The sequence below is a fragment of the Chiloscyllium plagiosum genome, unplaced genomic scaffold (genome assembly GCF_037043375.1).
Source record: "Chiloscyllium plagiosum isolate Xiang-an unplaced genomic scaffold, Cpla_swu_hap1 HiC_scaffold_35, whole genome shotgun sequence".
Classification (NCBI taxonomy): Eukaryota; Metazoa; Chordata; class Chondrichthyes; order Orectolobiformes; family Hemiscylliidae; genus Chiloscyllium; species Chiloscyllium plagiosum.
This window is the reverse complement of record NW_028270173.1, coordinates 14,239,352-14,311,366: the sequence shown is the minus strand read 5'-3', so window position 1 is coordinate 14,311,366 and position 72,015 is coordinate 14,239,352. Positions and strand designations below refer to the sequence as shown.

Sequence of the window (72,015 nt, the reverse complement as noted above, 5' to 3'; positions counted from 1 at the left end):
ATAGAGTATTCAGCTGGTCCAAGTCCAGTCCCTTTTCCCCTCCTGCCTTCCAATATTGTTTTTACAGTCAAATTTTTATTCAATTTTGTAGTATTGTAAGTGTTTCAGTTTCTTAAAATAAAGCGTAAACGTAAAGCTGCCGCAAAAGGTCAGTGCGATTAATCTCGGTGATGGGAAATTTTATGGATAATGTTTAAAACTGTTCAGTTCTGCTTAAGTCTGGATAATTGAGGAAAGCCAGTGTGAGTTTAGTCAAAGCAAGTCATGTTTAACTGAATTGATTGAGCTTTCAACTGAAGACACAATCGAAATTCAGAGGGAATTTGATCCTGGGCTTGAAAATGTTGTTGAGAACTTGTCACATAAAAGGTTTCGAAGTATAATTGAAGCCCATGAAATGAAATGCCAAGGATAACATGATGATGAATTTGATTGGGTGACAGGGAATGAGGTTTTTTGAGATGAGGTTAGTTTTACAGCAATATTCTGTATTGGTCTGTTCCAGGAACACTGAAACTCAGCAGGTCTGGCAGCATCTGTGCATAGAAAGCAGTTTCTGCATCAATTTGTGTTTTTTTTTTCAGATTTCCAGCATTTGCAATTCTTTGTTTGTTGAACACTAGGTGTGCTACAAACTTCAATTTTCACTGTCAAGGTGAGCTGCAAAAACAGAAATTGCTGGTGAGAATCAGCAATCTGGCAGCGTAAGTGAAGAGAAAGAAGAGACAACATTTTAGGTCCAGTGACACTACTCTAGTTTCTCGAGCATTTTCTTTATTTTTGTAGGAAACCTTGTGATTGGCAGTGAAATGCAGATTCTTCCAGACCATTTGAAAGGATTAATGAGTTCGGTTTCAAGTAGGCTGAGGCATTAGCTTCCCCACTGCCAACCAAGGACTCCATGTTATCTTCTTGCATTCCCTTTTACATTGTCGGGCTATGCCTCTATGGTGAGAAAAGGACTGTGAAGCCTCTCTAACCGATTACATAAATCAACACTTTTCTACACCCTCCCACTGGACTGACACAAACAGGTCTGAACAAGAGTCATACTGAATTTGAAACATTTCTCGCACCTCAGCTGCTGCCAGACCTGCCGGGTTTCTCCAGCATTCTCAGTGTTTGTGTGGAATTCGATGCTGCAGAGGGCTATTGAGGCTGGGTCATTCAGTATGTACAAGGCTCAGCTGGACAGATTTTTAACGAGGAAGGGAATCAAAGGTTAAGGCCGGAGAGTCAATTTGAGAATGATCAGATTAGCTATGATCTTATTAAATGGCAAAGCAGAGGAGAGGTCACATCTGACAAACTTCCTTGAGGTTTTTGTGGAAGTGACAAAGAAGATTGATGAGTGTGATAGAAGTGTGTTTTTCTGACTGGAGATCTGTGACCAGTGGTATTGTGCAGTGATCTGTGCTGAGACACAGTATATTAATAATTTGGAGGAGAATGTAGGTGATCTGAGCTTGTAGTGTGTGACATGATCATAAAAACCTAGACTGACACTCGAGTGCAGTACTGAGGGAGTGCTGCAGTATTAGAACTGCACGCCGAGCAATGACACTTTGATCCAAACCTCATGTAGGGGTGAATATAAATAAGATCCCACGGCCAATATTATCCCTCATACAACATCAGAACAATTAGATGACCTCTTCACATTGCTTTTAATGAGACCCTGCTCTGTACAGACTGGCAGGCGAAAGTGAGGTCTGCAGATGCTGGAGATCAGAGCTGAAAATGTGTTGCTGGAAAAGCGCAGCAAGTCAGGCAGCATCCAGGGAACAGGAACAGGAGAATCGATGTTTTGGGCATTCCTGAAGAAGGGCTTATGCCCGAAACATCAATTCTCCTGTTCCCTGGATGCTGCCTGACCTGCTGCGCTTTTCCAGCAACACATTTTCAGCTCTGTACAGACTGGCAACCTTATGTTCCCTACTATAACATTGAATACAAGTCTGAAATGCTTCATGGACTGTAAGAAGCTTTGAGATGTGATTAAAGGTGCTATACAAATACCAGTCTTTTTATTTGAGACACTCAATAGATTATTCAGGAGCTTGACAGGGTCCATATACCATGTTATCACTTGTGATGGAGACTCGGGGTTATAAATATAAGACAGTCACTAATATATCTAGTTGCCAGCTTCCCCTCTGCTGACCATAAGATTTAGCAGCAGAATGAGGTCATACACCAATCGGGTTTCCTCCACCATTTGATCGTGGCTGATATATTTCTCAGTCCCCCTTCTCCTGCCTTCTCCCTGTAACCCTGGTCCCTTTACTAATCAAGAAGCTGTCCATCTCTGTCTTAAACACACACAATGACTTGGTCTCCACATCATTCTGCAACAATGAGATTGACAGATTAAACACCCTCTGGCTGAAGAAGTTCCTCTTCATCTCAGTGAAACAGTCAAACAAACAGAGATGTTCAGCATAGAAACAGACCCTATGGTCTAACTCGTCCATGCCAAGCAGAGATCCGAAATTAATCCAGTCCCATTTGCCAGCATTTGGTCTGTTACCCTCTCAACCCTTTCTATTCATATTATTATCCAAATGCCTTTTAACTTTGTAACTTTATCAGCTTTCACCACTTCCTCTGGCAGTTGATTACACTTTTATTTTTAAAACATTGCCCTTTAGGTCTCTTTTCTTTTCTTTTTATATAGATATTTTTATTGAAAGAGGTAGATTTCTTTTGTAAAATTACAAAAGTACAACCACAATAAACCAACAAAAACACTTCTCTCTCTCTCTCTCTGACTCTCTCTCTCTCTATATATATATATTTATATATAAATAACAAAAAAAAGAAACAATGCAAACAAAACACAACTATACTCAACTAAAACTGAACAAATCAGAGAATGCAATAAATAAATGAATAAAACTGCTCAGCACAATTAAACATTCGTTCCTGACCTCCAAGAGCATTGAGTATTACACATGAATTTATCTGAAATCCTTCCTTCATGGGCATCAATTTCACTAAATCCGGTCGTCATGGCGGCCCAAAAGCCCGACTTAAGATTGTATAGCCCATCTATACAACATATTCAAGAAGAACGGATACTCAAGAAATACAGTGCGCAGATTCCTCAAGAACAAACCATGACAAGCAGACCAAACACAGCCAGAAACCCTAACCACCTTACCATACATCAAAGAAGCATCACTCCCTCGGTGACAACCGAAAAGATCACTCCCTCCGTGACAATCCTGATCCTCCGCCCTTGAGCCCCGCCCCTTCAATAGCCACCAGGACAGAACCTCACTGGTCCTCACCTACCACCCCACCAACCTCCATATACAGCGTATCATCCGTCGTCATTTCTGCCACCTCCAAACGGACCCCAACACCAGGGATATATTTCCCTCCCCTCCCCTATCAGCGTTCTGAAAAGACCACTCCCTCCGTGACTCCCTCGTCAGGTCTACACCCCCCACAAACCCAACCTCCACTCCCGGCACCTTCCCCTGCAACTGCAAGAAATGCAAAACTTGCGCCCACACCTCCCCCCTTACTTCCCTCCAAGGCCCCAAGGAACGTTTCAGAGAACACCTCTGGGACACCTGGACCAACCAACCCAACCACCCGTGGCTCAACACTTCAACTCCCCCTCCCACTCCACCAAGGACATGCAGGACCTTGGACTCCTCCATCGCCAGACCATAGCAACACGACGGTTGGAGGAAGAGCGCCTCATCTTCCGCCTAGGAACCCTCCAACCACAAGGGATGAACTCATATTTCTCCAGTTTCCTCATTTCCCCTCCCCACACCTTGTCTCGGTCAAATCCCTCGAACTCAGCACTGCCTTCCTAACCTGCAATCTTCTTCCTGACCTCTCCGCCCCCACCCCCACTCCGGCCTATCACCCTCACCTTGACCTCTTTCCACCTATCGCATTTCCAACGCCCCTCCTCCAAGTCCCTCCTCCCTACCTTTTATCTTAGCCTGCTGGACACACTTTCCTCATTCCTGAAGAAGGGCTCATGCCCGAAACGTCGATTCTCCTGCTCCTTGGATGCTACCTGACCTGCTGCGCTTTTTCAGCAACACATTTTCAGCTCAGAAATGACAGGCAGACTACTAAGACCCCTCGGAATCCTAGTAGCACACAAACCCACCAACACTCTCAAACAAAAACTAACAAACTTAAAAGACCCAGTATAACCCATGGACAAAACCAACGTCATCTACAAAATTCCATGCAAGGACTGCCACAAACACTACGTAGGACAAACAGGAAGAAAGTTAGCCACCAGGATACACCAACACCAGCTAGCCACAAAAAGACACGACCCTCTCTCCTCGTAGCCCTACACACGGTTGAAAAAAACCACCATTTTGACTGGGACAACACATCTATCCTGGAACAGACTAAGCAAAGACATGCCAGAGAATTCCTAGAGGCCTGGCACTCCAACCACAACGCCATAAACAAACACATAGATCTAGATGCCATCTATCATCCCCTGAGAAAACGAACAGGAATTGACATCACTACAAACCCCAGAAACCCCATCCAGGAGAAAGATATAAATAGAAAGCAGGAGACAACAGCTTCGCTTCACTTGGCGGTTGCCACTGATGATGTTACCGAGCCAGGTAATGAAACGCCTGGAAATCAAACCTACAGCTCAGCGAAGAAACCTACTTAGGATGGCAGATAAATCTATAACCAGATAATCCAAAAAGGGCCATCATATCTTATACAAATTTTCAGTTTTTCAGTGTACCATATTCGTGAGAAAGTCCAAAGGAACATGTTCTATAATTATTCCGCCCCTACCAACGCCACTCACCTGCATTCTGCTGACACGCCCCCTCACAGATCCCACTGTCACCATCCCTGCCCCCCAGAACCCTGAAGGGAACACCTGCTCATGACTCCACCCCCATTCCCCCCCACCACCATACCCATTCCAGTTACAGGCTCCGCCCCCACTCCCAGCTCCACACCCACACGAGATCCCAGCTCCCAACTCTGCCGAGTTTTCACCATTCCCACTGACCTCCCCTCACTGAAGATGAATGATCAGTCCTCAGCAAAGGACTCACCTTCATCCCCCTCCGCCCACGCACCAATGAATTTAATACACGCCGTGACATCAAACATTTCTTCCGCCGCCTCTGCCTCTGAGCTTACTTTCCCAATCAGGACTCCCGCCCACCTTCCGAGGACCCCTTCACCCACCTCCAACACACTCCATCCACCTGGACACCCCGTGCTGGCCTATTACCTGCCCTCAACCTCTTCATTTCCAACTAGCGCCGGGACATTAACCACCTCAACCTGTCTACCCCCCTCCCCCACTCTAACCGCTCACCCTTACAACGCGCAGCCATCCAATCCCTCTGCACCAATCCCGACGTCACCATCAAGCCAGCAGATAAAGGGGGCACAGTGGTAGTCTGGCGCACTGACCTCTACACCGCTGAAGCCAAAAGCCAACTCAAGGACACCTCTTCCTACCACCCCCTCGACCATGACCCCACCCCCCCATCACCAAACCATCATCTCCCAGATCATACAGAACCTCATCACCTCAGGAGATCTCCCACCCACAGCTTCCAACCTCATAGTCCGGGAACCCGCACTGCCTGGTTCTACCTCCTTCCCCAGATCCACAATCCTGACCACCCTGGCCGACCCATTGTCTCAGCGTGCTCCTGTCCCACTGAACTCATTTCTACCTACCTCGACATTGTCCTATCCCCCCTAATCCAGGAACTCCCCACATACGTTCGAGACACCACCCACACCACACACGCCCTCCACCTCCTCCAAGACTTCCGTTTCCCGGCCCCCAAAGCCTCATCTTCACCATGGATATCCAATTCCTCTACACCTCCATCCGCCATGACAAGGGCCTCCAAACCCTCCGTTTCTTCCTCTCCGACATCCCCAACAGTACCCTTCCACCGACACTCTCATTCGTCTGGCCGGACTGGTCCTCGCCCTTAACAATTTCTCCTTCGAATCCTCCCATTTCCTCCAGACCAAAGGGGTAGCCGTGGGCACTCATATGGGCCCCAGCTATGCCTGTCTCTTTGTTAGCTACGTAGAACAGTCCATCTTCTGTAATTACACTGGCACCACTCCCCACTTTTCCTCCGCTACATTGATGACTGAATTGGCGCCACCTCGTGCTCCCGTGAGGATGTTTAGCAATTCATCAACTTCACCAACACATTCCACCCTGACTTTAAATTTACCTGGACCATCTCTGACACCTCCCTCCCCTTCCTGGACCTCTCCATCTCCATTAATGATGACCGACTTTACACCGACATTTTTTACAAACCCACCAACTCCCACAGCTACCTGGATCACACCTCTTCCCACCCTACCTCCTGCAAAATTGCCATCCTGTATTCCCAATTCCTCCGCCTCTGCCGTATCTGCTCCCAGGAGGACCAGTTCCACCACAGAACACATCAGATGGCCTCCTTCTTTAGAGACCGCAATTTCCCTTCCCACGTGGTTAAAGATGCCCTCCAACGCATCTCGTCCACATCCAGCACCTCCGCCCTCAGACCTCGACCCTCCAACTGTAACAAGGACAGAACGCGCCTGGAGCTCACCTTCCACCCTACCAACCTTCGCATAAACCAAATCATCCGCCGACATTTCCGCCACCTCCAAACGGACCCCACCACGAGGGATACATTTCCCTCCCCACCCCTTTCCACTTTCCGCAAAGACCGTTCCCTCCGTGACTACCTGGTCAGGTTCACGCTCCCCTACAACCACCCTCCCATCCTGGCACCCTTCCCCTGCCACCGCAGGAATTGCAAAACCTGCGCCCACACCTCCTCCCTCACCTCCATCCAAGGCCCTAAAGGAGCCTTCCACATCCATTAAAGTTTTACCTGCACATCCACCAATATCATTTATTGTATCCGTCGCTCCCGAGGAAGAACACCTCATCTTCTGCCTCAGAACACTTCAACCCCAGGACATCAATGTGGACTTCAAAGCTTCCTCATTTCCCCTTCCCCCACCTCATCCTAGTTTCAAACTTCCAGCTTCGCACTGTCCCCTTGACTTGTCCAGACTTGTCCGACCTGCCTAGCTCCTTTTCCACCTGTCCACTCCACCCTCTCCTCCCTGACCTATCACCTTCATCTCCTCCCCCACTCACCTATTGTACTCTATGCTACTCTCTCCCCACCCCCACCCTCCTCCAGCTTATCTCTCCATGCTTCAGGCTCTCTGCCTTTATTCCTGATGAAGGGCTTTTGCCCGAAACGTCGATTTTGCTGCTGCCTGAACTGCTGAGCTCTTCCAGCACCATTGATCCAGAGCCAGAATACTACCACCACTAGGACTCATAACAGCACACAAACCAACAGTCACTCTCAGCCAACAACTCATCAGGACAAAGGACCCGATACCCAGCATGAGGAAAACCAACGTAGTGTACAAAATCCCATGCAAGGACTGCACAAAACACTACATAGGACAAACAGGAAGACAGCTAACGATCCGCATCCATGAACACCAACTAGCCACGAAACGACACGACCAGCTATCTTTAGTAGCCACACACGCAGATGACAAGCAACATGAGTTCGACTGGGACAATACTACTATTATAAGACAAGCCAAACAGAGAACAGCCAGGGCATTCCTAGAGGCATGAAACTCATCCACAGATTCAATCAATAAGCACATCGGCCTGGACCCAATATACCGACCACTGCAGCTGACAGCTGGAACTGACAACCGGAAGCGGCAGAGACAAACCATTATAAATGCCGGAGGAAACATCACAGAAGCGCTTCACAGGAGGCTCCCAAGCACTGAGGATGTCAATTAGACAGGGGACGAAACGTCTGCAACACAAATTCCCAGCTCGGCGAACAGAACCACAACATATGTCAACCTTTGCAAATTATTGCCGTCAGGGCATTAAATATCGCTTATTTGAGGACGATGCAAACTCTGTAGGTTTCACAGTGTCATGCTCACACTGGGCTTTGTGAGAGTATCAGATATCCATGTTCCCAAACTAAACTAGTCCCACTTGCCTGCGTTTGACCCATATCCCTCCAAACTTGTCGTACTCATGAACTCAGCCAAATGCCTTTTAAATGCAGTTACTGAACCTGTATCCACCACTTTCTCTCGCAGTTAACTTCACACATGAACGACTCTGTATAAAAGAAGGTTGCCCCTCATGTCCTTTAAAAATCTTTCTCCTCCCATCTTAAAATACTTTTGATATCCCCACTCCGGGGAAAACAGCTATTCACCTTACCCCTGGACCTCTTGGATGTTATAAATCTCGGTAAGGTCACCCCTCCACCTCCTACATTCCAGTGAAGACAGTCCCAGCTCATTTGAATGACTCAAACCCTCCTTTCCTGGCAACATCCTGGTAAAGCTTTTCCGAACCCTCTCCAATTTCATAATATCCTGCAATGGTCATAGTACTACAGAAGACGCTTTGAACATTGTAGGCAACAACCACTTACGTTTATGTATCACCTTTAACCGACTCAGACCATCCCAGGGCACGGTCCTGTATTATAAAACAAAACCCGGCAGCCAGGCCCTTTTGGAGCTGGAAGGTCATGTGACCAAAAGCTTGGCCAAAGAGGGATGTTTGAAGGGAGAAGGGTGAAAGCGAAGTCGAGGGGAGAGGGGGATGGAGGGCAACCCAGAGATTGAGGCCCAGGCAATCGGAAGCCAGAGCCACCTGTGAGCGACTCAAATTAAGGGTGATCCCAGAGGACAGAGTTTACAGGAATGCAGATATCTCAGAGAGGTTTGCACTGGAGCTGATCTTGTAAATATAGAGCAGAGAGGTCATGGATTTCAAAGTAAGGTGGAGAATATTAAAACCCAGATTCTCCTTCACCAGGAGTCCAGGGAGCTCACTGAGTACGGGGGGTGGGTGTTGGTGCTGTGTGTACAGGACACGGGTGAGTTTGACAGCAGGTTGACAGTGGATGGGATGTGGCAGACCTGTCCGGAATGGGATGGGACTGTCGAGATTGAGGATTTTTTTAAATGAAAGGCATGCTCTGCACTGAGCTGGTTTTGAATCGATGGGCCGAATAGTTCCCTTCTGTGCGATAAATCCATCTCAGACTCAATATTCTAAGAGAAAACTGAACTTGGCGATCACGGAAAACAATGAAAACCCAAGTTCACGATAATTTATTCCCGGAAAGATATCGGTATTTCTGCGATTTCACAGACAGTGGGCAAGTGCAGGAATTCGATGAAAATAAAGCACACAGCCTCCCTCTAAAAGCACAAAACCGTTTCTCACAAACTTTGAACAAAAGCGTTTAATTTTGTTCCTGCTTTCCAGTAAAGGTACAGCCATGCAATTCTCTCAGAGAGTCCTTGGCCATTCGGGCTGTTCACCATCAAAGGCATTGTTGCATTTTTTTGGTTTGAGGAACGGTCACCGGACTCGAAACGTTAAATCTGATCTCTCTCCACAGATGCTGCCAGACCTGCTGAACTTTTCTTGTTTCTGATGTATAGCATCGACAGTTCTTTGGGTATTCTTCTTTTCGTGCTCTTTTCAGTGAACATTTTCTTCCTGCAGTTCTGAGGGGCTGTCAGCAGGTGGCAGCCATGCATCGTGTAACAAAGAGAGTCCGGCATCTCCACCCGTTCCAGCCTCAGTGAATTAGGGAAATGGAGCAGCCAATACACACAAAGTGCGGTCTTGAACAGCACAATCAGGAAATAAAACGGTTAGTCGGTTAATGTCTCTTGGAAGCTTACAGTTGTCTGAAAATAATTTATCTTGTCTTGACCCCGGGAGAACTCCCTGCTCCTCTATTCAGTGGGATCTGAAACCTCTGGTCCATCGATCCTGCACTGACCTTTCTCAGCTCTTGATTTGGAGATGCCTGTGTTGGACTGGGGTGTACAAAGTTAAAAATCACACAACACCAGGTTATGGTCCAACAGGTTTAATTGGAAGCACACTAGCATCTGGTGGTGATGAAGGAGCGACGCTCCGAAAGCTAGTGATTTTTAACTGTCTCAACTCGTTCACTTCCCAGCAATTGATCCATAACTGTGAATGTTATGATGGCTCAAGAGTTCATCCAAGGACTTTTTCAAAGCTCATGAGGTTTCCTGCCTCAACTACCATCCCAAGCAATGCATTCCACTGAGGGAAAAACATTTTCCTGTTATTCATCTTAAAATTAAAGACCTCGGTATCCACCATTCAATTCTCAGATTAATGGGTTCAGATCCTCTCTGCCCAGCCTGTTCATGCCCTTTAAATCGTATACTCCTCAGTTAGGTCCCCTCTCACCTTTGTGTCGCTCTATAGAACACAACCCTCGCCTATCCAGCTTCTCTTCAGAGCTAAACTACTCCGTCCTGTGAATCTGGGCTGCACCTTCTCCAAGACAACAGTAAACTTCACTGTGAGCAACATCGAGAAGATCTGAAGCTGTTTTCTGAAACTAAGAAGAAATTGATCTGACTGATTTGTCGGGATTCCCGGGAGAACAGACAGCACCACTTCCTGTCGATTACTGAGGCTGTTGCAATCTACAAAGTTGAAAACCATACAAAACACCAGGTTCTCGTGCAACACGATTATTTGGAAGCACGAGCTTTCGGAGGGCTGCTCCTTCATCAGGTAGCTGTGGAGCAGGTTCACAAGGCACAAGGTACAAAGAAAAATACGGTGTCATACAACTAAAACAGGTATACAGGTACAGGTATTGAACAAAACGAGATTGCTGGGGAGGTGTTGCTCCTGGATAGAACGAGCTGTAAGCTGCAGGAACCCGGGGACCTTCCTGTCTGTAATGTTGCTCCACAGGCGGGAGGTGGCGCTACATGACGGTGTTGGAGATGAATCAGTCAGTGGGTCTCAGACTGGGCTCAGTTGGTCTTTCCAGGTGGACAGCATGGGCACAACGGACCGAATGGCTTCTTTTGCTGCTGTGAGCCATCGATAATTCAATGATTTTCCTGAATTTGATTTAATCCAGACTGATTTGTACCTCAACATAATTTGGAATACCTGTTCCAATTGTACATTTATCCCAATTATAATCAATAAGGAATGAGAGCGGCAATCTTCTCTCTCTCCTGTCAGGGGCAGCAGAACCTGGAATTCTGTCTATTATCACATTGAGATTCAGACCACAGCACGTGACAAAGAGTGAGGGAGACTTGATTCTGGGAAAATTGGAAGGCTACTAGCCATAGAAAGTGTGAGGTGGGTGATGGGAAAGAGGGGTAGGAGGGGAAAAGCAGGATAGGGTGAGGAGTGGTAGGCAGGGCGTGAGGTGGAGGAGTGGGAGGATTGGTGTGAACATATGGATTTGGAGCTAAGTAGAAGGTAACAGATGGGGAGGAAAAGGATGCCCTATTCTGGCAATAATACTGCTCCCATCCCTAGCTAAGCTGGCAATATTGGCAGCTACCTGACAATGTGAAACATTACACAGTTATGTCCTGTCCATACAAAGCAGAATAAATCCAAACCAGCCAAATACTGCCCCATCCACATACTCATGAACATAAAAAAAGTGATGAACAGTGGTCTCAAGTAGACTCTACTCAGTGACAACCTACTCAGTGACACCTGGTATGGGTTCCACCAGGGCCACTCAGCTCCTGACCTCATTACAGTCATGGTTGAAACATGGAAAATGAAGTGAATTTCAGGGGTGAGGTGACAGTGACTGCCCTTAAAGTCAAGGCTGCATTTGACTGAGGTGGCATGGGGGAGCCCTGGCAAAACTGCAGTCAATGGGAATCAGGAGGATCAACCTCCACCGGTTAGAGTCATACTCAGCACAGATAGAGGCTGGTAGTGGCTGTTGCAGGTAAATCATCTGAGTTCCAGGATGTCAGAGGAAGGAATTTGCAGGGTGGTGTCCTTGGCACAACCATCTTCAGCTGCTTCATCAATGACCTTCCCTTCATCATAAGGTCAGAAGTCGGGATGTTTGCTGATGATTGCACGAAGTTCAGCACCCATTCGCCACTCATCAGGCATGAAGTAGTTCATGCCCTGATGAGGCAACACTTGGGCAATATCAAAGCTTTGGCTGACAAGTGGCAAGTAACACTGATGCCACACAAATAATAAGCAATGATAGAATCTAACCTTTTGATGTTCAATAGCATTACCATGACAGAGTTCCCTGCCATCAACACATTGCAGGTTACCACTGAACAGAAATGAAACGATCCTCACCATATAAATACAATGGATACACGTTCAAGTCAGAGGCAAGGAACCTTGCAGTGAGTAATCTATCTCCTGACTCCACAAAGTCTGTCCACCATTTCAAAAGTACAAGTCAGGAACGTGATGGAATATTCTTCGCGTACCGAGATGGATGAAATTCCAACATGACACAAGAAATGTGACAGCAATCAGGACAAAGCTGCCTGTTCTATTGATACCACATCCAGAAATATTCACTCCCCTTCTCCTCCCACTACAGCAGTAGTGTGTGCTATCTCCAAAATGGACTGCAGATATTCCCCAAGGTTCCTAAGACAACACATCCAGTCCCACAAACAGTACCATCGAGAATGACAAGGGCATCGGATGCATGGAAATACCATCACCTGCAAGTTCCCCTCCAAATCGCTCACTGTTCTGATTTGGAAATATCTCACCGTCCCTTCACTGTCACAAGGACTAAATCCTGGAATATGACACAGTATGACCAGGCAACAAATGCTAGCCTAGCCAGCCATCTCCGTGTCCCACAAATGATTAAAAAATATCATTATATTCAAATATGCTCAAAAATAATGAGTCATCATTTGACATCAAGTACGATAATTTGGAGATTGTTTTCAGTACCTTTGCCATTTTTCACATCAAATATATTCAAAAGTGCAAAAAGAATATTGAATGCACTTGATAACATCAGAATTAAACATTGACAAAGAAAAACGTAAATGTTCAGATGCATCAAATGTGATTAGCAACCTAATGCATTGAAAAGAATGAGAAATTTGATGAAGTAAGTAAAAGCGAAATTTGTCTTTCAGTTAGATCCAAAATCTTCCAAAAAGAAAAGTACATAAAGCACAAAACCCATTAAAAGCAATGATTAGAGTATCACTGAAAACTCATGCTGAAGTGCCAGGACTGTGTGTGCTCACCTCCGCCTCTTGTTACAGGTATTCCCCAAGAATGTACTTGCACGGTGGGTTTGTTTATTTCTGTGCCTCAGTGTTGGTAAATGTAGATGCTTGTCATCAATAATTAGGACAACCTTTAGAGGTAAATGTTTGTCCCATTGGCTGCAACAGCAACTGTGCCCCAACCACATGGCCTGGCCCAGCATTCTGTTGATGAAGTTAAAAATCACACAACACCAGGTGATAGTTCAACAGGTTTATTTGAAAGTACAAGCTTCCAATTAAACCTGTTGGACTATGACCTGGTGTTGTAATTTTTTTTTAAACTTTGTCCACTCCAGTCCAACACCAGCACCTCCACTTCATAGCTTCCATCGATAAGACTGTGTGCACCAGACTCCTCAATATAAGCTGTGGCTTTTCGACATGGCTGAGAGCAGCCAGCTGGTGAAGGAAACACTTACAGCATTTCCACTTTCTCCTGGTAATGGGCCTGATGGTTCAGAAATTCTTTTGAATACATGACAATGAGAGTGATTGGAGGTCTGTGCAGCTGCCAAATTAAAGTAACTCAATGGTCCTGTCACAAGAAAGGCCTGACCAGATCTTTGTCTCTTGGGTGGGCTGCACAGTGGCACAGCGGCACAGCAGTTAGCACTGCTGTCTCACAGCGCCAGAGACCTGGGTTCAATTCCTGCCTCAGGTGACTGACTGTGTGGAGTTTGCACATTTTCCCTGTGTCTGTGTGGGTTTCCTCTGGGTGCTCCGGTTTCCTCCCATAGTCCAAAGATGTGCAGGTCAGGTGAACTGGCCCTGCTAAATTGCCTGTAGTGGAAGGGGTAAATGTATGGCTGGGTGTGCTTTGCTGGGTCAGTGTTGACTTGTTGGGCCAAAGGGTCTGTTTCCACACTGTAAGTAATCTAATCTATGAACCGGACTTACTTATTTCCAAATTTCAATCATGACTCTCCTGTCTTCTGCTATGCTGGTATCCAATGTTCCTTGCTATATATCGGCATTGTCATTGTGCCTGTCCCAGTGACTGTGATTTATTTCGATGTGACTATCCTGATGTAAGGTCCAGGCAGTATGTGAAAGAAACTCCTTGTGTTTTAATAACAGGAATGTTGAAAAGAAAATCAAGTATGACATCATTGTCTTGTGTGTTGGTGGTTTCATAGCATCCGGTCATGACTATTCCGTGAGACCTATGTTTACATCACAGGAAGTGGGGGAGAGGATTCTCCACGTACATGTTCATTTACAGGCCTGCTCTCACTGATATATATTGTGCTAAGGGATAATGACAATGGTGTGCAATAAATGCATCTTCACCAGAGTAATAATCACAGTGGAAAAATTCACAAAAAACTGCCTGACCATCCACTTCACATCCAATAACAAGACGTATAAACAAATCATTGGAAACCCACTGGGATCACCAATATCAGGATTCCTAGCAGAAGCACTAATGCCCTCCCTACCATCCAAGCCAAACTTTTGGACCACCACGTGGATGACACCTTTGTCATCACTAAATGAAACAAATTAGAGGAAACCTATAACACTATTGATAATATACTTAGTGGCATAAAATTCACAAAAGAGGAGGAGAACAATGACAAACTGCCATTCCGAGATGCCACAGTAGAGGGAACAGTCAATGGGGAACTTTAAATCAGCGTCAATAGGAAAACAACACACACAGACCAAATACTTAACTACAGAAGCAATCATCACAATACCCATAAATGAAGCTGCATTATTTCAATGAGCCACTACACACTGCAGCACCGAGGAACTAAGAGCAGAAGAGAAATACATACACAGAGTATTCAAGAAGAACAGGTACTCAATAAACACAGTCTGCCAATTTCTCAGCAACAAATCCAAACAAGCAAACACAGCGTGCCCAGAAACCCAAGCCACTTCGCCTTACATTCAAAGACATCTTTGAAATTACATCCAGACTACTCAGACATCTTGCCATCATGGAAGCCCACAAACCCACCAACACACTGAAACAGAGTCTAATGAATTTAAAAGGCCCTGTACAAACACCAAGCAAAATGAAAGTCATTTACAAAATACCTTGCAAGGACTGTAACAAATATTACACCAGAATAATAGGCAGAAAACTCACCACCAGGATACATGAATATCAACTAACCACCAAAAGACATGACTCACTATTACTCGTATCCTTACATACAGACAAAGAAGGATATCAGTTTGATTGGGATAACACATCCATCCTAGGACAAGCCAAACTGAGACATGCATGAGAATTCCAAGAAGCATGACATTCCAATCAGAACTCCACCAATAAACACATCGATTTGGACCCCACCTACTCTCATCTTCTCAGACAAAGAACCCGAAATGAAAGCAAAACACATAATTAGAAAGTGGACATAGCACCAGCAATTCACCAGAGACCCACTGATGATGTTACCTAGTATGGTGACGAAATAGAGTCATAGAGTCACAGAGATGTACAGCATGGAAACAGAGCCTTCTGTCCAACCCGTTCATGCCGACTAGATATCCCAATCCAATCGAATCCCACCTGTCAGCACCCGGCCCATATCCCTCCAAACCCTTCCTATTTATATACCCATCCAAATGCCTCTTAAATGTTGCAATTGTGCCAGCCTCCACCACATCATCTGGCAGCTCATTCCATACACGTACCACCCTCTGCATGAAAAAGTTGCGCCTTAGGTCTCTTGCATATCTTTCTCCTCTCACCCTCAACCTATGCCCTCTAGGTCTGGACTCCCCTACCCCAGGGAAAAGACTTTGCCTATTTATCCTATCCATGCCCCTCATAATTTTGTAAACATCTAGAAGGTCTCACCTCAGCCTCTGGCACTCCAGGGAAAACAGCCCCAGCCTGTTCAGCCTCTCCCTATAGCTCAAATCCTCCAACCCTGGCAACATCCTTGTAAATCTTTTCTGAACCCTTTCAAGTTTCACAACATCTTTCTGATAGGAAGGAGACCAGAATTGCATACAATATTCTAACAGCGGCCTAACCTGTACAGCCGCAACATGACCTCCCAACTCATGTACTCAATACTCTGACCAATAAAGGAAAGCATACCAAACGCCTTCTTCACTATCCTATCTACCTGTGACTCCACTTTCAAGGAGCTGTGAACCTGCACTCCAAGGTCTCTTTGTTCAGCAACACTCCCTAGGACCTTACCATTAAGTGTATAAGTCCTGCTAAGATTTGCTTTCCAAAATGCAGCTCCTCGCATTTATCTCTATTAAACTCCATTTGCCACTTCTCAGCCCATGGGCCCATCTGGTCCAGATCTTATTGTAATCTGAGGTAACCCTCTTCGCTGTCCACTACACCTCCAACGAGGGCCCAGCACCGATCCTTGGTCACAGGCCTCCAGTCTGAAAAACAACCCTCCACCAAAACCCTCTGTCTTCTCCCTTTGAGCCAGTTCTGTATCCAAATGGCTAGTTCTCCCTGTATTACATGAGATCTAACCTTGATAATCAGTCTCCTGTGGGGAAACTTGTCGAACACCTTACTGAAGTCCATATAAATCACATCTCCTGTTCATCAATCCTCTTTGTTACTTCTTCAATAAACTCAACCAAGATTGTGAGTCACGATTTCCCATGCACAAAGCCACATTGACTATCGTGAATCAGTCCTTGCCTTTCCAAATACATGTACATCCTGTCCCTCAGGATTTCCTCCAACAACTTGCCCACCACTAAGATCAGGCTCACTGGTCTATAGTTCCCTGGCTTGTCCTTACCACCCTTCTTAAACAGTGGCATCACGTTTGCCAACTTGCAGTCTTCCGGCACCTCACCTGTGACTATCGATGATACAAATATCTCAGCAAGAGGCCCAGCAATCACTTCTCTAGCTTCCCACAGAGTTCTCGGGTACACCTGATCAGGTCCTGGGGATTTATCCATCTTTAACCGTTTCAAGACATCCAGTACTTCCTCCTCTGTAATCTAGACATTTTGCAAGATGTCACCATCTATTTCCCTACAGTCTATATCTTCCATATCCTTTTGCACAGTAAATACTGATGCAAAATATTCATTTAGTATCTCCCCCATTTTCTGTGGCTCCACACAAAGGCCGCCTTGCTGATCTTTGAGGGGTCCTATTCTCTCCCTAGTTATCTTTTTGTCCTTAATATATTTGTAAAAGCCCTTTGGATTCTCCTGAATTCTATTTGCCAAAGCCATCTCATGTCCCCGTTTTGCCCTCCTGATTTCCCTCTTAAGTATACTCCTACTTTCTTTATACTCTTCAAAGGATTCACTCAATCTATCCTGTCTATACCTGCCATATGCTTCCTTCTTTTTCTTATCGAAACCCTCAATGAACCTTCCAGGTCAGTGAACAAGTTTAAATCCAGAATCTCAACCTGAGCTACAAATCTTCTCAAAAATCGCTGAAAAGTTCCATGTTTCCTATCTTTGATTGTGTTGGGAATGGCCAGAACTCCAACGTCTGAAATTATGGAGAATCCACTGATTAATGGAAGGCAGCAAGAACAGAATTTCTTCCCTCATTTGCCTTGGTCCAAAAGTTTACTTCTGTGTGAAGGCCCTGGGGACATTTATTCTCCTGTCTTCATGAATTCAGTTCGCTCTGTGGGTCTGAGTGTTTCACTGTTCACCACTTGGGTAAAATGCCAGCCTTGGGTCTCACAGTTCAATATGTCAGGACCATGCTTCTCAAAATGTCAGTTGAACTTTTCTTTCGCCTAACATTGGAACGGACATTGTTGCTGCTTACTGGTTCCTTCTTAGTTTTCTCTATTCTTTCATGGGCTGGACATTATTGACAAAGTCAGCATTTGTTGCCCATCCCTAATTGCCCTTGAACTGAGTGACTTATGGGGCTATTTTAGAGTACAGTTAAAATTCAAACACTTTGCTGTGGTTCTGAGTCACATGTAGGTCAGACTAGGTAAGGGTGACTGTTTACCTTCCCTAATGGAAATAAGTGAGCCAGTTGGGATTTTACACATTTGCTGATATTTCATAGAGACCCCATTACTGAGATTAGCTCTATATTCCACATTTCTGGATTGAACTCACTGGGATAGGGTTTGGACCTGACTCCCCAGTGTATTAGGTAAAAACAATGACTGCAGATGCTGGAAACCAGATTCTGGATCAATGGTGCTGGAAGAGCACAGCAATTCAGGCAGTGTATTAGCCTGGGTCTCTAGAGTATTACACCAGTGATATAACCAGGACACCATCATATCTGTTCATCAAAGCAAAGTAATCCAATTGTTGTGTCACAAGACAAAGAAAAAACAGCCAAAATCTTTTCATTTTCCACTCACATTGTCTGGCTTTGCTCCTACATTGGACAAGCGGACTGTCCTTTACAACTTTTTTTCAAACTTATATGTCTGATTTTGCAGCTTTGCTTTATTCACTGTCTGAGATAGCACATCATTCAGCAGTGGAGAGTGCTTGGAAGGGCCCTCTTTGGTGAACCAGAATTAATTCCTTCCTTGACTCTGAACAAAGTTTTTGAGAATGTCTCTAAGGCCTCTCTGTGGCACAATGGTGGTGTCCCAACCTGTGAGACCAAGGTTCAAGTCCTACCTGCTCCAGAGATGTGTAATAGAGTCAATGAACAGGTTGATCAGAAAATCTTGCTTGGAATGCCTCATGAATAAGTCAGTTTACATGGAATGGGCAGAGTTTCCTTCACTAAAAGACTACTTTCACACCATGTTCATTCGATCTTCATTTCACTTTCTCGATAGCCCAATGTTGAAAACGTCATTGTCTGTGCCATACTGTTAAGTCATGCACTTGAAGCAATGCTAAGTTGGCTCTACTACATTGCAGGAGAAAGTGAGGTCTGCAGATGCTGGAGATCAGAGATGGAAATGTGTTGCTGGAAAAGCGCAGCAGGTCAGGCAGCATCTAGGGAACAGGAGAATCGACGTTTCGGGCATTAGCCCTTCTTCAGGAATTAGCCTTCTTCCTGAAGAAGGGCTAATGCCCGAAACGTCGATTCTCCTGTTCCCTAGATGCTGCCTGACCTGCTGCGCTTTTCCAGCAACACATTTCCATCTCTACTACATTGCAATCCACCAACATACAAGGTAGATTGTGGGAGAAAGATCTGCCACCTTGCCTGCACACAGCATAACCACAAAGAAATACAGAAATCAAGCCCACCAACACACACAGAACACACCCACAATGCCCCAGTCTTGGCCAAACTGGCGAACATAGAAACCAGATATGGCCAAACTACTTGCAAGCCAGAGAATACACTTCCCAAAAAGCCTTCACAGCAAGCTCCCAGCCCGATTAGCACTGCAGTCCCAATTCCCGAAGGGCAGGCTCGTTTCCTATTGAAGCTGATACCGTATAAACAAAGAGACAGACTGAGAGGCCCCCAGAACACTTCGTTCCCAGGAGTAACACCGTGAACAGACCTGAATGGCAGGAGAAGGGACATTTGCACAAATTCACACAGATGGGAAATAATGTCAATGAAGAATCCTCTTAAAGACATTCTCACCTACTCACAGAGATGGCTGGAATCCCCTGTGTCAATTACAAATGAATTGCTGCTGCTGGACGCTTGATAAATTTCCACTCCGTTTCATCTTCTTTCAATTGCTTTACAATTATCACCATTGTACTGTAACCGCTTTACAATTATCACCATTGTGTTGTACCCTGATAAAGCCTGCCTATACTCTCCATTCAGGGAAGACCATTCTGGCCAATAGTGCAGAGAATCAGTTCCGTGCCAGCCTGGTCAACTTCTCTTCTGCGATATGGATTTGCTTAATAAACTGCTTGTCAATTTCACCGCGGTCCTCGTTTATGGTCCCTCATTCGTAGAGTGATAGAGATGTAAATCATGGAAACAGACCCTTCGGTCCAACCCGTCCATCCCGACCAAATATCCTAACTCAATCTAGTCCCACGTGACAGCACCTGGCCCATATCCCTCCAAACCCTTCCTATTCATATACCCATCCAAATGCCTCTTAAATGTTGCAATTGCACCAGCCTCCACCACTTCCTCTGGCAGCTCATTCCATACACGTACCACTTTCTGTTTGAAAAAGTTGCCCCTTTGGTCTCTTTTATATCTTGCCCCTCTCAACCTAAACCTATGCCCTCTAGTTCTGGACTCCCCGACCCCAGGGAAAAAAACTTTGCCTAATTACCCTATCCATGCCCCTCACAATTTTATAAACATCTATAAGTTCACCTATCAGCCTCCAAAGCTCAAATCCTCCAACCCTGGCAACATCTTTGTAAATCTTTTCTTAAATCTTTCAAGTTTCACAACATCTTTCCGATAGGAAGGAGACAAGAATTACATGCAATATTCCAACAGTGGCCTAACCAATGTCCTGTACAGCCACAACATGACCTCTCAACTTCTATACTCAGTACTTTGATCAACAAAGGAAAGCATACCTAATGCCTTCTTCAATATCCTACCTACCTGCGACTCCATGTTCAAGGAGCTATGAACCTGCACTCCAAGGTCTCTTTGTTCAGCAAGCCACCACTCCCCCTCATTGGACTGAATTTCTCCGACATAGATAAAAGCCAATTTCAACAGCCTTGCTTTATCCACACAATGTGCCTCAACTCAATGCAGTATCTATGTGACATGACAGAGGAAAAAATGTATCACTTACTTTTAAAATCTTGCTTCACTTTATCTGGCATGTTGCACTTTCTGCCTGATCAGTTTCTTTGGGTGCAGTAGACAATGCCTCAATGATAGTTAGGTTTATATGGATGCATAACATCCAGCAGAATTTTGATATCTTTGTTTAGCCAGTCCAGGAAGGTGGGGATAATTGATAGAAACAATGAGATTATTAACAATCAGGTGTAACGAATTACATAGTCGATGGTTAGAGAGTCTGTTTAATAACCTATTTATGGGAGACACTGAACAAAGATAAAATCTTCAGAATAATCATTGAGATAAGGAAACATGTCAGACTAGCACACATTGTGAACAAACAAACAAACAAAAGGTTGCCGATGCTGGAAATCTGAATCAAAAGTAGGAATCATTGGAGAAATTCAGCAGGTCTGGCAGCCTCAATGAAGAGAAAGGTGGAAGTGAAGACTGCAGATGCTGGAGATCAGAGTCAAGATTAGAATAGTGTTGGAAAAGCGCAGCAGGTCAGGCAGAATCCTGCACCCTGGAAGTTGCCTGACAAGATGTGCTTTTCCAGCACCACTTTAATCTTGACTGAATAAAGAGAAAGCAGAGTGAACATTCCAGGTTCAGTATACAACTCCAGTTCTGTAAATGGATCACTGGACATGCAACATTGACCCTCCCATCTCGGCACCTTCCCCTGCCACCGCAGGAATTGCAAAACCTGCGCCCACACCTCCTCCCTCACCTCTATCCAAGGCCCTAAAGGAGCCTTCCACATCCATCAAAGTTTTACCTGCACATCCACTAATGTCAGTTATTGTATCCGTTGCTCCCGATGCGGTCTCCTCTATATTGGGGAGACTGGACACCTCCTAGCACAGCGTTTTAGGGAACATCTCCGGGACACCCGCACCAATCAATCCCACCGCCCTATGGCCCAACATTTCAACTCTCCCTTTCATTCTGCCGAGGACATGGAGGCCCTGGGCCACCTTCACCGCTGCTCCCTCACCACCAGACGCCTGGAGGAAGAACGCCTCATCTTCCGCCTTGGAACACTTCAACCCCAGGGCATCAATGTGGACTTCAACAGTTTCCTCATTTCCCCTTCCCCCACCTCACCCCAGTTCCAAACTTCCAGTTCAGCACTGTCCCCATGACTTGTCCGGACTTGTCCTACCTGCCTATCTTCTTTTCCACCTATCCACTCCACCCTGCCCCCGCCCCCGACCTATCACCTTCATCCCCTCCCCCACTCACCTATTGTACTCTTTGCTACTTTCTCCCCATCCCTGCCCTCCTCTGGCTTATCTCTCCACGCTTCAGGCTCTCTGCCTTTATTCCTGATGAAGGGCTTTTGCCCGAAACGTCGATTTTACTGCTCCTCAGATGCTGCCTGAACTGCTGTGCTCTTCCAGCACCACTAATCCAGAATCTAGTTTCCAACATTTGCAGTCATTGTTTTTACCTATGTATTTTTCCTCTACTGAGGCTGCCAGACTTACTGAGTTTCACCAGCAATTTCTGTTTTTTCACACACCTTGTGATTGGCAGTGACATGTTGATTTGATTTGGTTTATTGTAGTCACTCGTACAAAGTACAGCAAAAAGTTTCATTTTGGGAGCAGTACACAGGTAGATGATAGTCAACAAGGACATATAGTTCATTGGGTGTTTGAACAGAGCGAGGGATACAAGGTTACAAGGTTCATAGATTAGATTACTTACAGTGTGGAAACAGACCCCTTGGCCCAACAAGTCAACACTGACCCGCCAAAGCACACCCAGCCAGACATTTACCCCTTCCACTACAGGCAATTTAGCAAGGCCAGTTCACCTGACCTGCACATCTTTGGACTATGTGAGGAAACCGGAGCACCCCAAGGAAATGGATTAAATCAAGTTCAGGAAAATCATTGAATTATTGATGGCTCACAGCAGTAAAAGAAGCCATTTGGTCCGTTGTGCCCATGCTGTCCACCTGGAAAGACCCACTGAGCCCAGTCTGAGAACCACTGACTGATTCATCTCCAACACCGTCATGTACCGCCACTTCCCGCCTGTGGAGCAACATTTCAGGCAGGAAGGTCCCCGGATTCCTGCAGCTTACAGCTCACTCTACCCAGAAGCAACACCGCCACAGAATCTCGATTTGTTCAATACCTGTACCTGTATATCGTTTCAGTTGTATGACACCGTATTTTTCTTTGTACCTTGTGCCTTGTGAACCTGCTCCACAGCTACCTGATGAAGGAGCAGCCCTCCGAAAGCTCGTGCTTCCAAATAAACGTGTTGCACTAGAACCTGGTGTTTTGTATGGTTTTCAACTTTGTAGATTGCAACAGCCTCAGTAATCGACAGGAAGTGGTGCTGTCTGTTCTCCCGGGAATCCCGACAAATCAGTCAGATCAATTTCTTCTTAGTTTCAGAAAACAGCTTCAGATCTTCTCGATGTTGCTCACAGTGAAGTTTACTGTTGTCTTGGAGAAGGTGCAGCCCAGATTCACAGGACGGAGTAGTTTAGCTCTGAAGAGAAGCTGGATAGGCGAGGGTTGTGTTCTATAGAGCGACACAAGTATGAGAGGGGACCTAACTGAGGAGTATACAATTTAAAGGGCATGAACAGGCTGGGCAGAGAGGATCTGAACCCATTAATCTGAGAGTTGAATGGTGGATACCGAGGTCTTTAATTTTAAGATGAATAACAGGAGTTTTTGAAGGGATTGCTGGAAAATGTTTTTCCCTCAGTGGAATGCATTGCTTGGGATGGTAGTTGAGGCAGGAAACCTCATGAGCTTTGAAAAAGTCCTTGGATGAACTCTTGAGCCATCATAACATTCACAGTTTGGATCAATTGCTGGGAAGTGAACGAGTTGAGAAAGGTAAAAATCACACACACAGCTCCTTCATCACCACCAGATGCTAGTGTGCTTCCAATTAAACCTGTTGGACTATAACCTGGTATTGTGTGATTTTTAACTTTGTACACCCCAGTCCAACACAGGCATCTCCAAATCAAGAGCTGAGAAAGGTCAGTGCAGGATCGATAGACCAGAGGTTTCAGATCCCACTGAATAGAGGAGCAGGGAGTTCTCCCGGGGTCAAGACAAGACATTTTCAGACAACTGTAAGCTTCCAAGAGACATTAACCGACCAACCGTTTTATTTCCTGATTGTGCTTTTCAAGACCGTACTTTGTATGTATTGGCTGCTCCATTTCCCTAATTCACTGAGGCTGGAATGGGTGGAGATGCCGGACTCTCTTTGTTACACGATGCATGGCTGCCACCTGCTGACAGCCCCTCAGAACTGCAGGAAGAAAATGTTCACTGAAAAGAGCACGAAAAGAAGAAAACCCAAAGAACTGTCGATGCTGTACATCAAAAACAAGAAAAGCTCAGCAGGTCTGGCAGCAGCTGTGGAGAGAGATCAGATTTAACGTTTCGAGTCCGTTGACCGTTCCTCAAACCAAAAAATGCAACAATGCCTTTGATGGTGAACAGCCCGAATGGCCAAGGACTCTCTAAGAGAATTGCATGGCTGTACCTTTACTGGAAAGCAGGAACAAAATTAAACGCTTTTGTTCAAAGTTTGTGAGAAACGGTTTTGTGCTTTTAGAGGGAGTCTGTGTGCTTTATTTTCATCGAATTCCTGCACTTGCCCACTGTCTGTGAAATCGCAGAAATACCGATATATTTCCGGGAATAGATTATCGTGAACTTGGGTTTTCATTGTTTTCCGTGATCGCCAAGTTCAGTTTTCTCTTAGAATATTGAGTCTGAGATGGATTTATCGCACAGAAGGGAACTATTCGGCCCATCGATTCAAAACCAGCTCAGTGCAGAGTATGCCTTTCATTTAAAAAAATCCTCAATCTCGACAGTCCCATCCCATTCCGGACAGGTCTGCCACATCCCACCCACTGTCAACCTGCTGTCAAACTCACCCGTGTCCTGTACACACAGCACCAACACCCACCCCCCGTACTCAGTGAGCTCCCTGGACTCCTGGTGAAGAGGAATCTGGGTTTTAATATTCTCCACCTTACTTTGAAATCCATGACCTCTCTGCTCTATATTTACAAGATCAGCTCCAGTGCAAACCTCTCTGAGATATCTGCATTCCTGTAAACTCTGTCCTCTGGGATCACCCTTAATTTGAGTCGCTCACAGGTGGCTCTGGCTTCCGATTGCCTGGGCCTCAATCTCTGGGTTGCCCTCCATCCCCCTCTCCCCTCGACTTCGCTTTCACCCTTCTCCCTTCAAACATCCCTCTTTGGCCAAGCTTTTGGTCACATGACCTTCCAGCTCCAAAAGGGCCTGGCTGCCGGGTTTTGTTTTATAATACAGGACCGTGCCCTGGGATGGTCTGAGTCGGTTAAAGGTGATACATAAACGTAAGTGGTTGTTACCTACAATGTTCAAAGCGTCTTCTGTAGTACTATGACCATTGCAGGATATTATGAAATTGGAGAGGGTTCGGAAAAGCTTTACCAGGATGTTGCCAGGAAAGGAGGGTTTGAGTCATTCAAATGAGCTGAGACTTTCTTCACTGGAATGCAGGAGGTGGAGGGGTGACCTTACCGAGGTTTATAAAATCAAGAGGTCCAGGGGTAAGGTGAATAGCTGTTTTCCCCGGAGTGGGGAGATCAAAAGTATTTTAAGATGGGAGGAGAAAGATTTATAAAGGACATGAGGGGCAACCTTCTTTTATACAGAGTCGTTCATGTGTGAAGTTAACTGCGAGAGCAAGTGGTGGATACAGGTTCAGTAACTGCATTTAAAAGGCATTTGGCTGAGTTCATGAGTACGACAAGTTTGGAGGGATATGGGTCAAACGCAGGCAAGTGGGACTAGTTTAGTTTGGGAACATGGATTACAAGGACTAGTTGGACTGAAGAGTCTGTTTCCATACTGTATCACTCTATGACTCTATAATCCGATGTGTATTTGAAATTCTCATAACAACCCAATGTGTATCTGATACTCTCACATAGCCCAGTGTGAGCATGACACTGTAAAACCTACAGAGTTTGCATCGTCCTCACATAAGCGACATTTAATGCCCTGACGGCTATAATCTGTAAAGGTTGACATATATTGTGGTTCTGTTCGCCGAGCTGGGAATTTGTGTTGCAGACGTTTCGTCCCCTGTCTCGGTGACAGCCTCAGTGTTTGGGAGCCTCCTGTGAAGCGCTTCTGTGATGTTTCCTCCGGCATTTATAGTGGTCTGTCCCTGCTGCTTCCGGTTGTCAGTTCCAGCTGTCAGCTGCAGTGGCCGGTATATTGGGTCCAGGTCGATGTGTTTGTTGATGGAGTTTGTGGATGAGTGCCATGCCTCTAAGAATTCCCTGGCTGTTCTCTGTTTGGCTTGTCCTATAATAGTAGTGTTGTCCCAGTCGAACTCATGTTGCTTGTCATCTGCGTGTCTGGCTACTAAGGATAGTTGGTTGTGTCGTTTCGTGGCTCGTTGGTGTTAATGGATGCGGATCGTTAGCTGTCTTCCTGTTTGTCCTATGTAGTGTTTTGTGCAGTCCTTGCATGGGATTTTGTACACTATGTTGGTTTTGTTCATGCTGGGTATCGAGTCCTTCGTCCTGATGAAGGGCTTTTGCCCAAAACGTCGATTTTGCCTGTCCTCAGATTTTGCCTGTCCTCGGATTTTGCCTGTCCTCGGATGCTGCCTGAACTGCTGTGCTCTTCCAGCACCACTGATCCAGAATCTGGTTTCCAGCATCTGCAGTCATTGTTTTTACCCTGGTGAGTTGTTGTGTGAGAGTGACTGTTGGTTTGTGTGCTGTTATGAGTCCTAGTGGTGGTAGTAGCCTGGCTGTCAGTTCAGAAATGTTCTTGATGTATCCTGCTCCTCGGATCCTGTCTGACCCGCTCTGCTTTTCCAGCACCACACTCTCGACTCTGATCTCCAGCATCCGCAGCCTTCACTTTCTCCTCCCTGATACAGTGGGTGTGTGACAGTCGCTGCCAACGTAACCGGGGACTGGTGTTAAGTTTCAGTTTCTATTGTCACTCCTCAACCTTCCTTCCAAAATGCATCCATTTCCATCCCCCTGCTCATTCCCATCTCTCCTGTCTCCGCTCATTTCACCACATCTTCCCGTGGGTCTGTTACTGTCAGGCTCACTGTTTCTGTGTGGAGTTAGTTCAGGAGGAAGTTTGTGGAAAGCGAATGACACGCTCTTTACTGAAAAGCAGTTCAGTGAAATTGCTGACGAGGATTTATTTCCTGGTTAATACAGAGGCTGTCAGCGAGGACAGTGAGCACTGAAATCAATTCTTAAATATTCCAGCAAAGTCAAATTCATTACATCGACTGTTCAATAATTACAGACCGAGTGATAATCATCTCAGTCGCTGATAGCGCCCTGCCTGTCAGAAAGTTTAAAGGCACTTACATAGTGTGGAGAGCAATGACAGATGTTAATCACTCTGGTAAAGCTCTGATAATAATTTTGCTGATAAATCCTGTTCTGAAAGGACTAAGGGGGACCAAGGCCTCGTATTAAATACTCGGCTGTTGCCGGCTGTTAATGCCTTTTCACATGTTGTTTTCTGTGGGTTCCTCTGAGTAAGTGACTGAAGTACCCAGCACTGTGTTTATTAACAGTGAAGGGGTCTGGATAAACACATGAAGGGAGCACGGATCTCAGGATGTGAACTCGAGTTTGTCTCGGCGGTCGGACACCTGAGCAGGATTTTGATCAGTGTGTTCGTGGGAGGGTACACAGACATTGGAGAGCATGTGTGAACAGGCAACTAACCGGCTCAGTGGATCCCAGAGGAGTGACAGCAGAAAATGCAAGTCTCTTCTGGATAGTGGACATGATTTGGAGATGCCGGTGTTGGACTGGGTTGTACAGAGTTAAAAATCACACTACATCAGGTTATAGTCCAACAGGTTTAATTGGAAGCTTCCAATTATGTATAGTGGAGGCCACGTTGTGTCCTGACAATATATGAATGGTGGCAAATGGAATTTAGTCCCTGTAATTATGAAGTGATACATTGTGGGACAACCAACAAGGCCAGTGATTACATGGTGAACGGTAGGACCCAGTAGGTCCAGAGGATCAGAGGGATTTTGATGTACATCTCCATAGCTCATTGAAGGCAGCAGGGCAGATAGGTGATGGTATATGAGATACTTGTTTCTATTACTCTGGGCCCTGAATACAAGAACAAAGAGGTCTGGATTTGTCTGTATTGCATGCAAAATAATACTGTTCACTGTATGTAGGTACATGTAACAATAATTAATCAATTCAATATTATAATTTGATTATCTACAGTGTGAAAACAGGCCCTTTGGCCCAAAAAGCTCACACCGACCCATTCCCTTTTTCACCTTACACGACAGGCAATTTAGCATGGTCAATTCAACTAACCTGCACATCTTTGGACAGACAATTGCCCGAGGTGGGAATTGAACGCATGGCCCTGGGCTGTGAGGCTGCGCTGTGCCACTGTGCCACCCCACAATGGAGCTGTGTGTAACATTCTTATATGCAACATAAAAATCTAATTGCTTTTGTTTAGCGAGAATTACTTCAGTAGAAAACATTCGATTTTAGCACTGGTACAGACCTCTCATATATTAGAGTCAATCTTTCTCTGCACCTTCTCTGTAGCTATAGGATTATATTCTGCATTCTTTCCTATTACCCTGATGTACTTCTGTAAGGTATGATTTGCATGCACAACAATACTTTTACAGTGTGTTGGTACACGTGGCAATAATGAATCATATCAAATTGAAATTTCATATCTACTTAATCGGCAAGAAGTTCATGGATGTTCTGGATTTCTCAAGGTTGATCTGTTACAAAGAACATAAAGATATACACCAGAGGATTAGGCCCTTCAGCCTCCCAAGCCTGTGCCAATCATCATGCCTGAGCTAATCTAAAAAAACTGCCCTTATTCAGTTTGTATCTCTCTATTCCCTCCCTATTCATGTTACTATCCAGACGTTTCACCAATGTGCCTGCTTCCACCACCTCTTATGGCAACGTGTTCCAGGCACAGATCACTGTCTGTGTGTAATATTTCTTCACTCATCCCCCTTAAACTTTCCCCCTCTCATCTTGAATCTGAGCTCCCTTGTAATTGAAATTTTAACCCTGGAAAAATGCCTCTGACTGTATAACCTATCTATGCCTCTCATAATTGTGCAGACCTCTATAAGTCTTCTCTCAGCCATCATCTTTGCAGGGAAAGCAATCCTAGTCTTTTTTTTTTAACATTTTCTCATTGCCAATGCCCTGAGACCAGGCAACATCCTGGTGTACTTTCTCTGCACTCTTTCCAAAGTTTCCATATCCTTCTGGTAGAGTGATGACCAAAACTCCATATAATGCTCCAAATGCAGCCAAGCAAGTGTTTTGGTTGGAACCACTTGTACCACTGCAGTCGGCAACTGCCTACACCGAGAAGAGTTGCCAAAAGCAACCAAGGGTAGCCTGACATTATTAAGGAAGTTCCTAAGAAAATTGCTCATTTTGGCCAGAGTTGATAAACTTGGCATTTCTCACCAAGTAATTTTCAAGAGCAAGAAAGTGATAATATCAAAAGCATTACACCAAGATATTATGACCATGTTATACCAAGAATAACAGGTACTGAACATACAGAAGGCTTGCACATGAATCTTTAAGCTGCCCGGGATGAATGGGGATATCCAACAACTCATGAATGCACATGAAGCACACCAAATGATTAACCTCCTTTCCTTTCCCTCGACTCCCTTTCCAGAACATCCTCCTTCCTCCCATTTCTCTGTGTGATCCTTCCCTCCAGCTACCAACTGGATTCATTCCTCCCATCTGCCAATCAGGTCAGACCCTCTACCTGTGTTCATCTGTCACTACCTCATCATTTCTCCTCCACCCTTCTCCCCCTGCAAACCCTCCCCCCTTCCCCCCACTCCATTTTCTGCAGTTCCCCTTAACCCCACTCCATTCTGAAGAAGGATTATATCCGAAATGTTGACTTCTCCAAATCCTGATCATGCCTAGCTTCTTGTGTCCTTCCAGCCTCCTGGCTGTTTGAAAATGATTAACCTGAGCAGTGGAAGGTGCTTCTGCATCCATACATTGTTACTTCCAGTCTTCAGGAAAAAAAAGTAACAGATTTACTCACAGTAAATGGGGAAAATTACATCCTTGTGACATTGCTTTTGTAAATTTCTTAAAGTTCAATGGTCTGAGCAACAAAATGAGTGCAACCATCATTGAAACAAAGAGTTCGATTTTCAGTTTATTCACTGTGCCAAAGCAAATTGTATCTGACAAAAAACGCATTTCACTGGCAAGTCATATCAAGATGTATGCTAATTGGGGAGTTACTCATATCATATTGTCATCCCATAATCAAGTTTAGCACAACCAATGATACATACATCAAATTCATATACTTCAAGTGTCGACCATAAAAACAAGATTTTCACATTGCAATGCCAAATGTTCAACACTAATTGGGAAAGGACCATCATCCCCAACACAACTTAGACTTGGCAGGACCACCACAATTAGGCACTGGACACAGAGAATGGATCAGAAATCCAGTCACAAGTGCTTGGATACCAGGAAACGTTTCTAAGATATACAATCAACCCATGTTGTATGAGATCATGATTGATCACCACGCTACATTGTAAAACAACAAAAGCCAACTCCAGAGCAATGTCGGGTGTGCTGAAAGTTAGGAATAGAAGACTAAACGTAATGATTGTGTGATGATGCCAGCATCAAGATGACCAAGAGGAACCGTAAATAACACATACCTCTCCAAATGGGCATATAATTATCAGATCAGGGCATACTGTGAAAAATATTATGTCAAAATTTAAGTTGTTAATCTTGTTAACTTTGTTCATACATATCTGTATGGGTACAGAATTGACAACGTGTAGTTATGTACAACATTGTTTATCGATGTTGGATATCTTTTTGGAAACTTTTGAGATATTGTGTTATGTCTCACAGCAGAAGTCTAATGTATCTTCAATAACATGCTCATATCATCACTATATCATAACATGTGACTTGAAGCTCTCAGTCTCTAACTTACTAAACTCGGTCCTTTTGCAACATGGCATGCCATGTGAAGCATGCAGTAATGCATATGAATTGTTCAGCTTAAGCCTGGTCGTGCAAATGGATTTAGTGGTGGTGCAGATAACAAGTACTGGACTAAACATTGCTTGGATTCTTCAGTACTATGCAACCCACATCGCATGTTATGGAAACAATGCCAGTATCATTGCATGATAGTGTAGACCATCAGCATTCACATGTCATCTCTCTTCACAGATCTTGCCAGTCCTGCTGAGTTTCACCAGCAATTTCTGTTTTTATTTCACATCATCACAAATGTAGTACTATGTTTTTATCAAAGTAAGAATGTTATAGTTCAATTATTTAGGGCATTCATGTCACTACATAGATGCATAGAATGCCAGTGGACCGAGAGGTGGTGGATGGAACTTAATTTAGATAAATGTGAGGTACTGCAATTTGGAAAGACAAATCAGGCCAGGACTTGTACACTTCAGAGTAAGATCCTGAGGAGTGTTGCTAAACAAAGAGGCCTTGAGTGCAGGTTCATATTTCCTTGAGGGTGGAGTCACATGTAGGCAGGATAGTGAAGGGGGAGTTTGGTATGCTTGCATTTATTGGTCATTAGATTAAAAAAGGAGTTGGAAGGTCATGTTGTGGCTGTACAGGACATCCTTTAGGCCACTTTTGGATTTTTGTGTGCAATCCTTGGTCTCCCTCCTATGAGAAAGATGACAAACTTGAGGGGGTTCAACTGAAGACACTGGATAGGTTGGGGCTGTTTTCCCTGGAGAGTCGAAGGCTGAGTAGTGACCTTATGGGTATTTCAAAAAATCATGAGGGTCATGGATAGGTTAAATCGACAAGGACTTTTTCCTGGGTTGGGTGAGTCCAGGACTAGAGGTTTAGGGTGAGAGGGAAAAGATTTAAAAGGGACCTAAGGTGCAACTCTTTCAACGGGTTGTGAAAGGGGGTGGTGCGTGGATGGAATGAGCTGCTCAAGGAAATAGTGCAGATTGGTACAATTACTACATTGAAAAGGTACCTGGATGGGTTTATGAATTGAAAGGGTTAGAGGGGTATGGGTCAAGTGCAAACAAATGGGACTAGATTTATTTAGGATTTCTGGTCAACAGGCACAAGTTGGACTGAAGGAGTTGTTTCCGTGCTGTACATCCTTACGAATCTACCTTTTGGCCAAACTAAACTGGGGTCTGTTCAGTTATCGGAACCTCCTGCTCCCTCCAGTAAATAGCATATTGCACATTTAAGAAACTCCATGGTTTGTTCGTTGGAACTGTTGGGAAAGTCTTTGTTCTCCAAAGACTGTACAGACTTGAAAGGCTTAAGTGACTGTGCATGTCTTTTTTTACCGAATGAAGTAAATTTTTGAAATAAAAAAGAAATCTGGAGCAGGAAGCAAGATGCAGATTCATAAAGCTAAACCTTGCAGCCTTTTGTGCAGTTAGTGATCATCTAAAGCATGAGCAATGAGCTCTGAGAAAGGATTGTTCCCAGAGAGGAGACACACAGTGGGTGCCCTCTTGGTAGGGGAGGTGATGGCCGAATAGTATTATCGTTGGACCTGTTAATCCAGAGAGCCTGGGGACCCAGTTCAAATACCGCTATGGAAGATGGTGACATTTGTATGCAACAAAAATCTGGAAACTTGGAGTTTCATGAATCCATTTTCGATTGTTAGGAAAACCCACCTAGTTCACTAATGTCCTTTAGGGAAGAAAACTGCCATCCTGATCTGATCTGGCCGACATGTGACTCTAGACCCACATCAATGTGGTTGACACTTAACTGCCCTCTGGGCAATTAGAGATGGACAATAAATGCTGTCTGAGGCCCTCATCACGTCAATTAATTTAAAAAAACACAATTCCTCAATCTATCCCAGAAAATCACTCCATTGGAAATGAATGAAGGAAATGGAGTGGGCAATGTGTACAAAGTGCGATCCTGAAAAGTACAATCAGAAAATGAAATGAAATGAGTAAACAGTTAATCCTTTTGCAAGTGAGGGCTGCTGGATGATCATCACTGAGAAATATGAACTGGAAGCAGTGAAATGAGTATCACATCATAGAGTCATCGAGATGTACAGCATGGAAACAGACCCTTCGGTCCAATCCATCCATGCCGACCATTTATCCCAACCCAATCTAGTCTCACCTACCTGCACCCGGCGCATATCCCCTCCAAACCCTTCCTACTCATATACCCATCCAAATGCCTCTTAAATGTTGCAATTGTACCAGCCTCCACCACTTCTTCTGGCAGCTCATTTCATATCTGTACCACGCTCTGTGTGAAAAAGTTGCCCCTTAGGTCTCTTTTATAACCTTCCCCTCTCACCAAAAACCTGTGTCCTCTAGCTCTGGACTCCCTGACCCCAGGGAAAAGACTTTGCCTATTTACCATATCCCTGCCCTCATAATTTTGCAAACCTGTATAAGGTCACCTCTCAGCCTCTGAAGCTCCAGGGAAAACAGCCTGTTCAGCTCTCCCTATATCTCAAATCCTCCTGGCAATATCCTTGTAAATCTTATCTGAACCCTTTCAAGTTTCCATTAGGAAGGAGACCAGAATTGTATGCAATATTCCATCAATGGCCTAACCAAAGTCCTCCCAATTCCTGTGCTCAAACTCTGACCAATAAAAGAAAGCATACCAAATGCCTTCTTCGCTATCATATGTACCTGCGACTCTACTTTCAAGGAATGATGAACCTGCACTTCAAGGTCTCTTTGTTCAGCAACACTCCCTAGGACCTTACCATTAAGTGTATAAGTCCTGCTAGGATTTGCTTTCCCAAAATGCAGCTCCTCCCATTTATCTGAATTAAACTCCATCTGCCACTTCTCAGCCCAATGGCCCAACTGGTCAAGATCCTGTTGTAATCTGAGGTAACCCCCTTCGCTGTCCACTACACCTGCAATTTTGGTGTCATCTGCAAACTTATAAACTGTACCTCTTACGCTCGCATCCAAATCATTTATGTAACTGACAAAAAGTAAAGGACACAGCACCGATCCTTGTGGCACTCCACTGGTCACAGGCCTCCAGTCGAAAAAACAACCCTCCACCACCACCTTCTGTCTTCTACCTTTGAGCCAGTTCTGTATCCAAATGGCTAGTTCTCCCTGTATTCCATGAGATCTAATCTTGCTAATCAGTCTCCCGTGGGGAAACTTGTCGAATGCCTTACTGAAGTCCATATAGATCATATCTACTGCTCTGCCCTCATCAATCTTCTTTGTTACTTCTTCAAAAAACTCAATCAAGTTGAGAGACATGATTTCCCATGCACAAAGCCATGTTGACTATCCCTAATAAGCCTTTGCCTTTCCAAATACACATACATCCTGTCCCTCAGGATTCCCTCCAACAACTTGCCCACCACTCACGTCAGGCTCACTGGTCTATAGTTCCCTGGCTTGTCCTGATGACCCTTCTTAAACAGTGGCACAACGTTTGCCAACCTGCAATATTCTGGCACCTCGTCTGTGACTATCGATGATACAAATATCTCAGCAAGAGGCCCAGCAATCACTTCTCTCGCTTCCCACAGAGTTCTCGGGTACACTTGATCAGGTCCTGGGGATTTATCCACCTTTACCTGTTTGAAGACATCCAGTACTTCCTCCTCTGTAATCTAGACATTTTGCAAGATGTCACCATCTATTTCCCTACAGTCAATATCTTCCATATCCTTTTGCACAGTAAATACTGACGCAAAATACTCATTTAGTATCTCCCCCACTTCCTGTGGCTCCACACAAAGGCCGCCTTGCTGATCTTTGAGGGGCCCAATTCTCTCCCTAGTTACGCTTTTGTCCTTAATGTATTTGTAAAAACCCTTTGGATTCTCCTTAATTCTATTTGCCAAAGCTATCTCATGTCCTCTTTTCGCCCTCCTAATTTCCTTCTTAAGTATATTCCTACTTCCTTTATATCTTCTAAGGATTCACTTGATCTATGCTGTCTGTACCTTACATATGCTTCCTTTTTTTTCTTAACCAAACCCTCAGTTTCTTTAGTCATCCAGCATTCCCTATACCGACTAGCCTTTCTTTTTACCCTGATAGGAATATACTTCCTCTGGATTCTCGTTATCTCATTTCTGAAGACATCCCATTTTCCAGCCATCCCTTAACCTGCAAACATCTGCCCCAATCAGCTTTTGAAAGTTCTTGCCTAATACCATCAAAATTGGACTTTCTCCAATTTAGAACTTCAACTTTTAGATCTCATCTATCCTTTTTCATCACTATTTAAAATCTAATAGAATTATGGTCGCTGGCCCCAAAGTGCTCCCCCACTGACACCTCAGTCACCTGTCCTGCCTTATTTCCCAAGAGTAGGTCAAATTTTGCACCTTCCCTATTCGGTACATCCACATACTGAATCAGAAAATTGTCTTGTTCACACTTAACAAATTCCTCTCCATCTAAACCTTTAATACTATGGCAGCTCTAGTCGATGTTTGGGAAGTTAAAATCCCCTATAATAACCACCCTATTATTCTTACAGATAGCTGAGATCTCCTCACAAGTTTGTTTCTCAATTTCCCTCTGACTATTAGGGGGTCTATAATACAATCCCAATAACGTGATCATCCCTTTCTTATTTCCAAATTCCACTCAAATAACTTATCTAGATGTATTTCCGGGAATATCCTCCCTCAGCACAGCTGCAATGCTATCCCTTATCAAAAATGCCACTCCCCCTCCTCTCTTGCCTCCCTTTCTATCCTTCCTGTAGCATTTGTATCCTGGAACATTCAGCTGCCAGTCCTGCCCACCCCTGAGCCATGTTTCTGTTATTGCTATGATGTCCCAGTCCCATGTTCCTAACCATGCCCTGAGTTCATCTGCTATCCCTGTTAGGCCCCTTGCATTGAAATAAATGCAGTTTAATTTATTAGTCCTACCTTGTCTCTGTTTACCCTGACTGTTTGACTCGCTTCTCTTCTCAACTGTACCAGTCCCAGATTGATCTCTTTCCTCACTATCTCCCTGGGTACACCCCCCCCCCCCCCCCCCACCCCACCACCCCCCAACCTTACTAGTTTAAATCCTCCTGAGTAGCTCTAGCACATTTCCCTGCAAGTATATTAGTCCCCTTCCAATTTAGGTGCAATCCGTCCTTCTTGTACAGGTCACGTCTCCCCCAAAAGAAGTTCCAATGATTCAAAAATCTGAATCCTTCTCCCACACACCAGCTCCTCAGACATGATTCATCTGCTCTATCCTCCTATTCCTGCCCTCACTTGCTCGTAGCACTGGGAGTAATCCAGCTATTACTACTCTCAAGGACCTCCTTTTTAAATTTCTACCTAACTTTCTGTAATTTCCCTTCAGAATCTCAACATTTTCCCTTCCGATGTTATTGGTTCCAATGTGGAGAGTGACCTCTTGCTGGCTCCTCTCCCCCGTGAGAACATTCTGCACCCTCTCTGAGACATCCTTGATTCTAGCACCAGGGAAGCAACACACCATTCTGCTTTTTGTTGCAGGCCACAGAAACATCTGTCTGTACCTCAGACTTCAGAATCCCCTAACACAATTGATCTCTTGGAAGCCGACTTCCCCCTCCTTGCATTAGAGCCAGTCTCAGTACCAGAAACTTGGCTGTTCGTGCTACTTTCCCCTGAGAATCCATCACCCCGTACCTGTTTGAAATGGGTATATCCACAAAAGACTCCTGCACTACCTGCCTATCTCTCTTACCTTTCCTGGAGTTAACCCATCTATGTGCCTGTACCTGAGTCATCGCCCCCACCTCCGTTAACTGCCATCCATCACAAAGTGTTGTTGTTGCAAATTCCTCATTGCTTCTAATTATCTCTCCAACTAATCCATTTGATCTGATAAGATTCGCATCCAACAGCATTTATGGCACATATAAAACATGGAACATAGAACAATACAGCACAGAACAGGTCCTTTGGCCCTTGATATTGTGCCAATCTGTGAACTAATCTAAGCCCATCCCCCTACACTATCCCTTCATCAGCCATGTGCTTAGCCAAGGATTGTGTAAATCTCACTAACTTTGCTGAGTTAATGACATTGACAGGCAGGGCATTCCATGTCCGAAGCATTCTCTGAATATAGAACCTGCCTCTGACATCTGTCTTAAATCCATCACCCCTCAATTTGTAGTGATGCCCCCTCATACAAGCTGATGTCATCATCCTCGGAAAAGGACTTTAACTGTCCAGCCATCTTGTATGTCTCTATTAAATACCCTCTTAGCCTTCTTCTCTCCAAGGAGAACAGATCCAAGTCTCTCAGCCTTTCCTCATAAGACCATCCCTCCAGAGCAGGCAACATCCTGGTAAATCTCTTTTACATCTTTCCTGTAATGGGGCAACCAGAACTGTACACAATATTCCAAGTGTGGCCGCACTAGTGTTTTGTCTAGTTGCAGCATAACATTATGGCTCTGGAACTCAATCCCTCTACCAATAAAACCGAACACACCTTCTGCTTTCTTAATAACGCTATCAACCTGGGTGGCAACTTTCAGGGATCTATATACATGGACTCCAAGATCCCTCTGGACACCCACATTACCAAGAATCTTTCCATTGACCCAGTATTCTGCCTTCCTGTTATTCTTCCCAAAGTGACATTTATCTGCATTGAATTCCATTTGCCACCTCTCAGCCCAATTCTGCAGTTTATCCAAGACACCCTGCAACCTGCAATATTCATCCACGTTGTCAACTTTTCCATCGACTTTAGTGTCCTCTACAAACTTACTAATCCATCCACCTATGCCTGCATCCAAGTCATTTATCAAAATGACAATCAGCAGTTGTCCTAGAATAGATCCTCATGGCACAACACTAATAATCAGACTCCAGGCTGAATATTTTCCATCAACCATCACTTGCTGCCTTCTTACAGAAAACCAGTTTCTAATCCAAACTGCTAAATCAACCTCAGTCCCATGCCTCTGCATTTTCTCCAACAGCCGACTATGTGGAACATTATCAAAGGCTTTACTGAAGTCCATGTACACCAAGTCAACTGCCCTACCCTCATCCACATGCTTCATCACCTTCTCAAAAAAATCTCAATGAGGTTTGAGAGATATAATCTGCCCTTTACGAAACCATGTTGACTATCTGAAATCAAATTGTTGCTTGGTCGATGGTTTTAAATCCTATCTCTTAGAATCCTTTCCAAACCTTTTCCAACAACAGATGTAAGGCTTACTGGTCTATAATTACCTGGGTCATCTTTACTGCCCTTCTTGAACAACGTTTGCATTCCTCCAGTCCTCTGGTACTAAACCTGTAGATAATGACGACTCAAAGATCAAGACCAAAAGCTCCAACATCTCCTCCCTTCCCAGAGAATCCTCAGATAAACCTCATCTGGCCCAGGAGACTTGTCTCCTTTCACTCATTCTAGAATTGATGACACCTCCTCCTTACTAACCTCAATCCTATAATCCACAGTAACCCGTAAACTCTTTTTAATCTCCCACATTTGACAAGAAGTACATATCACTGTACTAAAGGCCATTTTTGCTCCTTCACAATCTACAGACTGAGAAAATAACACCCTCTTATTCCTCTACAAAACACTTCCCCAGGTTAAATTAATAATTATGGCTTAAATTTCAAATTTAATCAAGAGACATATCTCCAAAATCATACAAACAAGAAAGAACCCACTCTACTCACTACTGCAGACTTTCTGCAGGCCACTTAAACAATTAAATTATCTGATTCTGTGCTGTGAACGTCACCCAAACAGTTCCTCCAAGATCAGTTGTGAACTTCACTGTTTGTTAATTTTCCGAGACACACTCCAGAGATACATGAATTCAAAACAGCAATTGCAGTAAGTGTGCAGGTGCCCTCTCTCTCTGTTGCACTGTGTTCACCATGTGCTTCCTTTTTTGTTCTGCTCCCTTTTAAAACTGCTGTTGTTTTGACTTTTTTTTCAAAGGAAATATTAGAATTCTCCGTTAATGTGTAATGTGTGATACATTCTGCAGTATTTCACTGGCTCTGAATTAGTCGACATCAACCAAGTTTATTGACATCAGGGTCTTGTTTTCACAGGGACAGCGACACTGCTATCAAGGGGAACAAATGTTTCGAGATCTCGGGGATTGAGCAGGTTCATGTCCTGGCTGGGGTTCAAGTGCCTGATGTATTTCCTTCATCACTTCGGTCAGTACATGTGTGGAGTTTGCATATTCTCCCTGTGTTTGCGTGGGTTTCCTCCGGGTGCTCCGGTTTCCTCCAACAAAAATGTGTAGGTTATGTGAATTGGCCGTGCTAAATTGCCCGTAGTGTTAATTGAAGGGGTAAATGTAGGGGAATGGGTCTGGGTGGGTTGCTCTTCGGAGTGTAGGTGTGGACTTGTTGGGCTGAAGGGCCTGTTTCCACACTGTAAATAATCTAATCTAAAAAAAATTTCAGAGGGGCCGAATGGCTTCAGTATGTTCTATTGTTGTGATCGGCGCTACATAAATGCAGGGAACTCACAGTCCCATTTCTGCATCTGTCATCGCAATGTTATCTGGTCATTTTATAATTCTTTTTGTTTGAGGTTGAGTGCCTGTAATCATTCACACAATTCAGGTTACGGATCCCGATCTGACCCTGAGTTTCACCAGAGGGTTTGTGATCGCCAGTGAGATTCGTCAAACCTGGGTCCCAGCCCATCTACACACTTTCTCTCCTCCCTCCCGCCCTCTCTCTCACTGTCCCTCCCCCAAAGGTAACTCTCCGGGCACCTTCACCCTCCCGGCCAGGGTGAAATCCCCCTCGGCGGTCTAAAGCTGTTTCTATTTCAAAATATTGTCTTTCACTGGTTCCCAGGTCAAAATCTTCTTGAAACATAGTTACTAATTACTCTTCTCTGACATTTGCAGTGAAATCCATCGGCAAGTGATTGAACTGAATGTGTTCACCAGCGCAGTCACATTGAAACTGAAAGTGGTTTGAATCAGGAAGTGTGAGATCGATCATGGTTTCCAAACAGCAGCTCCAGAAACTGACCGAGGAGACAATTTGTCCCATTTGTCTGGATTTCTTCACCGATCCGGTTACACTGGATTGTGGACACAATTTCTGCCGCTCCTGTATCACCGAGAGTTGGGAAAAGAAGGAGATAAACTCCTGCCCGGCATGCAGAGAGGAGTTTCCGGAAAGAAACCTCAGGGTAAATCGGGCCTTAGCGAATCTGGCCGAGGAGGCTCGAAAATTAAAGCTGGATCCGAAAGAGAAGGAAAGTAAACCTCACTGTGAGGAACATCAGGAAGATCTGAAGTTGTTTTGTGAAACTGACAGGAAATTGGTCTGCCTGATTTGTAGAGATTCCCGGGAACACAGAGAGCACCGCTTCCTGCCGATCAATGAAGCTGTTGAAATCTACAAGGTAAAAGACAGAATATTTTATAAACTGCGCGTTTCATCACATATCCCTGATCCCACACCAGACCTAACACATTTAACTTTTCAATTTCTTTTTCAATCACAGGATAAACTGAAATCTTCCTCAGATTCTCTCACAGAGAAAAAATCGGCGGTTCTACAAACGGAACTGACCCAGAAACGGAAGATTTCCGAAGTGAGGGTGAGCTCTCCCTGTGCTGATTCTCTGGGATCTCGGTTAGTTTTGTTCCCTTTATCGCGGGACATTAATGAGGTTTCACATTTCATTTGGTAGGAACAGGCGAGCAGTCTGCAGACCCACATCACATCCGAGTTCACTAAAATGCACCAGATTCTCATTGAGAAAGAGCAGCGTTTACTCAGAGATCTCAGGGAAGAAGAGGAGAGGGTTGTAGAACCAATGGAGAGAAACCTTCGAGAGATTCAGGAGAATTTAAATTCTATTGAGGAGAAACTCTCAAAGTTGCAGAAACAGATGGAGCAAAAAGACAAGCTGATGTTTCTGAAGGTGAGGGAAGATATTGCAGGTTATTTCAGACAGATTTCGGACATGATGACAACTGTAAAAATAATATGGAATGTCGTGTAAAAAAGTGAACTGACCTTGTGACTGTCCGGACGGTTCGACTGTTAAAGTTAAAAATCACACAACACCAGGTTATAGTCCAACAGGTTTACTTGGAAGCACACTGGCTTTCTGCTGTTGGCACTGAAGAAGGGTCAATGCTCCCGAAACGTTCACTCTGATTTCTTTCCACAGATTCTTCCAAACCTGCTGAGATTTTCCAGTAATTTCCTTTTTTTGTAACCGCTGCCACACTCTCTGCACATTCTCGGGAACGCCGACATTCTCCCGAGAATGGGTTGGATGTTTTTATTTGTTTTGATCTCCGTGTTCCCCAATTTTAATTATCTCGTGAACTCCCATTGTTAATCCAGTTCCAGTTCCATGTGGAGAGTGTGTGGGTGTGTCTGGTATAATGGGAGTATGAGAGTCACTGTGTCTGTGAGCGGGACTGATGGTCAGTTCCAGTTTATTTTACCCTCTCCTCAATCTTCCTTCCAAAATGTATCACTTTACACTTCCGTGTTGTGTCTGCTCATTTCAGCATCCTGTCTGTCTCCTCCTGAAATCTGTAACTGTCATCCTCACTGTTTGTGATTCATTTCTTTCAGGAGGAAGCTTGTCGGAAGAGAAGGTAGGACATGCTCTTTAATTAAACTCTGCACAGTTTGCTCAATAACTCAGGGACGGGTTATGATGGGGTGATTTCCTGGTTAAAATCGCCGCTTCAAAGAGTGATTCATCAGATAACAGTAACTCCGGTTATGATTCACACACGATTGTTTTTATAAGAAGAAGATTGTTACAGGTTTTAAACAGTATTAGATTTTATAAAACTGTTCGACAATATTGTAAACAATGACAAGATACCTGTGAATACAGCCTGGTTCTCAGGCTGGAAGTGATCACTGCCCCGATTTGGGCTGTTTGCCTGACTGTGACCTTCCCCCTGACCCTGTGAGAGACACACTGCCCATGTTTCCAGGGAATGGCCATCCCTGTCCCTGCATGGCTCCTGACCAGCCCGAGACAGTCAGAGTTTAAAGGGCGAATCATTTTTGTTTCACCTTTTACAATGCTAACTCTCACCGTAGCCTTTATAAAAGGTACAATAAATGCAAAATAAAAAGATCTTTAATTAGTACAATCTAATGTTCTGAGGTATTTTACAGGAGAGTTAGAAAGTGTAGAAAAGTGTCACTGAGCTATTAATCCAGATGATTGCTGTGGGTTTTAGTGGATCTTAAAGGAGGAAAAAGGAATACAGAGATGGAGAGTCTGGGGGAATGGAATTCCAGAGCTGAGGATCTCAGCAGCTGAAGGCCCAACATCCAATGGGTGGAGAGACTAAAATCAGAGATGGTCAGAAGGCCGGAGGAGTAGGACTCTCTGAGGGATGTGGGACCCATGTATTGCACAAATGGACGTGGGGCTTTTAGATTTTTCAGGTTTTTTGCCTCTGTTCCACAAGCTCTGTTTAGAATACAGCAAGGGGATGGGGAAATGTATATCATCTCCATGGTGTGTGATGTCTCAGTTACTATTCTGTTGTCAGGACATGGGCCTTTCTCTGGACCTGGGCATTTCCAATCCTTGCCCGTGCATTGTCAAATTCTTGTTGGATTAGTTACAAAAATAAGAGGAACATTTCACCTTCTAACCCAGGGACTCAAACATGGAAAATGCAGAAAGCTTGAATATTTAAATGTTTTCATAAATGTTTGAAGAAAGCAGAGGTTATCGTGTCATCTGTTTAATGTTTACAGGATTAGTGATGAGAAGATGACACTCTCAGCTGCTGATGGCTCTCTGTCTCTTGGACAGTTCACCGGCCCTTTACAATACACTGTCTGGAGAGAAATGATGCACACCATTCACCCAGGTAAACATGTGTATTCATTTTCCTAATGATAGATCCAGATGTGCAGGGTCTCCAAGGCCCCAGTTTACATCTTCACATCACTAGTTGTTAATTCTTGGAGACTCTCCCTGGAAACATTGTACTTTCTCTGGGTCCATTTGGGTAAGTGTCTGAAGCCATCAGCTCTGTGTGTCAGAGCAGTGAAGGGTTCTGTCTAACCAGAGGAATCGAGCATGGAGACAGGATTTTGAGAGGAGACTGGGCTGGCTGCATCGGGAGTGACATTGGAGGACAGTTTTATCATAATATCAGGAAGGCATGTAGACATTAAAGGGCCAGTGTTAAAAGACACATATCTCATGGGGGTTGTGAGAGAAACAAAAACAGAAATTGCTTGAAAAGCTGAGCAGGTCTGTGGAGAGAAATCAGAGTTAACCTTTCAGATTGAGTGATCTTTCCTCAAAACTGATAGTAGCTGGGAAAAGTCAGTTTATCTGCAGAAGGTACAGTGGGGAGGAGGTAAGAAGGAAATGATAGGTTGGGATAGACCCCAAGGAGAGAGAAGAACAGTTAGAAAGATAAAAGAGTAGATAATTATTAGGTTAGGAGAGTGAATACCTGGTGATGGAGACTGTTAATGCCTAATAATAGGCAGAGTGTAATGGCAGTGATATGTGGGATAGTGGTCTAGTTCACGGTAGAGCTCTGGGCCTAGAATTATTGGACTTGAAATTGAGTCCAAAGAATTGCAGGGTCCGGAAGTGTAAAATGAGGTGTTGTTATTCCAGCCTGCACTGAGCTTCAGTGGAGCTCTGCAGCAAGCCTGAGACAGAGATGTTGCCCAGAGAACAGGACGGTGTGTTAAAGTGGTAGGCAACTGGATGCTCAGGGTCTTTTTTTTTAGGCAGAACACAGATGATTTATTTCCCCAATACAGAGGAGACCACATTGTGAGCAGTTAATAAAGGACACGACATTGTGAAAGTGCTACTCACCTTGTGGGTGTGTTGGACCCTGGATACTGAGGAGGGAGGAGGTAAATGAGCGGGTGTTGTACCTTTGGAAGTTGCTGAGGATGTTGCTGTGGGGCTGTGCGTGGGTGTTGGGAGTGAAGGAAGAGTGCACCAGGGTGATTGGAAGGGAACGGTCCCTGTGAAAGGCTGACAAGGGAGCAGAGGGAAATATGTGCCTGGTGGTAGAAATACTGTCTGATGCTCTTCTGGTTGTGGATCCTGGTGGGATGGTAGGTTGGGACGAGGAGAATGCTATCACTGTTGTGGCAGAAAAGAGAGAGGGTGTGGACAGAAGTGTGGGAGGTGGGCCAGACCCGATTGAGGGTACTCTCAACAACATTGCTGAGGAATCCTCAGTTGAGGAAGGATGTGGGCATTTCTGAGGCTCCCTTGTCAAAGTTTGCCTTGTCGGAGCAGATGGAATGGAGATGGAGAAACTCGGAGAATGGAATAAGAGTGTTTACAGGAAGCAGGATACAAGGATGTATACTTTAGGTAGCCAGGGGAGTCGGGTTTATAGTGGATATGATTGTTCAGTCTGTCCCCAGAAATGGAAACAGACATGTCAAGGAAGAAAAAAGGAGGAATCAGTGATCGACTTGGTGGAGGTGAGGGTGGGATGGAAGTTGGAAATTGGCAGTGTCAGAATGGGGGGAGATGATGGTCAAATGGGGAAGGTGGGATTTAGATAGCTTAGCGAAGAGAAGGAGTTGCAAACACTGAGAGACTACATTTTATAATAGAAGATGTAGGATGGTCTTACTGAAGTGATCAATGATGAAAACCGCAGCAAATAAATATCAATTGAAAGAACTGTGGATGCTGTAAATAAGAGACAAAAACAGAATTTGCTGGAAAAGCTCAGCACATCTGGCAGCATCTGTGATGTGTTAAAGGAGCAGGCAACTGGAAACTCAGGGCCTTTTTTACAGACAGAATGCAAGTGTACAGCAAAGCTGTCACCCAGTCAATGCTTTATTTCCCCAATGTAGAGGAGACCACATTGTGAGCAGTGAATGCAGTAGATTAGATTGAGTGAAGTGATTGAGTTTTTTGAAGAAGTAACAAAGAGAATTGATGAGGGAAGAGGAGTAGATGTGATCTATATGGACTTCAGTAAGGCGTTCGACAATCGGAGACTGATTAGCAAGGTTAGATCTCATGGAATACAGGGAGAACTAGCCATTTGGATACAGAACTGGCTCAAAGGTAGAAGACAGAGGGTGGTGGTGGTGGGTTGTTTTTCAGACTGTGACTAGTGGAGTGCCACAAGGATTGGTGCTGGGTCCTCTACTTTTTGTTATTTACATAAATGATTTGAATGCGAGAATAAGAGGTACAGTTAGTAAGTTTGCAGATCACACCAAAATTGCAGGTGTAGTGGACAGCAAAGAGGGTTACCTCAGATTACAACAGAATCTGGACCAGATGGGCCAATGGGCTGAGAAGTGGCAAATGGAGTTTAATTCAAATAAATGCGAAGTGCTGCATTTTGGGAAAGCAAATCATCGCAGGACTTATACACTTAATGGTAAGGTCTTAGGGAGTGTTGCTGAACAAAGAGACCTTGGGATGCAGGTTCATAGCTCCTTGAAAATGGAGTCGCAGGTAGATAGGATAGTGAAGAAGGCGTTTGGTATGCTTTCCTTTATTGGTCAGAATATTGAATACAGGAGTTGGGAGGTCATGTTGCGGCTGTACAGGACATTGATTAGGCCACTGTTGGAATATTGCATGCAGTTCTGGTCTCCCTCCTATCGGAAAAATGTTGTGAAACTTGAAAGAGTTCAGAAAAGATTTCCAAGGATGCTGCCAGGGTTGGAGGATTTGAGCTATAGGGAAGGGCCAAGCAGGCTGGGGATGTTTTCCTCAGAGCGTAGGAGGCTGAGGGGTGACCTTATAGAGGTTTACAAAATTACGAGGGGCATGGATAGGGTAAATCGGCAAAGTCTTTTCCCTGGGGTCAGGGAGTCCAGAACTAGAGGGCATAGGTTTAGGGTGAGAGGGGAAAGATATAAAAGAGACCTAAGTGGCAACATTTTCACGCAGAGGGTGGTACGTGTATGGAATGAGCTGCCAGAGGAAGTGGTGGAGGCTGGTACAATTGCAACATTTAAGAGGCATTTGAATGGGTATATGAATAGGAAGGGTTTGGAGTGATATGGGCCGGGTGCTGCCAGGTGGGACTAGATTGGGTTGGGATATCGAGTCGGCATGGACAGGTTGGACCGAAGGGTCTGTTTCCATGCTGTACGTCCCTATGACTCTAAGTGCAGATAAGGCATTGCTTCACCTGGAGGTCTGTTGGGCCCTTGAATGCTGAGGAGGGAGGAAGGAAACGGACAGGTGTTCCACTTTCAGCAGTCTCAGGGGTAGGTGCCATGAGGCAGTGGGGGCTGTTGAGAGTGAGGGAAGAATAGACCAGGGTGTCCATGGAGGAAACAGTCCCTGTGGAATGTGGACAAGGGAGGGGAGAGGAATATGTGTCTGGTGGTGGCAGAAATTATGGTTGATGATCTTCTGGATGTTGGTGGGATTGTTGATAAGGACAAGGGGAACCTTATTAGTGTTGCAGGAGGGAAGAGAAGGGGTGAGAGTTAAAATGCCAGAGATGGGTTGGACCCAGTTGAGGGCCCTGTCAACAACAGTGCTGGCGAATCCATGGTTCAGGAAGAGAGATTGCATATCCAAGGGAAAGAGGAGCCAGCTGTAGCCATAAGCTGGAAGTTTTGGAATGGGCATAAAGTGTCAGAGGAATGGTATTTCTAAGTGAGCAGAGACTGGAGCAGGGGAGGCAAGACTGCGTCATGGTAGGAAATGATGAGGTCTGTGAGGCAGGAGCAGGCAGAAAGAATGGGTCTGCCCAGGTAATCCTGTTTGTGTATTTTGGCAAAGCGGTAGAAGCGAGTTGTGTGGGATTGGGGGATGATCAGCTGGAGGCAGTTGAAGTGGGGGCAGATCCCCAGATGAAATGAGGTTGGTGACCATGAGTCACACAATGGCCTGATGTTCCATCATGGGGTCACAGGCTAGAAGCAGATAGGAGGAGGTATCTGAGTGGTACCTCAGTTTCTGCAACGCAGTGGTCAGTTTGCTGACTATCATAGCACCACCCTGATCAGCAGGTTTAATAACAAAGTCAGGATTGGAGCTGAAGGCATTGAGCATGGTGCTGCTTCCCTCTTCCAATCGGAATTAAAAAGCTTTATCGATTTTCTTTCCAACTTCCATCTCACTTTCCCCTTCACCCAGTCGCTCTCCAAATCCGCCCTTCCCTTCCTCAACATCTCTGTTTCTATTTCTGGGGATAGATTGGCCACTAATATCTACAATAAACCCACCGACTCCCAAAATTACCTGGCCTTTATATTCTCACATACTGCTCCCTGTAAAGTCTCCATTCCATTCTCCTAGTTATTCCGTCTCCATCGGATTCGTTCCGATGATGTTAACTTTGACAAGGGATCCTCTGAAATGTTCACCTTTTTCCTCAACCGAGGATTCCTCTGGGCCCTCAAGTGGGACCAACCCATCTCTTGCACTTCAGCCCTCACCCCCTCTCTTCCCAGTTGCAACAGTGATAGGGTTCCCCTTGTCCTTACCTACCATCCCAACAGCATCCATCTCCAGAGGATCATCAGCTGCCATTAACAGCGAGATGTCACCACCAGACACCACGCCCCTCACCTCCCGCAGGAACCATTCCCTTTGGGACACTGGTTTACTTCCAACACCCCCTCACAATGCCATAGCACCTTCCCCTGCAACTGCTGAAGGTGTAACATCTGTCCATTTACTTTCTCTTTCCTCAGTATCCAAGGGCCCAAACACACCTTCACCTGCCTGCACTTCTCACAATCTCGTCTACTGCATTCACTGCTCACAGTGCAGCCTCCTCTCTACTGGGGATATGAACGGTTGACTTCAGAACACTTGCATTCTGTTTACCAAAAAAGACCCTGAAATTCCAGATGCCTTTTAACACACTACCGTGTAACCTGGCCAACACCTCTGCCTCAGGCTTACTGCAGTGCTCCAATGCAGCTCAGTGTAAGCTAGAAGAACAGCACCTCACTTTCAGCTTAGGGATCTTGCAGCCTTCCAGACCCAATAGCAAATTGATTAACTTTGGGGTCTGAGCTCTCCCATGTCCTTACCCCAACCCAAACAACCAGGCCTTGTTATCACAGAGTCTGCTATTACATACAAATCATTTTTAGCCACTAACAGTGTCCATAAACAGCTATTCACCCCCCCTAGCCAGATTGTCTATTCACCCCACTCCTTTGTCTGTCTAACTGCTCTTCTCTCTCTTTGGGCTCAATCCCCATCTATCATTTACTCTTCATCCCTTCTCCCCCACCATATCTTCTGTATATAAACTGACATTTCTTAGCTATCAACAGTTCTGAGGAAGCGTCATTCAATCCAAAATGTTAACTCTGATTTCTCTGCACAGATGCTGGCAGACCTGTTGAACCTGATAAATATCTATAAGTGTAACATAGTCAAATATTAAACAAAGCAGATATTTATAAACTTCCATAAGGGGAGGGTGAAAAGCCAGCTTGCAGCTAGTGAGATTGTTAGAATCACATAATCCTTCCTGTGTGGAAGCAGGCCATTCAACCCATCGACTCCATACTGACCCTCTGAAAAGCATCCCACCAGGACCTAACGCCTTCGCATACTCTTTTAACTCCATATTTCCCATGGCAAATCCACCAAGCCTGCACTTCCCTGGACACAATGGACAAAAGCTGCACACTGTTGGACTGTGGGAGGAAACCAATGCAGACATGGGAGAATGTACAAACTTCATACAGTTACCTGAGACTGGAATTGAGCCCAGCTCCCTGGTGGTGTGAGGCAGCAGTTCTAATCACGAAGCGACTGTTCCAATATTTTCAGTAATCCTATTGATCAAGCAGTAAACCCAATGGCTACTCCATGAAGTTTTGGATTCCAATTCAATCTGAAGTTTCTTATTCAGTGTAATGTTCTTGGTCAGTTTTCCAAGGGTTCAGAATGTGAGAAGGCACAGGATGGTCCTGCAGGAGGGAGCAGGTACCTGGAAAACTGCTATCACTTCCAGGTGAGGGAAGGATGTAATTTGGAATGTTGGGAATATGGGAGCAAATGAGCAATGAGTAGCCACCCGAGCTACAAATCTTCACGTGAACCTCGAAAGCAATCTAACATTTTGAGTCTAAATGACTCTTCATAAGTGCTTAACTTCCCTAGTTAACCATCGCTGGCTTATCCCCTTCCCAGAAATCTTTTTTCTCACTGAAATATATCTTTGCTGTGAGTCATGTACTGTTCTTTTAAACATCTGCCATTGATTCTCAAATTTCTTTGCTGCTAAATACCTTTCCTACTCCACTCCAACAAGCTCAGCCCCCATTCCTTTGCAATTACCCTTGTTTAAGCTTAGCACAGTTATTTCCCAGCCAAGATCCTCCCTTTCAAACTGAATGCTACACTCCTCCATGTTGTGGTCAGTGTTGACTCTGACATCATTTACTAAACCTGCCTCATTAGACATCACCAGATTCAAAATAGCCAAATATATGGTTGGATTCACAATATTTTTGTTTCAGGAAAATACGTGCTCATGGCTTCCTCTGCTAATCTCACTGTTTAAATGGACATGTTGATAAAAGTCACCCTGCTTTAATGTTTCTTGCACTTTTTATCTCCTGATTATTCTCTGCCCTGTTTGGGGTCTTACAGACCATTTCTGCCAATCTTCTTACTTTATTTCTTACTTTCACTCATGTGGAGCCTATATTTTTCTGATTTCAGATTATTTCTTGCTGTTGTATTTACTTCATCCCAAATCAACAATGCTATCCCATCGCGCTTTCCTTTCTCCTTATCCTTTTGAAATTTACATATTTGCTAGATGACGTATCCCCTCTTGTTTTTTGAAAGCTACAAAGAGGATTGATGAGGGCAAAGCAGTGAATGTGATCTAAATGAACTTCAGTAAGGCATTTGACAAGGTTCCTCATGATAAACCGGTTATCAAGGTTAGATCTCATGGAATACTGGGAGAATTAGCCATTTGGATACAGAATTGGCTTGAAGGTAGAAGACAGAGAGTGGTAGTGGAGGGTTTCTTGTCAGACTGGAGGCCTGTGACTAGTGATGTCCCACAAGGATCGAGGCTGGGTCCACTACTTGTCATCACTTATAAAAATGATTTGAATGTAAACATAGGAGGGACAGTTAGCAAGTTTGCAGGTGACACAACAGGATCATGATCAGATGGGACCAATGGACCGAGGAGTATCAGATAGATTTTAATTTAGATAAATGTAAAGTGCCGCTACTTTGGAAAGGCAAATCTGAGCAGGATTTAAACACTTAATGGTCAGGTCCTGGGGAGTGTTTCTGAACAAAGAGACATTGGCGTGCAGGTTCATATTTCCTTGAAAGTGAAGTCGCAGGTAGATAGGATAGTGAAGAAGACATTTGATATGCTTTCCTTTCTTGGTCAGAGCATTGAATATAGGAGTTGGGAAGTCATATTGCAACTGTACAGCACATTGGTTAGACCAGTTTTGGAATACTTTGTGCAGTTCTGGTCTCCCTCCTATTGGAAGGCTGTTGTGAAACTTGAAAGAGTTCAGAAAAGATTGACATGGGTGTTGCCAGGGTTGGAGGATTTGAGCTATAGGGAGAGGCTGAATAAGCTAGGACTGTTTTCCCTGTAGCGTCAGAGGCTGAGGAGTGACCTTATAGAGGTTTACAAAATTATGAGGGGCATGGATAGGGTAAATCGGCGAAGTCTTTTCCCTGGGGTCGGGGAGTCGAGAGTAGAGGGCATAGGTTTAGGGTGAGAGGTAAAACAGTTAAAATGGACCTAAGGAGAAACGTTTTCATGCAAACGATGGTCCATCTATGGAATGAGCTGCCAGAGGAAGTGGTGGAGGTTGTCACAATGACAACATTAAAAATGCATCTGGATGGTTATATGAAGAGGATGGATTCAAGAAGGATATGGGTCAAGTGCTGGCAAATGGGACTAGATTAGATTATGATATCTGGTCAGCACAGACGAGTCAGACTGAAGTGTCTATTTCTGTGCTGTACATCTCTCTGACTCTAAATGAGAGAATCAATCTGTGAACAGTGATATCACAGAAACGGCATTGTGATGATGAAAAGTAATCAGTTTTGATGATATCAGTTGTGGTGGAAAAGTTCAGTGACACTGAGGAAACTAATACATTGTTTTGTTCCTAATAGTGATGCGGGGGATTACAAAGAGGTCCTCAATGGTAGTAATATCTAGATTACTCCCAGTACCATATGCTGGTGAGAGTAGGAGTAGTAGGACAATGTGTGGCTAAGGAGCTGAAGTAAGGAGCAAGAATTCACATTTTTGGACCGCTGGGACCTTTGTTGGAATAGACGTGACCTGTAGAAGACAAATGGTTTGCACCTGCATTCCTGCATTGGAGGGGGATCAATATTCTGGCAGGAAGATTTGCTCGTGTGACTTGGGAGACTTTAAACTAGTAAGCGGGGAGAGGCTGTATTGATGGGACTCAGATATTGATATAAGAAATAAGGTGCAGTAGATAAAGGGCGCAAATTAAGTACTCAAGGTAGGCATGAGCACAGCAGAGAATGAGGTAAGAATAAGCAATTGAACTGCATTTATTTAATGCAAGAGGCCTGACAGATAAGGCCGATTAACTTAGGGCATGGTTAGGAACACAGGATTGGAATATCATAGCTATTAGTGATGAAACGTGGCTCAGGGAAGGGTAGGGTGTCATAGTAAAGATAGAAAGGAAGGCAAGAAAGGAGGGGTGTGGTATTGTTAATAAAAGATAACATTATGGTTGTACTTAAGGAGAATACTCCTGGGGACAATCCAGGGAGGTTATTTGGGTGTAACTCGGGAAGATCTCATTGTGATTGTAGTATAAGCTGTCAAATAGACAGTGGAAAATTGAGAAGCAACATGCAGGGAGATCTCAGATATCTGTAAGGTTAATAGGGTTGCAATAATAGGGAATTTTAACTTTCCAAGCGTAAACTGGGAATTCCATTGTGTTAAGAAGTTGGATGGCTAGGAGACTATGTGTGTCCAAGAAAATTTTCTGCGGGTGTACCTGTTTTCCCTGGAGTGTCAAAGGCTGAGGGGTGACCTTATTGAGGTTTATAAGATCATGAGGAGCATGGATTGGGCAAATAGACAAAGTAGGAGTGGGGGAGTCCAGAACTAGAGGGCAGAGGTCTATGGTGAGAGGGAAAAGGTTTAAAAGGGATCTAAGGGGCAAATGTTTCATGCAAAGGTTACTGCGTGTATGCAGTGAGATGTAGAGGAAGTGGTGGTATGATTCCAAAATTTAAAAGGCATCTTGATGGGTACACAAATAGGAAGTGTGAGGAACAAAGCTCACGTATCAATAAATTTCAGTCCGAGTCAAATTCTGAAGCAGCAAACATTATTGAAATGTTCTTGCTAAACGGGTGGCTAAAAGGTAGGCACACCGATCCAAAAATTACTTCACAATTTATAAAGTTTAACTGAGTCTCTCTCGGTACTTCCCCGTTTACTTCATTAGCCTAGCATATTATGCGTCAAACCTATCACTATTCCTTACTGTATTCCGCTCCTGCCTAGCTGCACTCCGCCCTTGTTTACTTCTCCCACTACTCTAAGCCTGGCGCTCCTTACTCTTGTTTGTTTTATCCCTTACTTGTAACTAACTTGGCTCATTCTGGTGCCTACGTGAAGATAATGCGCTGAGCTGGTATGGCTCAGTGTCCTTTTCTTCCTACCATCTTCCTTGTCTACTAGTCCGTAACATATTCCGTTGTTGCTCGTCCAAGTCTTAACCTGACTCCCTTCATATAGTTTCATCTTTGCATGCAAGTTTAGCTAACTCAGCTCTTTGCTGAAACAATTATGCAATTGTGTAAGTTAGCTCAGAAGCAACACTGCTTTACTTATATACCACAGGAAGGTTTAGAAGGACATGGTCCAAGTGCTGGAAAATGGGACGAGATTAATTTGGATGAGTTGGTCCAAAGGGTTTGTTTCCATGCTGCATACCTCTGACTCTAGTAACATCTTATTTTCCACTCCGCTGAGGCCACACGGGGAGAACTTTATAAAAATTGGGGATTACATTGTTAGGAATGTACTATAGACCCACACCAGTCAGAGATTAAGTGCTGACAGGCAGACAAATCTCAGACAAGTGAAAAAACAAAAGGGTTGTTACATCAGAGGAATTCAGCCTCCCCAGGATGAACTGGGACAGGCAGATTGTGAAGGGCTTAGACAGGACAAAATTCTTAAAATGTCTCCACTTAATCTTTTTGAGGAGTGTGTCGAAAATCCAACAGGAGACAGGGCAGGACTGGAACAGCTGAGATTCACCAAGATGTTGCCTGGGCTGGAGCATTTCACCTCTGAAGACAGACTTGATCGGCTGGAGATGTTTTCATTGAAGCAGAGAAGGCTGAGGGGAGAACCTGATGATGGTGTAGAAAGTTATGAGGAATGGATTGGACAATAACAGGTGCATAGATTTAAGAGAAGGAGCAGGGGTTTTCAAGGGGAATTAAGGATAATATTTTTACCCAAGATCGCAGTTGGCATCAGGACCTCACTGCCTGAAAGGAGACAGAAATCTTTGCAACATTTAGGAAGTTATTCAGATGGAGTGATAGAGTCACACAGGATGGAAACAGGCTCTTCCATCGAATGAGTCCACACAGAACAGATATCCCAAACAGACTCCAGTCCCATTTGCCAGCATTTGGTCCATATCCCGCGAAACCCTTCCTATTCATATTCCCATCCTGATGCATTTTAAATGTTGTAATTGGACCAACCTCCACCACTTTCTCTGGCAGACCATTCCATACATGCACCACCCTCTGCATGAACAAGTTGCCCCTCAGGTTCTTCTTAAATCTTTCCCAACTCACCTTAAATCTGAGCCCTCCAGTTCTGGAGTCACCTACCCTGGGGAAAATACATTAGCTATTCACCCATTCCATGCCCTTCACGGTTTTATAAATCTCTAAAAGGTCACCCCTCAGCCTGCAATGCTACAGGGAAAAAAGCCCCAGCCTATTCAGCCACTCCTTATATCACAAACCCTCCAGTCCCAGCAACAGCGCTGCAAATGCCCTCCACACTCTCAGGCCTCACAACATACTTACCCCATGGTAGGGTGACCAGAATCACACTCCAGTGTGCCGCACAGCCACAACATGACATCGCAACTCCAATACTCAACGCTCCGACCAATGAAGGCAAGCGTGCCATACTCTCTCTTCACCACCGTGTCTCCCTGCAACTCCACTCCAAAGAACCATGTACCTGCACCCCCAGGCCTCCCATTCAATAACACCCCCCAGGCCTACACCATCAACTGTACTACTCTGGCCTGGTTTGTCCGAACAAAATGCAACATCCATCAAAGTTTTACCTGCACATCCACCAATATCATTTATTGTAACTGTTGCTCCCGATGCAGTCTCCTCTACATTGGGGAGTCTGGACACCTCATAAAAGAGCGCTTTCGGGAACATTTCTGGGACACCTGCACCAATCAACCCCACCGCCCTGTTGCCCAACATTTCAACTCCCCCTCCCACTCTGCCGAGGACATGCAGGTCCTGGGCCTCCTCCACTGCCGCTCCCTCACCACCCGATGGCTAGAGGAAGAATGCGTCATCTTCCACTTCGGAACACTTCAAGCAATGGCATGGCCACTCCCACAGCCACTTCTACCCCTCACAATTCCTCATGCACAACACATGACATCACTTCTGCCCCTCACATCATCGCTGATGTTACACGCTGAGTGAGTTCCACAGCCCCACTGCCATGTTCACCACCACTTCCGCTCCCACTAACGCCACTCACCTGCATTCTGCTGACACGCCCCCCCACATATCCCACTGTTACCATCCCTGCCCACCAGAACCCTGAGGGGAACACCACCCCTGCTCATGACTCCACCCCCATTCCCCCTAACACTACACCCACTCCAGTTACAGGCTCTGCCCCCACTCCCAGCTCCACACCTTCACCAGGCCCTAACTCCCAGCCCTGCCAAGTTTTCACCATTCCCCCGATCTCTACCTCATCTGAGGATAAACGATCAGTCCTCAGCAAAGGCCTCACCTTTATCCCCCTCCATCCACACATCAATGAATTTAATACACACCGTGACATCAAACACTTCTTCCGCCGACTCCACCTCCGAGCTTACTTTCACAATCAGGACTCCCGCCCACCTTCCGAGGACTCCTTCGCCGGCCTCCAGCACACTCCATCCACCTGGACACCCCGCGCTGGCCTATGACCCGCCCTCGACCTCTTCATTTCCAATTGCCGCCGAGACATTAACCGCCTCAACCTATTGATGCCCCCCCACTCCAACCTCTCACCCTCACAACGCGCAGCCCTCCACTCCCTCTGCTCCAATCCCAACCTCACCATCAAAGCAGCAGATAAAGGGGGTGCAGTGGTAGTCTGGCGCACTGACCTTTACACCGCTGAAGCCAGATGCCAACTTGAAGACACCTCCTCCTACCGCCCCCTCGACCATGACCCCACCCCCCCATCACCAAACCACATCTCCCAGACCGTACTGAACCTCATCACCTCAGGAGGTCTCCCACCCACAGCTTCCAACCTCATAGTCCGGGAACCCTGCACTGCCCGGTTCTATCTCCTTCCCAAGATCCACAAGCCTGGTCACCCTGCCCGACCCATTGCCTCAGTATTCTCCTGCCCCACCAAATGCATCTCCACATACCTCGACACTGTCCTATGCCCCCCCTAGTCCAGGAACACCCCAAATATATTTGAGACACCACGCACGCCCTCCACCTCCTCCAAGACTTCCGTTTCCCAGCCCCCAATGCCTTATCTTCACCATGGATATCCAACCCCCCTACACCTCCATCCGCCATGACCTCCAAACCCTCTGGTTCTTCTCTCCCGACGTTCCCAACAGTGCCCTTCCACCGACACTCTCATTCGTTTGGTTGAACTGGTCCTCAGCCTCCTCCAACTCCTCCCACTTACTCCAGACCAAAGGGGTAGCCATGGGCACCCGTATGGGATCCAGCTATGCCTGTCTCTTTGTTGGCTACGTATAACAGTCCATCTTCCGTAATTACACCGGCACCACTCCCCACCTCTTCCTCCACTACATTGATGACTGCATTGGCGCCACCTCACGCTCCCGTGAGGAGGTTGAGCAATTCATCAACTTCACCAACACATTCCACCCCGACTTTAAATTTACCTGGACCATCTCTGACACCTCCCTTCCCTTCCTGGACCTCTCCATTTCCATTAATGACGACTGACTTGACACCGAGATTTGTTACAAACCCACCGACTCTCACAGCTACATGGATTACACCTCTTCCCACCCTACCTCCTGCAAAAATGCTATCCCATATTCCCAATTTATCCACCTCCGCCTTATCTGCTCCCAGGAGGACCAGTTCCACCACAGAACACATCAGATGGCCTCCCTTCTTTAGAGACCACAATTTCCCTTCCCACGTGGTGAAGATGCCCTCCAATGCATCTCATCAACATCCTGCCCCTCCGCCCTCAAAAAATCCCACCCCTCCAACTGTAACAAGGGCAGAACCCCCCTGGTGCTCATCTTCCACCCTACCAACCTTCGCATAAACCACAACATCCGATGACATTTCCGCCACCTCCAAACGGACCCCACCACCAGGGTTTTATTTCCCTCCCCACCCATTTCTGCTTTCCGCAAAGACCGTTCCCTCTATGACTACCTGGTCAGGTCCACGCCTCCAACAAGCCACCCTCCCTTCCTGGCACCCTCCCCTGCCACTGCAGGAATTGCAAAACCTGCGCCCTCACCTCCATCCAAGGCCCCAAAGGAACCTTCCACATCCATCAAAGGTCTACCTGCATATCCACCAATATTATTTATTGTATTCTCCACACTGGGGAGACTGGACGCCTCCTAGCAGAGCACTTTAGGGAACTTCTCCAGGACACTAGCACCAATCAACCCCATCGCCCTGTGACCCAACATTTCAACTCTCCCTCCCACTCTGCTGAGGACATTCAGGTCCTGGGCCTCCTCCACTGCCGCTCCCTCACCACCCGACGCCTGGAGGAAGAATGCCTCATCTTCTGCGTCGGAACACTCCAACCCCAGGGCATCAATGTGGATTTCACCAGTTTCCTCATTTCCCCTTCTCCCACCTCACCCCAGCTCCAACCTTCCAGTTTAGCACCGTCCCCATGACCTGTCCTACCTGCCTATCTTCCTTTCCACCTATCCACTCCACCCTCCTCTCTGACATATCACCTTCATCCCCACCCCCATTCACCCATTGTACTCTTTTCTACCTTCCCCCACCCTCCTCTCTGACCTATCACCTCCATCCCCAACCCCATTCACCTATTGTACTCTATGCTACTTTCTCCCCACCTCCATTCCCCCTCTCATTTATCTCTGCACTCTGCAGGCACCCTGCCTCTATTCCTGATGAAGGGCTTTTTGCCCGAAACGTTGATTTTCCTGCTCCTCGGATGCTGCTTGATCTGCTGTGCTTTTCCAGCACCACCCTAATCTAGACTCTGGTTTCCAGCATCTGCAGTCCTTGTTTTTACTCGACCATCTTCCTTGTGAAGACTCCCTTTCCCCTTTGAGCTAAAGGGGACAGTGAACCTGTAGTTCTCCCCTCCAGTTCAGCCATCCCTTCCTTCTCACTCTCAACACCCTTTCTCTCTTCCCCTCACTCACTGCATTTCCATCCCACTCACTCTCCCGATCTCCAAACCGCTAATGTCCACTTATTTTGCAGACCTCCTGTTGTCACCCTCCCATTCTATACTGTCACTCACTCTCTCCTACCCCATCCCAAACAGTCACCTCCCCTCAAAAAACCTCCATACCCTCTTCTATATCCTTATTCAGCTTCCAATCATTCCCTTCTCCATCACTTACTCCATGTCTTCACTCTTTCATTCCCTCTCCTGAGATTAAAAACCTTCCCTCATTTCCTCCCATTCTCCATGATTCTCCCCTTCCCCTTCCATAAACCTTCCCCTACAAATACAACCCCACTCTACCCTCCCTCAGTCTCCCCACTGCCTTGCTGCCCATTTCTCCTGCCTCCCCTCACTGTCCCCCTTCCCACCCATTCACATCACTTTGCTTTCCTCTTTCCCTTGCATTCACCCACCTTCCACTTCTATCCCCACCTGCCCCAATCTTCTTTTCCAATCCTCCATGTGCTCCCTTCCTCATGTTATCACACTCCTCATGCTCACTTTCCCAGCATTCTCCCCTCCTCTCATTCTTCCCTTTCTCTCACTTTCCCTTCTCCATTTTGTCACGTACATTCTCCTACTCACCCTTCCCTCTTAATTTGTCTCTTCCTCCTGGACCCAGCCATCTCCCCTTCCAGTCCATGCCCTATCCCTCTCTCTCTCATTCTGTCCTCTCCCTCACGTTGCCTTCCCCCACTCTGTCCACACCGTTCACTCTGACTAACCCCTTCAATCTCCCCCATCTCTCCCGTACCCCTCACTCTGCTCATCACTCTCCCCTCCCCCTCCTGGCCCCCACCATCTGACACTCCCCTATGCTGTCCAATACCCCCTTGCTCTCCCCTCACTCTCCTTCCCCACCCCTGAGTGCTTCATCTCCCTCGACTTCTGCCACACTCTCTGCTCCTTGCTTTCCCCTCACCTTCTGTTTCAGTTTACCCTCTCCACCACACACCCCCTTGCCACTACTATCACACTTTCCCCATTTCTCCCCACTCCTACTGGCTCCCCAGATGATCTTATCCCGAGGGATACCCCTTCCCACTGCTCTCACCTGGGCACTCAACCCTCCCATTGCCAATTCCCCCTCAGAGCTCCCCCTCATTCTCTACACCTCTCTCTCTTATACCACCTCTTCACTCTCCTCTCCTCTCACTCCCACATCTCCTCACTTTCCATACTCTATCCCACATCTACTCACTCTCCCCCTCTTTTTAACCTTGCCCTCCATCCTGCGATAGGATTAGGTTTAGGGTTCTGTTCTTCCTGTGCACTTCATTTCCCCATCACTCTCCTCCAAATGAGCCCTCTCACCTCCCTTCCCTTACTCCTCCCTCCCCAGCCCTCTGCCTCACCCATCCTTCCTCCTCATTCCTCCACTCTCATCACTCACTGCATTCTCCCTCACTCACTCCTCTTTCCCTGTCCCTCCCCTCCATCAACTCACCTTTTCCAGACTCGCTCCATCTCTCTTTTACTCCCACACCCTCTATCGCTTCGCCCCTCACTACCTGCTCTCTCTCTCTGACGGTGTTATTTGATCTCTCCCCCCAGCTCCAGCCTCTCTGACTCTGGATCCGAACACAGCGCATCCCCGGCTCATCCTGTCTGAGGGCCGGACCAGTGTGAGACTCGGAGACACAGAGCAGCCGCTCCCTGACTCCCCGGAGAGATTTGATCCCTGGCTCTGTGTCCTGGGATCAGAGGGATTCACATCAGGGAGACATTACTGGGAGGTGGAGGTGGGGGAGAAGACCTGGTGGGCTCTGGGAGTGGCCCGAGAGTCTGTGATGAGGAAAGGGGGGATCACCCCGAGCCCGGAGACCGGATTCTGGATTGTGGGGCTGGGACCCGGATGTGGTTATTTTGCCGCCACCTCCCCCTCACGGACCCCCCTCTCCCTGAGTGTGAATCCCCGGAAGATCGGGGTTTTCCTGGACTATGAGGGTGGACAGGTGTCATTTTACAATGCGGACACCATGTCCCATCTCCACACTTTCACCCACACTTTCACTGAGAGGATCTTTCCCTTCTTCAGTCCGGGATGGAATGACGGCGGGAAAAACCCCGCCCCGCTGACAATCTGCGGGATTAAAGGGCACTGACAGATCCATCCCATAATTTCACCCCGTCCCCCTGTCTCCTGCCAGCTGTAAACTGATGGAGGTCGGTCTCAGTCTGGGGGAAAGAAGGAGGGAGGGGGAGAGAAGAAACAAATAGAAGCTCAATTGTAGAGAGGGACTGACTGGGTCGAGTGAGCTGTGAGCTGCAGGAACCCGGGGACCTTCCTGCCTGTAATGTTGCTCCACAGGCGGGAGGTGGCGCTACATGACGGTGTTGGAGATGAATCAGTCAGTGGGTCTCAGACTGGGTTCAGGGAAGTCTTTCCAGGGGGAGACCAAATCATTTCAATGCAGGTCAGTGGAGTCTTTCCAGGGGGACTGGGCTCAGTCAAAATAAAAATGTCAGATTGATCTTCTTTAGACTTCCACCATGTGTCAATAATGTATACCCCATACATAGAACATAGAATAGTACAGCACAGAACAGGCCCTTCAGCCCACGATGTTGTGCCGACCATTGATCCTCATGTGAGGTAAACCTAATGTACGAACCCTCAAATTTCTGTGACCATATGCATGTCCAGCAGTCTCTTAAATATCCTCAATGACCTCGCTTCCATAACTGCTGCTGGTAACGCATTCCATGCTCTCACAACTCTCTGCATAAAGAACCCGCCTCTGACATCCCTTCTATACTTTCCACCAAACAGCTTAAAACTATGACCCCTCGTATTAACAATTTCGGCCCTGGAAAAAAGTCTCTGGCTATCAACTCTATTTATGCCTCTCATTATCTTGTACACCTCAATTAGGTCACCTCTCTTCCTTCTTTTCCAAGCCCAGTCAACCTCTCTTCGTAAAATAAGCCCTCCATTCCAGGCAGCATCCTGGTAAACCTCCTCTGAATCCTCTCCAAAGCATCCACATCTTTCCTATAATAGGGCAACCAGAACTGGACACAGTATTCCAAGTGTAGTCTGACCAAAGTTTTATACAGCTGCAACAAGATCTCATGGCTCTTAAACTCAATCCCCCTGTTAATGAAAGCCAAAACACCACATGCTTTCTGAACAACAACATGATGTCATAACATTGAGAAACTGGTCTTGTTTTGCTCAGGTTTGTAACTATTGCCCAGAATGTTACTGCTCTTTCATAAAATTGGAAAATTTGAAAACCTCAGATTTGAAAGTGATGGGTGAACTGATCATTTATGTCATGATCATATAATATTTAACCATGTTTGAAACCATTCAGTTGATTGAGCTTTTGACTGAAGACACAATTAGGATTCAGAGGGAAATTGATCCTGAACTAGAAAAATGCTTTTGAGAAGTTGTCACCTGAAAGAATTAGAATTAAAATCGAAGCCCATGGAATGAAATGCCAGTGATAATGCCAGGGCAGCATGGTTGCTCAGTTTGCAGCACTGCTGCCTCACAGCACCAGGGATCCCGGTTCATTTCCAACCTTAGGCGACAGCCTGTGTGGAATTTACATACTCTCCCCATGGATTTCCTCTGGGTATTCCGGTTTCCTCCAATAATCCAAAGATGTCCATTTAGGTGAATTGGCCATGCTGAGTTGCCCATAGTATTAGGTGCGTTAGTTAGGGGTAGATATAGGGGAATGGGTCTTTGGAGGGTCGGTGTGGACTTGTTGGGCCAAAGGGCCTGTTTCCATACTGTAGGGAATCTAATCTAATCATAACATGAAGATGAATTTGACAGGGTGACAGTGAATGAGGACTTCTGTGATGAGTTTTTCAGCAATGTTCTGTGTTGGCCTGTTCCAGGCACAGGTCTAGCAGCATTTGTGCAGAGAAAATATTTTCTCAATCAATTTCTACTTTGTTTCAGATTTCCAGCATTTGCAATTCTTTGTTTGTTGAACACTAGGTGTGTTACAAACTTCAATTTTCACTGCCAAGGAGTGCTACAAAAACAGAAATTGCTGGTGAGAATCAGCAATCTGGCAACGTGAGTGGAGGGAAAGAAGAGACAATATTTAGATCTAGTGACACTGCTCCAGGTTCTCGAGCATTTTTTTATTTTTGTAGGAAACCTTGTGATTGGCAGTGAAATGTAGATTCTTCCAGATCATTTCAAAGGGTTGATGAATTAGGTTTCAAGTAGGCTGAGGCATTAACTTCCCCACTGCTGACCAAGGACTCTTGAATTCCCTTTTACATTGCAGGGCTATGCCTCTGTGGTGAGAAAGGGACTCTGAAGCCTGTCTGACCCATCACATAAATCAACACATTTCTACACCCTCCCACTGGACAGACACAAACAGATCTGAACAAGAGTCACACTGGATTTGAAACATTTCTCACACCTCAGCTGTTGCCAGACCTGCTGAGTTTCTCCAGCATTCTCTGTGCTTGTGTGGAATTTGAAGCTGCAGAGGGCTGTTGAGGCTGGGTCATTCAGGATATACAGATTTTTAACAAGGAAGGAAATCAAAAGTTATGGAGTTCAGGCCGGAAAGTCGATTTGAGAATGATCAGATTAGCTATAATCTTATTCAATGGCAAAGCAGAGGAGAGGTCACATCTGACAAAACTCAGTGAGTTTTTTGAGGAAGTGACAAAGAAGATTGATGAGTGCGATGGAAGTGTGTTTTTCTGACTGGAGATTTGTGACCAGCGGTGTTGTGCAGTGATCTGTGTTAGAACATAGAACATAGAACAATACAGCACAGTACAGGCCCTTCGGCCCACGATGTTGTGCCGAACATTTGTCCTAGCTTAAGCACCCATCCATGTACCTATCCAATTGCCGCTTAAAGGTCGCCAATGATTCTGACTCTGCCACTCCCACAGGCAGTGCATTCCATGCCCCCACCACTCTCTGGGTAACGAACCTACCCCTGACATCCCCCCTATACATTCCACCCTTCACCTTAAATTTATGTTCCCTTGTAACACTCTGTTGTACCCGGGGAAAAAAGTTTCTGACTGTCTACTCTATCTATTCCTCTGGTCATCTTATAAACCTCTATCAAGTCACCCCTCATCCTTCGCCATTCCAATGAGAAAAGGCCGAGCACTCTCAACCTATGCTTGTACGACCTATTCTCCATTCCAGGCAACATCCTGGTAAATCTTCTCTGCACCCTCTCCAAAGCTTCCACATCTTTCCTAAAGTAAGGCGACCAGAACTGCACACAGTGCTCCAAATGTGGCCTAACCAAGGCCTTGGACAGCTGCAACATCACCTCACGACTCTTGAATTCAATCCCTCTGCTAATGAACGCTAATACACCATAAGCCTTCTTGCAAGCTCTATCCACCTGAGTGGCAACTTTCAAAGATCTATGAACATAGACCCCAAGATCCCTCTGCTCCTACCACCTTAATAAGAACCCTACTGTTAACCCTGTATTCCACATTCTTATTTGTCCTTCCAAAATAGACAACCTCACACTTGACAGGGTTGAACCCCATCTGCCACTCCTCAGCCCAGCTCTGCATCATATCTAAGTCCCTTTCCAGTCGACAACAGCCCTCCTCACTATCCACAACTCCACCAATCTTTGTATCATCTGTAAATTTACTGACCCACCCTTCGACTCTCTCTTCCAAATCATTAATAAAAATTACAAACAGCAGAGGTACCAGAACTGATCCCTGTGGAACTCCACTTGTAACTGGGCTCCAGGCTGAATATTTACCATCTACTACCACTCTCTGACTTCGACTGGTTAGCCAGTTTTCTATCCAACTGGCCAAATTTCCCTCTATCCCATGCCCCCTGACTTTCCGCGTAAGCCTACAATGGGGAACCTTATCAAGTGCCTTACTAAAATCCATGTATACTACATCCACTGCTCTACCCTCATCCACATGCTTGGTCACCTCCTCAAAGAATTCAATAAGACTTGTAAGGCAAGACCTAACCCTCACAAATCCGTGCTGGCTGTCCTTAATCAAGCAGTGTCTTTCCAGCTACTCATAAATCCTATCCCTCAGTACCCTTTCCATTACTTTGCCTACAACTGAAGTAAGACTAACTGGCCTGTACTTCCCGGGGTTATCCCTATTCCCTTTTTTGAACAGGGGCACAACATTCGCCACTCTCCAGTCCTCTGGTACCACACCCATTGACAGTGATGACAAAAAGGTCATTGCCAACGGTTCTGCAATTTCCTCTCTTGCTTCCCACATAATCCTAGGATATATCCCATCGGGCCCGGGAGACTTGTCTATCCTCAAGTTGTTCAAAATGTCCAACACATCTTCCTTCCTAACAAGTATCTCTTCTAGCTTACCAGTCCGTTTCACACTCTCCTCTTCAACAATATGGTCCCTCTTGTTTGTAAATACTGAAGAAAAGTACTCATTCAAGACCTCTCCTATCTCTTCCGACTCAATACACAGTCTCCCACTACTGTCCTTGATCGGACCTACCCTCGTTCTCGTCACTCTCATGTTTCTCATATACGTATAAAATGCCTTGGGGTTATCTTTGATCCTATCCGCCAAAGATTTTTCATGCCCTCTCTTAGCTCTCCTACTCCCTTTCTTCAGCTCCCTTCTGGCTATCCTGTATCCCTCCAATGCGCTGTCTGAACCTTGTTTCCTTAACCTTATGTAAGCCTCCTTCTTCCTCTTTACAAGACATTCAACCTCCCTCGTCAACCAAGTTTCCCTCACACAACCATCTCTTTCCTGCCTGACAGGTACATACATATCAAGGACACATCATATCTGTTCCTTGAAAAAGTTCCACATTTCCACGACATCCTTCCCTGACAGCCTATGCTCCCAACTTATGCTCCTCAGATCCTGTCCTTCAGCATCGTATTTCCAAAGTACAGCATCATATTTACGGTGTTGAGACACCGTACAATAATAATTTGGAGAGAAATGTGAATGTCTGAGCTTGCAGTGTGTGACATGATGATAAAACCTCAGACTGACACTTGAGTTCAGTCCTGGGGGAGTGCTGCAGTATTGGGACTGCACTCCATTCAATGACATTTTGATTCAAACCTCATGTAGGGGTGAATATAAAAAAGGTCCCATGGCCAATGTTTATCCCCCATACAACACCAAATCGATTAGATGATGTGTTCACATTGCTGTTTATGGGAGCCTGCTCTGTACAGACTGGCTGCTTTATGTTCCATTTTGCAACATTAAATACAATATTGAAATACTTCGTAGACTGTAAGAAGCTTTGAGATGTCATTACAAGTGCTTTGCAAATTCCAGTCTTTTTATTTGAGGCATTCAATAGGTTATTCAGGAGCTTGACAGGGTCCCTAATCCATTCAATCACTTGTGACAGTGACTCACGGTTATAAATATAAGACAGTCACTAATATATCCAGCTGCAGGCTTCCCCTCTGTTGACTAAAAGATGCAGCAGCAGAATGAGGTCAAAGAAATGTGATGTGTTGCATCTCTGAAAACCACTCCGGGTCTCCTCCACCATTTGATCGTGGCTGATATATTTCTCAGTCCCCATTCTCCTGCTTTCTCTCTGTAACCCTGGTCCCTTTACTAATCAAGAAGCCATCCATCTCTGTCTTAAACACACTCAATGACTTGGTCTCCACATCATTCTGTAACAATGAGTTCTACAGATTAAACACCCTCTGGTTGAAGAAATTCCTCCTCATTTCAGTTATAGAGTCAAAGAATCATAGAGACGTTTAGCATAGAAACAGACCCTATGATCTAACTTGTCCATGCAAATCAGAGATCCTGAATTAATCTAGTCCCATTTGTCAGCATTTGGCTGTTAGCCTCTCAACCCTTTCTACTCATATACCTATCCAAATGCCTTTTAACTTTGTAATTTTACCAGCCTCCACCACTAGCTATGGCAGTTTCTTTGAAAACATTGCCCCTTCAGTCCTTTTTCTTTTATATTTTTCCAGATATTTTTATTGAAAGAAGTAGATTTTTTTGTAAAATTACAAAGGTACAACCACAATAAACCAACAAAAAACACTACTATCTCTGTCGATATATATATCAAAAAAAAGAAGAAACAACAATGCAAACAAAACACAACTATACTCAGGTGCAAACTGAAGAAATCAGTGAATGCAATAAATAAATAAATAAAACCGCTTAGCACAAGGAAACATTCACTCTCAACCTCCGAGAGCATTGAGTATTACACATGAATTTATTTGAAATTCTTCCTTCAAGGGCATCAAGTTCACTAAATCAGATTGTCATGGCAACGCAAAAGCCCTAGTTAAGATGGCAGATAAATCCACATCCAGGTAATCCAAAAGGGTGGCCATATCTTGCATAAATTTTCAGTTTTTCGGCCTACCATATTCGTAAGAAAGTCCAAAGGAATATGTTCCATAATTAGCCTACACTAAACTAACAGAGACTCTGGGGGTTTTCAGAGGTCCAACACATCACAATTCTTTTCCTCACACGAAAAGTGAGAATATTAAGATTTTTTTTTCCATAATCGTCTAAAGAAAAAAATTAAGGAGGGCCACGAGAAGAAAGACTTCGATTCCCAAGAACCTCTCTATTACTCCTGCCACAGCACTCCAATATCTGCCTGATGCAAGACCACTGACAATGAGTGAGAGTCCCGATACTTACTTTACATTTAGGACAAAGGGCAGATATTCCCACCTTAAATTTTGTGAGATGCTCTGGAGCCAAATGGGCCCTGTGCAGAATCTTTACCTGCCATGGCATGGGTCCTGTCACAGATTGAAACCTTTCTCGCATTTGCACAAATGTCCTCCCATGTCTCCATATACATCTCAACCCTGAGCTCTCTCTCCCAGAACCCACAAAGCCGCTCAACATCTTCTGAATATATGATAAACAGTACGAACTGAGAAGTCAATTATAGCATAAAGTGCCCTCTCCTCTGTGACAGATCTGTAGGAGTCGGTCGAAAGCATAGTCCTTTTTTGAATATAATCCCTGACCTGAATAAAACAAAAAAGTTCACTGCCAGCCAAACCATACTTAGGGGTGATTTGGTCCAAGGACATCATTATTTCACCTTCACATAAAACACCCAGACAGGAGATTCCACTAGCTACCCAAAGCTTAAACACGGGGTCCATTATCCCCAGCTGAAAACCTGGCATACCAGCTATAAAGGTAAGAAAAGACCTTTTGAATATATTACCCTCATTCTGCCGAGTTGCCCTCCATGCTTTGACAGTATTAATAATTGTAGGATTATGACAATGTTCCAGAACTTTCTTCAATTTATCTAAAAACAACAGGCTAATGAGGGGGCATTTTGCCTGGGAGGCCGCAATATCTAGCCATACATCTGCCGGATCCTCACAAGCCCCATCACTAACAAAAGATAATAGAGAACTTAGTTGATATCTTTTTCATCAGGAGGTCCGCTCTCCCCAACCCATGGGGCAAGCAGAATTTAGCCAGCTTAATGAGTGGCCACTTAATGAGTGCCAGATAAAGGAACTAAACCAACCATTATGCTTCCGGAATGTTTGCTTAGGAAAAACCAAGGGGAGCATTCGTTCAGGACATAGCAAATGGGGAAGGACATTCATTTTAATGAGAGCCACTCAGCCTAGCCAGGATATTGGAAGCACCTCACATGGGGAAAGATCTTACTTAATCCTGTGAAGCAAATGGGCAAAATTGCCCTTAAGAAATTGACCAAAAACAAGATGCCAAAACAAAGAAATCCACCATGACCATTTAAAGGGGAACCGTGATTCACCCTGTACATCAGATATTCTTGTCAAACCACCCCCCCACCCCCACCGCCACATCCCCCCCTCCCAACATTGGCATCGCCTCCGGTTTTGAGAAATTAATCTTATAACCTGAGAAGGAGCCAAATGAATTGATACATTGTATCAAATGGGGTACTGAGACCACTGGATTCAACAAAAAGACAAGAATATCATCCGCGTATAACGTGATATTTTGCGATTTTGATCCTACTTCCAGGGCAGCTATATGAGGATCCCTGCAGATAGCCTCGACCAGCGGATCAATCATCAATATAAAAAGTAGTGATGAGAGAGGAAAGCCTTGCCGACTGTCCCTACAGATATTAAAATTACTAGTTCTCACACAATTGGTGAGAACCACTGTCAGAGGATCACTGTAGAGGACCCTTACCCACTTAATAAAAGCCTCCCCAACACCAGATCGTTCAAGGGTATAAAAAAGATATGGCCACTCGACCCAATCAAATGCCTCATGAGCAAAACTAATGTAGTGTACAAAATCCCATGCAAGGACTGCACAAAACACGAGATAGGACAAACAGGAAGACAGCTAACGATCCGCATCCATGAACATCAACTAGCCACAAAACGACACGACCAGCTATCCTTAGTAGCCACACACACAGACGACAAGCAACATTAATTCGACTGGGACAACACTACCATTATAGGGCAAGCCAAACAAAGAACAGCCAGGGAATTCCTAGAAGCATGGCACTCATCCACAAACTCCATCAACAAACACATCGACCTGGACCCAATATACCGGCCACTACAGCGGACAGCTGAAACTGACAACCGGAAGCGGCAGGGACAGGCCACTATAAATGCCGGAGGAAACACCACAGAAGTGCTTCACAGGAGTCTCCCAAGCACTGAGGATGTCACCTAGACAGGGGACGAAACGTTTGCAACTAAAACTTCCAGCTCGGCGAACAGAACCACAACAACGAGCACCCGAGCTACAAATCTTCACCCAAACTTTGAAGTGATACAATGCCTAGAGGCCCTCAACACATTCTTGTCTAGAGGCATCTCCATCATGTGACGAGGGACATTATGTATTTTTCTAATCTGCACAAATGTCGTATTAGGATTGATCTTTTCGTAACTTCTACGATACCCTTTGATTCGGTAATATCTTGTACAATTGGAAATATTACTATTTCTGACTCTGCTGCAATATCTATAGAGATTGAGGTTCAGGGCAATGTCACAGGCTCTTGACAATGGCAAATGGACCTCTTCATTCTTAAGGACAGTAAGTTCATCAAATAATTCTTAAATGAATTCAGATATGGCCAGTAACTCCTTTATTCTTTGGGAGACTGCTTAGACGTATGCCAGGGGATAATTATTTTTTATTCTGCCAGTCAGAAATGGCAGAAGGGGCAGCAGCAATGCCTGCTTGAGGCACAACTAAAGACAGCAGGGAAGGTATATTTTGATTGGCCCTCAGAGGCTAAGCTGCAGTGGGTTACAGTTCTTCAGTCCACCTTGAACTCCACGCTCACGCAGACAGAAAGGAAGGAACTTTCTTTTACAAAACAAAGACTGTCAGAGCATGGTGACAAGCCGGGCAAGTACCTCGCATTTCTTGCCAGGAGGAGTAATGCCCCCTAAACGATTACCTCAATTAGGGACGGGACTGGAATGGTTACTTGCGATTCTAAAAAGATCAATGCTGCATTTTGGAAATTTTATTTTGAACTATACCAGTCTGAACGTTGTGAGGGCTAAGATGGAGTCCTTCCTTAAGAACCTTCCAGGCATTACCTCTGAACAGGCATCTTTCCTCAATGCCCCTTTAACAGAGCAAGAGATGCAGGAGGCTGTGAAGCAGACACAGAGTGGGAAGGTGCCTGGCCCTAATGATCTTCCTACCAAGTTTTACAAATAAATTAAAAATAAATGATAGACATATATGATTCCTTGGACAGCCACAATTGCCTCCTGCCATCCTCAAGAGAGACTCATATTTCTCTTAGCCTTAAGAAAGGGAAGACCTCAGAGGAATGTGCCTCCTATAGGTCCATCTCACATTTAAATGCTGATTTTAAAATCTTGTCCAAGGATCTTGCATTAGGATTGGAAATGTGCTGCATTCCATTGTTAGAGACGACCAGACTGGTTTTATAAAAGCCCATGGATCCTCCAATAATATCCCGAGATATTATTGGAGGATCAAAGAACAAAGAACAGCCAGGGAATTCCTAGAAGCATGGCACTCATCCACAAACTCCATCAACAAACACATCGACCTGGACCCAATATACCGGCCACTACAGCGGACAGCTGAAACTGACAACCGGAAGCGGCAGGGACAGGCCATTATAAATGCCGGAGGAAACACCACAGAAGCGCTTCACAGGAGGTTCCCAAGCACTGAGGATGTCACCTCGACAGGGGACGAAACGTTTGCAGCAAAAATTTCCAGCTCGGCGAACAGAACCACAACATTCTATCACCTCATTGACTATGAAAAATTTTGGGGCATCATGACATCAAGAAAGGTATTGTATGAATGCAGGTTTTTCTCTGTACTGTATGGAGATTGTTAACCTGGATTTTGCTCTCAAATCTCTGGAATGAGGGAGCTCCTGGCTGAGCTTCTGAGGAACTATGTTTAGCTGAACACACTGTGCAAGGAATCCATGGGATCTGGAGTTTGGGGGAAGAACCTTCAACTTGCTGCTCGGCATGGTGCTTGAGGGTAGAAACTGCTCTCTATCTTTAAACAACATTGGGATTTGCCCATGAAGTGCTGGAACCTACACAACCGCCTTTCAGGAGTTGGAAAACAGTTGGAAAACCAATTCTGTGTCTTTCCATTAGCATGAATCCTGACCTGAAATGATATAGGCCATTCGATCCATCTGGACTGCTTCACTATTCAACCATGTGTGATCTGTTTCTCAACCCAATTCCCCTCCACTTCCCACACCCCCAGCCCTTGAACAAGGATAGAACCCACCCCTGGTCCTCGCCTTCCACCCCACCAACCTCTGGAGACAATGCATCATCCTCCACGATTTCCACCACCTAGGAAACAGATCACACTACCAGGAATATAGTTCCCTCCCCATCCCTACCTGTATTCTGCAGAGACCATTCCCTCCGCAACTCCATTGTTAAGTCCACAGCCCCCGACAACCCATCCTCAACTCAGGGACACGCACTAAACAACCCCACCACCCTGTGGCCAAACACTTTAACTCATCCTCACACTCCACCAAGAACATGCAGGTCCTGGGCGTCCTCCACTGCCAAACTCTAACCACCCGATTCCTGGAGGAAGAACGTCTTACCTTCTGTTAGGGAGTATCCAATCACATGGAATCAATGTAGATTTCACCAGTTTCTTTCTTCCTCTCTCACCACCTTTTCCCAGATCCAACCCTCTAACTGAGCACCACCCTCTTGAACTGTCCTACCTGCCCATCTACCTTCACAACCTTCCTTTCCAACCTGTCACCATAATTCCACAACCTCCATCTACCTATCACATTCCTGTCTAGCTTCCAACTATCCCCAACCACCTCCCATTTATCTTTCAGCCCCCTTGCACCAGCCCCTCATTTCCTGATGAAGGGCTTTTGCTCGAAACATCTACTCTCCTGGTCCTCAGATGCTGCCTGACCTGCTGTGCTTTTCTAGCACCACACTTTTTGACTCTGATCCACAGCGCTTGCAGTCCTCACTTTCTCCTATAAATTGCCTTTGCCTAAACTCTCTACCATTATGTCTCTTCCAGACGCCATTTTCACTCATTAGCCCTCCATATCTTCTGTGCATTTATCTCATCAGTTGTCTCACCTTCACGGTTGTCTCTCTACTCCACAACTGCTTTTTGTCCTAATGCTATCAATTTGCATCCTCCTGTCCACTTCCACCTCTTCTATCCACCTATATCTCTTTTGTCTGAGTTCTGATTGTCTTATTCAACACACTCTCCAGTTCCCCAAACATTGTGGGTTTTCTCCGTCGTTGCCTCTTAGCCCGGTATCTCTTTATATCGCCTGTTATCTTTATGACCACTTACATACTATATCATCTTGCCACAATGATTGTGTCTCCCCAGCCCCACATGATGGCTCTCCCCTCCTTCCTACACTGTTTTTGGTGATTTCCAAGATTCCAGACAATAAAACCCTGATTCAGTGTGGCTATAGGCTGAGATATCTCCTCCACAGGGTATAAGCCCTGTTGTGGCAGCAAATCTCACACACCACCCAAAACATGGAGAGACATTGTCAAATATAATTGTTTAAGTAAATGATAGCACAAATTCACATAGCTATGTTACTTAAATTTCTCCAGCTCCAGTTTCTCTGATACTGGATCCAATACAGCGAATCCTTGGTTCATCCTGTCTGAGGGCTGGAGTAGTGTAAAACTTGGAGACAAATACAACGGCTACCGAACAACCTGGAGAGATTTGTGAACTGGCCCTTTTTCCTGGGATCAATAGACAATAGACAATACATGCAGGAGTAGGCCATTCTGCCCTTCGAGCCAACACCACCATTCATTATGATCATTGCTGATCATCCTCAATCAGTATCCTGTTCCTGCCTTATCCCCATAACCCTTGATTCTACTATCCTGAAGAGCTCCATCCAACTCTTCCTTGAAAGTCTCCAGCGACTTGGCCTCCACAGCCTTCTGGG

At 45.3% G+C, this 72,015-nt stretch overlaps 1 pseudogene across 1 annotated transcript; it reads left to right on the top strand.

The window, feature by feature from the left end:
• Window positions 1-39,663: 39,663 nt before the first annotated feature.
• On the top strand, window positions 39,664-64,844 carry LOC148140084 (zinc-binding protein A33-like; annotated as a pseudogene). The gene is made up of 6 exons (XR_015753033.1): window positions 39,664-40,288; window positions 40,391-40,486; window positions 40,580-40,813; window positions 41,482-41,504; window positions 42,637-42,752; window positions 59,124-64,844. The product of XR_015753033.1 is annotated as a zinc-binding protein A33-like (transcript).
• Window positions 64,845-72,015: the final 7,171 nt, after the last annotated feature.